The 72,089-nt window shown below is 36.8% G+C and overlaps 1 long non-coding RNA gene across 2 annotated transcripts; it reads left to right on the plus strand.

Moving 5' to 3' along the window:
• Window positions 1–7,085: 7,085 nt before the first annotated feature.
• On the plus strand, window positions 7,086–37,286 carry LOC140500728 (uncharacterized). Of its 2 annotated transcripts, XR_011965851.1 has the most exons (4): window positions 7,086–7,209; window positions 23,687–23,736; window positions 34,340–34,474; window positions 36,549–37,286. It is a non-coding gene; the product is annotated as an uncharacterized lncRNA (long non-coding RNA). The 2 variants fall into 2 exon arrangements; XR_011965852.1 differs by lacking the exon at window positions 34,340–34,474.
• Window positions 37,287–72,089: the final 34,803 nt, after the last annotated feature.

Below are 72,089 nucleotides of genomic sequence, written 5' to 3' on the forward strand. Positions count from 1 at the left end.
AAAGTTTTGAGCTCCAAATTCTTTCCCTCCTTCCCTCCACTGTCCCTTCCCTGAAATGGTAAGCAATCTGATATAGTTTGAATTAGTGCTCTTTCCCTTAAGTCAAGGAACCACATTATTCAAATGAAAATACCAGCTAATCTATCTGGATCCTGGGTATCTGTAAAAGAAAGGAATTCCAGGTTTCATATGTGCTCAGTTGTAAGTGACCTTCAATTCTGACAGTGTAGAATACATGCCTTTTATCCACCAATTTATCCAATACATGCTTCCTAAATGATTATGAGAAGTCAGTTAACTTTTCAGTGCTATAATAGTTAATGCTCTAAGGCCCTAAGTTACAGAAACGTTGCCTATCTGCATTGGTGAAGTTGGCTTCCATAATGGAAGTTCCTTCCACTGATAATATCATAAGTCTAATTTATTGTTCCTCTTTGTTTTCCATAGACATAGAAGCTGCATTGTATTTTCTTGAAAAGTATTCCAAATGAGAATTCAGGGACGATAAATTTATTCTGTTACCTACAACCAGTTGAGATTAGGCACAATTCTCAGTAGCCATGAAACCTCAGCCAACACTAACAAAAACACTTGATTTCTTGATTTTACACTATACCCTGTCCTTGCCAGACCTCAACTGAAGCACTGTATCCAATTTGGGGGTACCACAATTTAAGAAGGGCATTGATAAGCTGGAAACTATCCTGTGGACAGCTACCAAGATGGTGAAGGGCCATGAATCCATCGCAGATGAAGATCAATTGAAGAGTTAGTTAAGTTTAGCCCAGGGAAAATAAGAATCAAGTGGATGGGACAAGACAGTTGTCTTCAAGTATTTGTCAAGTATAGGAAGGATTGGACTTGTTCCATTTGGCCACAAAGGGCAGAACCAGGAGTAATAGGCAGAAGTTACCAAGATACCCACTGAGTCTCGGTGTCAGGAAAGTCCCTAATGATTAGAGGTGACCACAAGTGAAATAGGCTGCCTTGAGAGGTATTAGGTTCCCAATTCTTTGAGTTTCACAAGCAGAATATGAACAATCACTTGTCAGATAAGTTTTATTGGAGATTCCTTTGGCGCCTAGATAGTGGAGAGGTTACTATGGGTTCCTTTCAATTCTCAGATTGTGTAATTCAGTGATTCTGTGATTCTTGGCCACCTAAACTTAGGTCCATCTGTTAAGACGGCAGGAGTCCCTCCTCACAGGTTGATAGGACTTGTATTTGTAATGCCAAATGACAAGGGAATTAAATGGGCATTCCGAATGTCTCCAAAGGTCATATTCCTCTCAGGAGGAAATTTCTCTTCAATAACAAGCACTGACTTTTTCAGTTTCTCATATTTTTATGGCAACCATCGACAGAATGTACAACAGATAAAGTTGAAAACTAAAGAAAGGCAAGGAATCCACATGTGTAGATCAACTCACAGGATATGATTCAGCACCTAAATCTGAAACAACTCCCCCCCAAAAAAATGAAAGAAAGAGACTGGCCACTCAATTTAGTAATAGTTTTTAAAGTCTTCATAAATCCATTGGAAATTGTTTTTTATTAACAGTTAACAAGCAAAAATCATTTTAAGGTTTGTAAAAGATTTTATACTTATTCTCTCCTTTGATTCTATCAAGTCTAAGTAGATGCTTTCATTTTATAGATGAGAAAGCTGAGTCTCAAGGAAGTTTAGTGACTTGCCCAGGGTTACCCAAATAGTATGTATCTGAAGCATGATTTGAACTCAGGTTTTCCTGACTCCAAGCCCAGCACTCTATTCACTATGCCACTTTACTGCCTTCTACAGAGATTAAAGGAAGCATTCATGTGGTCAAAAATATTTTTGCCCAAATTAAATATGGATGGGTAATTCTGGCCCATTTCAGGTTCAAGAAACATCTTGAACTGTTTTCAGACATTTGGGGTTTGGCAAAAAAGGAGAAAAAAAGCTTTTGCCAGCAGTTTTCTGCTTAATTTTTAAACCTCTTGTGTATATTAAAGGAAATTTAATCCGTATGTTTGTGATTTATTTACAATAAACTCATTAAGTGGTTATTTTGTTAGTTATTTGATGTCTAATGAGTCTTTTAGGGAGATTTTAGCCTGTTTTTTTTCTTAAAAAATTTAAATTAAAGTCCATGCTTTCCAATGGAAGGCAAAACTAGGAATCTAACAAGATGAATCTGGTTCTAGAGTGAACATCCCATTATAGCCTGGCTCCAGAACAAGGAAGGTGTTTATCTTCCAATTTTAATTTGAAGGATGAAAGATTTTATGGACTCATCAAATCCTAGGCATGAAGTGTTTATTCTCCTGAGCATACACGTGTAGATGAAACATCCTCGGCATGTTTTGTAGTTCAGTTGCTTTATTCATAAAGCATTCTTTCCTTGACTCCCTGGTGCTTTAAGGAAGAACATAAGGGTCACAGTGAAGGGAGAGAGGAAGAGGTGTTAAAGATGATTCTAGCATGTGTCCACTTTGGTAAGAGAGCTAGATTGGATTCAGAGAAAAAGAAAGTAAAGAAAATAAATGGCTGAGAGAGAAGCACAGAAGAGGAAAGAAAAGAAAGACATAGACCAAAATTCATAAAAACAATAGACTATTCTTCCCACTATAAAAGACACACAGTTTCCTGCATCATGCTCACAAAGCACTATCACACGTTACTAAAGCACATTTTTGAACTATAGCTAAATCTGCATGTGGAAAGCTAGTTTTCAACCTGGTGATTTTTCCTGAATCAAATGATTTATGATTAAGTCAATGTCAACATTAGAGGCTCTATTGTATCATTTCCCCAATATGTACACACACACACACACACACACACACACACACACACACACATATACACACTCAATGTCCCTAAAGTGCCATTTTAAGTTTTAATAGCTTAAAAATGAACTACAGCTTTTGGGATACCCTGTCCACTAGATAATGTATGTAAAGTGCATTACAAACTTTAAAGTGCCTTATCAAAGTGGTCAACTACTACTGCTGCTATTGCTGCTGCTGGTGCTACTATTATGACTGCTACTACTACAAATATTACTACTACTACTACTACTACTACTACTACTACTACTACTACTACCACTACTACTACTAAATGTGCTAAACCAAAAACAGCCGGTGTACTACAATGGTAGCCATGCAATGCAGAAAGAAGTCAAGGAGGACTCCTAGTATGATGCATGAACTCCATATGAAGGACTTTTGAGATGACATAGGCATGAGTCACACGGGATGGGCAGGCACAGATGAGGTGGTTATGTACTTGATTGATTGGGAGGAGTTCCCAAATGGAAGAGGTCACAGATCGTTTTTGGCATTGGTGTATGTGTCAGTTGCATGTATGTATGTGTGCACCACTGAGGTATATGGCCTGATCATTTATGATTCCTTGCTCTGGCCATGGGATGGACCTACCTCCTTTTCCAGTCACATATTTCCTCTCTCACATCCCTTATAGCACTGCTTGAGCATAGGCCACCACTGGAAATATATTGTAGCATACAGAACCTACCAGGTATTTATGTAGGCATTGCCCTTTGGGTCACTGGCAAATTATTCTTTACTGACAGTGATGATCCATGATTCACAACTATACATGAACAGCTGAGAGAATTTTTGCTTAAAAAGATGAATCTTTGTGACAAGAAGCAACTTAGGATAGTTAAAAGCACTTCACTATTTCCCAAATACAAGCTAGCCAACTGTCTTTCTTCTTTTAAATTCTAGGCTAAATGCACTATCTGTAGTGCTTCTTCTAGATAGATTTATCTACTGCTATAGATACAAGTATCTATCTATCTATCTATCTATTTCTCTATCTATCATCTATCCAACTATCTGTCTATACTGATACACTAAATCATGAGCCTATTAAAGTATTGAAATGTATGTGTGTGTATATATATATACATATACATATATATGCAGATTCATACATACTGACACATACATGGTATGCTTAAGTGTATATCTGAATATGTCAGCATTTGAAGGAAATACATAACTAATCATTTAAAATATATATTTTTAACATTTTAAGGATTCAAATTGCTATTCTCTCAATGACATCTATATCTCTTTCTTATATTAAAAACAAAAAGAGGGACAGGTTTAAGGAGAATAAAATTCCCTTGCTTGAATATTCATTATTTAATAATATGTCCATCATATAATACTTTTTTGTTTTCCTTTTGCTTCTACAGCTACAAAGTGAGTCATAATGATGATAACAACCACTTTGCTTCTATAGAAGGTACAATGTGATAGCAACTACATAGTGTTTTAAGCTTTACAAAATACTTTAATATACTATTTCATTTTGTCCTCCCAATAACATTGGATAAGTGCTACCATGATTCCCATTATATGGGTAAGGAAACTGAGGCAGAAAGAATCTCAGTGACTTTCCCAGAGTCACATAGTCTAGAAGTGTCTGAAGCCAGATTCAGCTAAGGTTTTTCTGTCCCTAAGCCCAGCTTTCTATTCATTCTACTATCTAGCTGTGTAGAAAAAAGAAAGGAAAAAGCATAAATGTATAATTAGAGTTTTAAAACAAATTTGGAGATTTTCTGCAGCAGCCATTTGTCCATCTAATGACTATAGAGAGATTATTTTTGTCTTTCCCAGAGCATTGATCTAAGATATTACAGAGAATCTTCTATGACTTACCAAAAATGTATAATTAATGTAGCCATAAAGACTATCACTAGAAGGAACCTAAGAAATGTCACCAAATTTTATGAAATCTTGGACAAGAAAATGAAGATGGTATGGGAAAAGACTGTGGTTTTTTTTTCACAGTTGCCTATTAAAGGCAAGAGATCTATAACAGAAAAAAAATCCATTTGGGAGGTGAACATCTAATTAAATAGAAGATCTAAGTAAGTATCTGAGAAAGGGATTTGGACTTCCAGACCGTAACTGAAATATAGACTTGACATTCCAAATCAGAGAAGGAGCATACCTAACAAAAGAGAGTAAGAACATATTTTGTGGCTATCTTCAAATCTAATTCAAATGCCTTTAAAATAAAAAGATGAAGGAGCAAGAAGACTTCTAATGTAGTTATATATCATAAAGAATTGCAACAAAGAAGGAAGATGAATAGGAGTTGAGACACCCAGAAGTTCACAGGAGACAAAAATCTATGAAAAGAATCAGGAAGAAAACTCGTGGCCTCAAATGGACATATGCAGATAGACAAAACATAGGTAATTAGCAAGAAGTGCCAAAAATTCTAGTGAATAAAAGGGAAATTTAACTTTAAAGGTGTCACTAAGACTCGATGAGAACTCCATGACTGGAGAGTGGCTCTGGATGCCTGTACCTTATTCAAAAGAAAGAGGATAAAGAATCCCAGTAGGGATAAATAAAAGTCATAGACTTTCATGCAAAAAACAATAACAACAACAAACCATCACCAATACAAGACAGGAGAAAAATGTTTAGATAGAAGTTGTACTGAAGAATATCAGTCAGTAATGTGATATGGCAGCCAAAAAAAACCAAAACCAAAACTAATGCAATGTTAGTCTGGAGTAAGAGAGACATCACTTCTAGGAAAATGATAGTGATAGCCTGTATCATTGCATTCTGTCCTTATCATACTTAGTCTAGATGACTGCATTCTGAACTGGGCATCGCAGTTAGGAAGGACATTGTGAAGCTCAGAGTACAGAGAGGAGAGTAATCGGGATGGTAAAGAACCATAAACCCATGCCATATGAGGATGAGTTGATGGAACTGAGCATGTTTAGCCTAGACAAGAGAAGAGAGGTGGGATAGTTGTCTTCAAGTATTTGAAATCAGCCTTCTCTTCTTTCACCCCAGAGTGCACAACCAAGATCAATAGTAAAGAATTTGTGAAGAATTTCCTAATAACTAGAGCTGTCCCAAAGTGTAATGAGTTACCTTATGAAATGTTGGGTTCGCCCACCTTGGATGTCTTCAGCAGAGGCTTGATACTTGTTGGGTATGTTACACTTGGGGATTCTTTTTGTGTATGATTTGGATTAGAAGATCAATTAAATCTCTTCAAATTCTTATATTCTGTGATTCCATGATTCTCTTTCCTGGACTAGGCTGATGGAGGTGAAAATATATAAGGATTTTGTATAGGTTGCAAAAGGAGCAGTCAATAGAGCCAGATAACTAATTTGGAATGAAAACCAAGGCTTATTGGCCATGAAAATTATGGAATTTACAGAAATAGGAAAGGCTGGAACAGGTACCAGTCTTAATGGAAAATTGATGGTTGAACTCAGTTTCAAACATATTGTGATGGTGCTGAAGAAGATTTTTAAGTGCAAATGTACAGTGAAGCTGCAAAATATATTACAGTGAAGGTCATGGATTCCCTCCATCATGGTACTAGATATACCTAGTGGTTCTACACTGCTACAGAAACTGCACTGGCCACTGGACCCAGGGATTCTGACTCATTCTACTCAAAATTTTCACAGCTTTGCGAAGAGAAAGGAACCTAAAAGTACCTCCATAATTGTAAATCACCAAATAATCTTCACACACATGCACACACACAACCACACACATGCAAATGTACCTGTATACATTTTCATTTGAATCCATCTTGCTTTGGTAAATGTGAATTACAGATTCAAAGGTGTAATACACGATTTACTTCCCCTGCAGTACATTCCCATTTTTTTCCATATAGACCTAGATAGATGTATGTAATATTTTAAACAGTATCTAAAGAGGGAGATCATTGATCTTCAAATCCCTCTATCACCTTTAGAAAACTCATTTTCTAATATCCAAAATTACATAATGTAGAGCTTTCATGCTCTATGCTTAATAGAAGGACTCTCCCTTTTTTGAAAGGATTCATCATGAGATTGATTTCAGTAATAAGTTCCCCTAATGGATTTAAAATATTAGTAATTTCACAAAAAATTTTGATTTATAGGTAACTTTTAAGGACCTTGTGTGTTTGTAAAGTGAGGTACATCTTTAAGAAGAACTTTATACTATTTTTGGAATAACCTTGGACATGTGTTTCCTGCTATATTTGAACTCTTGTGGAGAACAGAAATAGAATCTTTCCTCTCACTTATTGGAATAGTGCAGAAAAGGTGAGAAACACTGGCTTTAAAGAAAAATCATAATCAGTCTTCCATCTCCATAGGTGTCTTTTTCTTATTGAAAAGAGGACCCATGAAAATGCAACTGAAACGGGTAAGACTACCTACACTCTTTTCTTTCTGTATTTTTCTGAACTTTTTTGTGGAAGGAAAGTATGTGCATATTCTGAAGAGATAGTGGCACTGGTAAAATTTCTGCTTTATTTGTTATATTAACTGCTGTGAAATATGATTTGATTCATTTCAATCTGGGACTGATGAGTAAAGAAGAATGTGTATAGATTCTGTGGTGTGTTTTTGGTCTATACCAGGAAACATCTGGTTCTTCTAGCTTTTCCTTAAAGGAAAATGCTTCTGTATGAGGATGGGGAAGTATTTCAGAAACTAAGGAACCCTCATTCCCTCCTCCCAGGTTGTCAAGAACTATATCTTGCTATTACTTCAATAATCAATTGGGATCACAGATTTCAACCCAGAAGAGATCTCAATGATCTCTTCCTCATTTCAGAGATAGGGAAACTGAAACCCAGAGAGTTTAGTGACTGGTCCAAGGCCTCACAAGTAAAAAGTAGCAGAGTTGGGATACAAACCCAGGTTTTCTAACTCCAGAGACAATGCTTTTTTTCCATTGTTTTGGAAAATATTATATTTTAACTGATATTTTAATAATCTAGCATAAGGGACTTCCAAGGCCATCTATCTTTTGTCATTAGTAGGTTTGGAACCCAGGTCATCTAACTAGAGAGTTAGGGCTCTTCTCACTGCTCCATGGGTGCTGACTTGACATTCAGAAGCATCACTTTTCTTCCTTAGTGCATGATGACTCAAGCAGAGTGCCTCTAATTAAAGCCTAAGAAAGTTATATAGAGACTAAAATAATTGGGAGATTTGGCTTCTTCTCTTTCCTATGACTATAGACCACTGAATGATTTGATCTAAACTTCTATCTCTTCAATATGGGGGAATTATGCCTTTTTGGTGTGTGTGGCTTGGTGTGACTTACCCAGGGTATATGAGAAAAGCAATTATCAGGTATAGAGAGTGGGCTACTTTCAAGCAGATCAAGCAGGTAAGATGTTTTATAGACTGTCAGGCCATAGTGCTGGTTTAGATTTGAGGAATTACTCTGAAAGAACAAGGCAGGTTCTATTTTTGACAGTTCAGCAATGAGACCACTTGTACATTATGACCCGATTTGATTTACTGTAAGAAAATAAGAGTGCTGTAATTTGTAAAAGACATTTATTACATGAGTCCAAGAGGAAAAAAAATGCTTAGCGTCTCTGTCCATCCCCATCTGGTTTTATTTTAATCTCACTCTAGTCACATATGAAATTTTGCTTAGCTGTCTTCATTTTCTTAGTCAATCTTGATTAATGGCCTTCAAAGTAAAAATAATTGGCCTGCATCAGGCTTGTTTTATAACTCTTGTTCACAAAGAATGTGAAAGGCTGGAAAATGAGCCGAAACAGAAGGAATGCATTACGTTAGCCTTTGAGAAAGAGCAGTCCTCCAGTTGTTTCACTGTGTATTTTTATAACAGGCGCCTCCTTGACCGTCCATGATATTGCAGCTACGTGGTGCCAAAAGCTTATGTATACTTCATCAAACTGGCCATGTCACATCGATGGCTCCAAGCGGCCGAACACGTGAGGGCCGTTCTCACCCGGGCAAGCACGCTGGCCAGAGAGCTTCAAAAGTAAATTATCAAGGAGGCTGAGAATATGAAACCCAGAAGTTAAAATGGGGAAGGAAGGGAGGCTAATTGTCTCAGAAGTTTAGAGGGCTTGTTTATCAGAAGGTGCTCTAATATGTGCATTTTTCCCTTCTAAAATCTTTTGAAACTAAAAAGTAGTTGGGAGGACATTTGGGGAAATGTGGGCCCCATCTCACCATAGTGGACTTTAAACTGTGCTTTCTTTCAAGGTATCTGCTTCTGGGTGAGTCTGTCAGTTAAGGAGGGTCAAGAGATGAATTTTATTTTTTTTAATTCCTTATCATCAGAAAGAATTTTTAAGTGACTACTTTGCAGATGGAGAAACATGATGTTTCTTCATGTGCCAATCTTCTTTGATTATGTTGAGTAGCACATTAATATCAAAAACTTTCAAAAGAATCTAGGAGCTCAACATTATTTCCCAGTGTTTTGTTTGATTTTGTTTTCTGGGATCTTTAGGCATTCTGATGGCAGATTTTTAATTTTTTGAAAACTTTAAAATTCTATATGAATATGTAATCCAAGACACTTATTTTTACAAATATGGGAAGTGAGGTCTAGAAAGTTTTGATCACTTAACCAAAGTTATATAACTATAGTTATATAACTAGCAGAGTTCTCTTAAACTCATCCTCTAACTCCAATGAATTTTCCATCATACCTTGTTGTCTTTCGGAAGGGAATGAAATTGAGTCTTAAGATGCTTCGGCTGCATTATTTGGGATTTGAAATAGGTCCTTAAGTTTGGGTTTCATATTGTAGCCTGGGAAACAAAGGTCCCCTCACCTGCTCCACCTTAGCCCTCACCCCCTTCCATGCTGTGTCATGAATGAATGAATGAATGAATGAAAGGATTTAGTAAGCCCTTATTTCTAAGCACTCTATTAAGGGCTGAGAGACACAAGTAGTCATGTAAAATGTATTTTCCCCATGAAAACAGTGTTAAATCCAACAATCCAATTCAATTCAAACACTATTTATTGAGCATTTCCTATTTACTAGAAACTGATTATGTAACACACACATGTGTGCATATATATATATATATACATATATAAAGATATGTGTATACACATATTATATTATACATATATATATACTCATAGCTATGGATACATATGTAGATATAGATATAGTTGTAGAGATGCTTTACTATAGATATTAATAGATATAAATATATAAAATGCTATTTTTAGATGTTTTTGCTTAGAAAGTTGTATTTTTTTTTTTTTGCTTATTCCCTTCCAACTCCAAATACATTGGACTTTATTAGACTGAACAAAATAGATACAATAAAAATGGGCCTCCCTTTTTCCCCTTTAGGAAATTATTTGGGTGAATTTAGGGAGGGTAATAGTGAATACAGAGGTACAAGCCGTTTCCCTCTAAAGACCCTATTATCAAATGGTTTCCCTTTATGGTAGACAATTCCATAAAGAAAAGGTAAGGAGGGCTGGAAAACACAGTATAACAAAGTACCCAGATTATTTGTCCTGAAATGGAGCTATTTAACATGACATAGTAAAGCCAATAATAGCTAGCATTTACACAGCATTTTAAGGTTTGCAAATTCTTTTACACATTAACTCATCTGATACTCAAACAACCTTGTAAAAATAGGGGCTGTTATTATTCTTGTTATATAGAGACTAAGTGAGGGTAAGTGACTTGCTCAGAGTCACACAGCTAGAAAGAATCTGGAGCAGAGTTTGAACTCAAGTTTTCTGACTCCAAATCTAATGCTCCATCCATTACTATACTACTAGCTGCCTGTCATTTTGAATAAATATCATTCAGACCTTGAACTTTTTTTAGCTAATTCACATATGAAATTACAGTTTTTGAGATAATAGTAATAATTTTTAAAGGAAAAAATGAGTTCTTCTTTTGAAAGAAAAATCTTAAGTTTTTTCTTAAAGCCATTCAGCAATTTTGAATCTACTATCCCATTTTTCCAGAATAGGGATAGGGACTTAATTTTTCAGGGGCATGGAGAATTTTCAGTGAGGAAAATTTCCTATTGTAAAAGAGATTGGCAGGTGCTTCTGCAATGTATTATCTTAGAGAATTGCCTAGAGCACTGAAACACTAAATGACTGACCCAGAGTCGCACAAAAAATCTCAGAAGTCGTATTTGAACTGGGGTCTATTTGCTTCCCAGGATAGCTCTTTATTCATTGTAGAAGGACAGAATAACAATGTCATTCTTATTTTTCTTATTTCTGTTATACTGACAAGGGAATTTTGAATTTTGAAAAATGTATTTTAAAACTAACATTGGAACACCTTGTCTATACAAACAAGGTTTAAAGAAATGATTCAATAATTATCCAATTGATGTGATTGCTGTATAAACCCAGATACAATTTCAGTTCACAAACAACAGTTTATCAAAGACGTTCAACGTGCAAGGCAAAACAGACTACGAAGGTGAGCTACCTTCGAGGAGCTTCCAGTCAAATGGATTACAAATAGGCATAGTACCAGATAGACTGACAAAGGAAAAAGAGAGATTCTGACTTCTTCCTACTCTTTGCTCCCTCACACAGACTCCTTGATCCATTGAGACAGATCTCCTGACAGTTCCATGAATAAGGCACTCCATCTGGGCATTTTCTGTAGCTGGCCCCTATATCTGGAAAGTTCTCCCTTTTCCCCTCTAACTACTGACCTCCCTGGCTTGCTTTAAATCCTAGTACAATCCCGCCTTTCACAAGAAGCCTTCCCTAACCCCAATCCTAGTGTCCTCCCTCCTTTAATTATTTCCTGTTTATCTATTATATGGCTTGCTTTGCATATATTTGCTTGCATGTTGTCTCCCCATTAAATTGTAAGCTCCTTGAGGAGCTGTCTTTTACCTCTTTTTATATCTTCAGCACTTAGCACAATGTCTAACACAGAGTAGGCCCTTAATAAATTTTGATTGATTGATTGATAGGAAAATTTGAGGAGGAAGGGGAACGAGGCATGGACACATGGAAGCAGGAAGAATTCAGGATAAGATCAGGGGGCTGGAGTAGTTCAGTTTGGTCAGAATGTACTTATAAAGCAACAAATTGTGAATGAAGAGTGTGAAATAAGACAGGGAAAGTATTTTTGAGCCCAATTTTAGAGGACCCGGAATGCCAGTCTATTTGTAAACGGTAAATTTGTAACCACTTTTGCTTCCATAGAAGAACCTGGGAAGGTGGGGATAGAGAATGTTATGTGTCTTTCCCTGTTCCTTTGAAAGCACAGGCCTTTCTCAGTTCAGGCTTTTGTCTCTTTCCTCTTCTTGGCCTACTTTTAAGCTGATTGCAAGAACCTATTGGTAATTAAATGGTTTCTGAAATATTAATCCACTTAATTTTGCCTATGTAAACATTGTGTCAGAGTAATATTTTGTAAAATATCAAAAGTTATGATGCAAACATTACAAAGTCCTGGGATGGGCTCTATGTCGTGCAAATATCTGCCACTCTCACAAAATCTCTTAGGTACGCGTTATTTCCCACCATATCAAGGACGCTTATTACTTACAATGTTCCCTGCCTGCCTAAGGATTCTATTAGCTAGAGCTTGTAAATAATCTAATGAATTTGATTCAATTCAACAAACACTTGTTAAGCCCCTGGTATATTTAAGGTTGCATTAGATGCCAAGTATACCAAGACAATGGAAACGGCAGCAGCAGCAGTGAATAGTCCCTGACCACAAGGAGACTGCATTCTCCTGTGATAACACAATGTAAAAACTGAAGAACAAATGTGAAATATTTACAAAATAGTTTCAAGAGACAAAGAACACTAGCAGCAGGGGATACATATGAGAAAAGGACTACTTTTCAAGGTGCCAGTTGAGCTTGAAATGAAGCTACGAATTCTAACAGACAAAAGTGAGGAAGGAATATATTCCAGATTTGGAGTATCAACAGTGTCAAGTCCTGAAATAAATCAAAACCAGGAGTTGGGGAATAAAGCTTCTTTAATTGAGACAACAGGGTAGCAAATCTGCCACCCTGGGGGATGTCCAGTAGATTTTCCCATCAAAGAGACCCATGAAGAAAGGTTTTTGTAGTTTTAGGAGGAGATGGGAAAGAGATGAGTGAGGCAGCAAGACCTGGTCATGAGCCTCCAGTGGTCCTTGGTCATCTGGGCAAGGAAAATCACTTCATTCTGGTGGTTTTGTCCTTCATGCCATGAATCCCAGTGAAAGGGAGCAAGGACACTAGAAGCTGAGATCAATTTGAGCTGGATTCCTCACAAGACAAAACCTATAAGTGAGGAAATCTAGGGTGTAGTTCAGCCCAATCTAATCTCATTATTTGAAGAGTAGAAATGTAAGGACATTACTGGAATTTTGGCATTGTTATGATGACTAAGAGGTTTAAGCACCAGGTTTAGGCATTACAACCTGTATTAACAATTTTCTGTCATTACACTAAGAATTACATTAACAGTTTTGTCAGCAGCATGGTACAGGGAAAAGAACACTGCTTCTGGAGTCCCAGGACCTATGTTCAAATCCTGCCTCTGATGGCCATTACCTCTGTGACCTTGGGCAAGTAAAGACCTCAGTGGACCCAATTTCCTCATCTATAAAATAAGCAATTTGAACTAAATGTCCTCTGATGATGTTTTTTTTCAAGTCCAGATCTATGCAAAAGTATGAAGGGGGAAGATAGAATGCCATTTGCAGTGAATAAGCAGCTACTTATGCAAACTTTGTAATATTTCCAAATCAGACTCACAGTTCACATAAAGCTCAGAAAAGCAGTCTATTTTCTGTTAGCATTAGAGCATTAATCTCATCCAGTTTAAAATGTATCATCTCATTTTGTAATGTTGTCAATATAAAATGTCATCTTGTAGCACTCAATTGGAGTCGCAAGATGGATATCCATCTTGAAGGCTGTTTATTAACTGCTGGATTGGAATTGTACAATATGAAACCATATTAGTCTGTTTGTTTGGAAGACTTAGCTTTGCACATCATATGCATAGGTGATAAACATTGTGTTATATTCAGTTGACTAATTATTCTTGATCTGAAATGTTTATACAGCCCCAGTGGCATAATGTGAATTATACCTTAAATTACATCATATATTTAGAAAGAAAAAATAGGCTTTCCAAAGAACAACATCATCTTAGTATAATGATAACATACCTATTTACATAATGATAATGTACATATTTATTGCCAAGTATGTTTGTTTTGCATTAGTGTAGGTAGCAGGGCAGAGAGAATTAAGGAATTCTAAAAGGGAATTTTCATGTTCGATATGGCTATAGTGGAGTGTTTATTGGCAGTGAAGTAAGAAATGAAGGAAAAATGTATATTTTAACTAGCAAAAAAAATGAATAATGTTACTTGTTAAGTCCAGGTTGTTTATGAGCGCAAACACGCAGATGCCCAAATGCTTAACTCTCTCCAAATGTGAGCCACTGGCTCTCTCAAAGCATGTGAAAATCCTTCTTGAGTTTTCTGTTAGTGGGCATCAAAAAATCCAAGAACTCTGAGTCTCTCTGAGTTGCATGCATTCTCCACAGACATGTTTTTTTAAAGGATGCCACTGTTAGACTCATGTAATCCATGAGATGAAAACCTACATTTTTGGTTTTGCTTCAAAAGCTGGAAATCTTTTTTTTTATATTTCTAAGGAAGCCTGCAACCTTGTACTTTAAAAAAAAAGAGTCAAGAGATGCTATTTTGTGAGCTGTCATATGTTTTCTGAACTTTTTGTAATGGAAAGAAGTCTCTAAAGAGCCCTTTTCCTCACGCCTCTAACAAAGGCATGTCCCAGTTTATTAAAAAATCATACACAACAATACTGCTTGCCAGGTTTTATAGTCCTAATGAAAATTTGGTCCAGAGCACAGAAATTATCTGGAAAAATGCCTGAAATTTTCCTGTCACAGATGTTTCAACAGAAGGTGCTTGCATGCCATTCGTTAATACAACGCCATACGGGGCTCAGTATGACCACTGCAATAACCAGTAAGTAACACACGCAGCGTGTGCATCACTGCGCCAAATTTCCCGTCTGTTGTGTGGGATTCATATCCCATGGATTGAGACGTACCTTGATGAAACTGCATTGTCATGGAATGATAATATTTGTGGATCACTGTGCATGGAAAACATCCTTTCAAGAATGTGGGAGGTCCGTTTAAAGATTCTATGCATGTCTTGGCATTGTAGTTAGAATGGATGCTAACATAAGCATTTAGTGCCTTCTTTGGGGTTGGCTCTCACATGCCAACTTGCGGGAGTGTCTCTAGGGAGAGCAAAGATATTCTCAGAGGGGTAAAAGCTATTTGTATTTTTACTTGGATCATGGTGATATAGTGATGGAAAATGAACAAACAACAGTCAGGTTTTGGTTACTTGTTGCTTTAAAATGTGTATGAGAAAAACAGTAAAGAAAGGAGGAAAAAGCTGAGAGAAGTAGTATGGTATAGTGGATAGAGATCTGGCACAGAAATAAGGAAAACATGAGTTTAAGACCCATTTCTGATATATACTGACTGTAATGTTCTAGGCTAAGGCAAGTCACAACATCTCAGTTGAGATATTAAATGATTTGCCCTAAGATTGTTAAAAGATGAGTGAAGGGAGTTCTTTCTCCCTAATGAAATCATAGAGAAAGGAAGAAAGGAAGAGGGAGGGAGGGAGGGAGGGAGGAAGGAAGGAAGGAAGGAAGGAAGGAGGGAGGGAGGGAGGGAGGGAGAGAGGGAGAGAAATTATCAGTGATTTGAAGGAGGTGATTTTATAGACTCAGTGCTTCCTACATGACTTGCCAATCTACATAGCCTATTGGTCATTAGTCAGCTTATATAGCTAATTGAATATATATTTGTCCAGTTACCCTAGGCTATTTTTTCCTGGGTCCGAGATCATCCAAAAGACATCATTTTGAAAGCAAGGAAAAACTATAGCATTCTAAGATATATTCCATTACCATATTTAAATACTGGTTTATAATGGAAACCAAAATAATCCTCTTCATCTTCCCAATGCTATGACTCACAGTCTCCTTTTAGGACAACAGTACCTGTGGACAAATGGAAAGACCTTAAGATCTGGAGTCAGAGAACTTGGATCTAAGCCTTAGCTCCACCAATTATTTGTAAACTTGGTCAAGCCTTTCTTAACTTTTCAATGTTTTAGTTTCCTCATCTATAATATGATTATTAGAATACTTATCTACCTCACTGAGCTCTTGTGAGGAGAATGCTTTGCAACACTTAAAATATTGTAAAAATGTGAATTTTCACTGTTATTACTCTCTCCAATTAGTTAGCTCCTGTGGAAAACTCTGTGTGTCTGTGTTTCTGTGTGTGTGTGTGTGTGTGTGTTGGATGTCCAAGACCAATATAAAGGATATCATAGTAGAAATATTTGCCTGGAAAAAAGAAAAAATGAGTCAGTGGCAGTGAGAATGAGGAATAACCAGTGGAAAATCCAAATTTTCCATTTTTATCCTTTGACTGTTAGCAGAACTCAGAGTGACACCTTGGGTGTCCCTTGTGTTGCATTTATAGGAGAAAAAAGAATGTGTGTATATGGGAATGATATTTGCACTATCAGAAGGGATACATATCCACATGAGTAGTACAAATAAAATCTCATTGCAACATGGGTAAGGACGGGTGGGGAATGGAAGGTAGTTTTAAAATACCACATTCTGTTGATAACATTATAGTATCCAAATATAAAGCATTAACTTATTACAAATTCAAGCTAACATCTTGAGCAACATGTTGGGGCTGTGTTTTAGCTGCAATTAATTGAAATGTGCCCCTAGTCCTTTCTTCCTCTGTCTTAAAAGGTTTTGTCACGGATTTCAAGCACCTTTGCAGTTGAGTGGGAGGAGATAAAATTTTGACTATTCCCTTTACTCAAATTATATTAGCAACTGAAAATATGGTTTCTAAGTGTGGTCACTGCATTACTGATGACTCAGGGATGCCCCTCATGTAATCCAACATCATCATAATAAATAATAATAAAAATAAAAATGATACCTGACGTTTTGGAGAGCATAAAATAGTTTTTAAAGCATTCTCATTTGCAACATCTTATTTGATATTCACAATAATTATATGAGGTAGGCAGGTCTGAAATTATTCATTTCATTTATAAATAGAGGAAACTAAGGTTCTTGATGGTTAGATAACTAAACTAAGGTCATAGGATCATAAATCTCGACCTGGAAGAAATCACAAAGGTCATTACATCCAACTCCCTCTGACTTTAGAAATGAACAGAGGCTCAGAGAAGTTGTAATTTTCTTAATGTCATTAAATGGCAGAATGGGAATATGAACTGAGACTCAATATCTTTTAAATTATCAGGAAACTTTGGCATTCTTTCCCCTGCCTCATGTCCTACAGATCATTAACAGTATAATGGGAGGAGTGGCCAATAAGAGTTCAGTTCTTAGATCATGTACAGTTACGCTTTGCCTACTGCCAATGCAAGCCAAGGTTTGATGAGCCTGTTTCCATAAATATGTGATAGAGGGGCCCTTTTCCTCCCTGATTCAGAGCAGGTGCAGGTATCCTCTGACTATTTCCTATTGGCCTACTGCATAGTGACAGAAGAGAACACCTTTTAATTCAATGCTTGGCCAAACTGCATATGCATAAGCAGGCTCAGGCAGACAAGATTTCTCTCCCTCCCTGTTGGCAAGTGAGGTGATCTATGGCTCCAGGTGGGAGAAAAGGGGTCATGAACACATGGCTGCCTCGGTGTTTTTTGTCTCCATTTTATTTATTCTTTCCTCATATGAGATGAATGAGTATCAGGGAGAGAATGGCAGACTAGATGAGATTACAGCCTTGTGAGCCTCAGAAGATTGGAAGAGCCATCAAAATTCCCATCAGCAACAAGAACTGATAAGGAGACTGCCCTCAGGAATGTCACTAACTTAACCCAGTTCAGCAGTAACTGATCAGTAACCCACACTACCACACTAGTATTACAAGCAGGGAATATTGTGCATGTGTTAAGGACACATTGGTCAGTCTTGTGTTCTCCTCTTTCCCCTCCCCTCCCCCAAACTGTGATCAGAGTAAAGGAAAGAAGTGCTATAAGAGTATATGAACTCAGTTAAATCTAAAGTTAAATCAGAGCATGGGAGGAAGGGGGTGGTACAAACATTTATTAAACACCTATTATTTGTCAGGCACTGTGCTAGGCATTTTACAAATACCATCTCATTCGATTCGCACAACAACCTTAATGATCTCCATTTTACAGGTGAGAAAACTGAGGCAGGTAGAAGCTAAGTGACTTGCTCAGTGTCACACAGTTATTTTTCCTGATTCCAGTTGCAGAGTTCTATCCACTGCTCCTACTTGCCGCCTTATGTGGAGTTCTTTGGTAGAAGGAAGGATGGAAGAATGTAGGATGAGACTGTTGAACAACTAATAGTATAGCCCAAGTGGAAGAACTGGGAGAGCAAATGAGGTCTGCTAATTCTAAGTCTGGCATACTTTCATTGTGCTATGTTGTCTGTGTTTGGTGAGATTATCTCTTGTAGCATTACAATTGGTAACATTAAACATTTTGAGCAGAAGACATATGCTCATTAATGTCCCATCAGAGAAGTTCCTCATGGAAACCCAAGAAAGTCATCTACCCTATAGCATTAAGATGCTGTTTTGGTGGGCAAAGTAGCCTTAACGAAATCAGGGACCCTGTTAAAGTATTGAAATGAGGGATATGTCATGAAAAGTTCCACTATTTTCCAGTGATTCCAGTGGGAAAATTTGCAGTGGGATTAAGTAAAATGTATAGTTTATGAAGCCTTTTCCCAAATGAAAGCAGTGCATAAACCCAAACAGTCTAGCAATTTGGCTGAATACCAATGATAACACATGACCCAATGAGGTTTCTCATTTTCATGCATGAAAAGATGTCCAAATATGGATCTAAATTATCTTCATTTTAAGAGGAACAGTAAATAAAATGGGAAAAGACACTAAAAGTCCACTTTTATTTGAAAAAAAATACTACTTTATATCAGAAACCCAGATGTACAACCTGAGGGCAGAACAGGGCATGCATAATCTTTAAGTATTTTGGGAAAGTCAAGCACTCAAAGGAACCCTCCACTTAATGAAATTCAGTTCAATAATCATTTTATTACTTGCCTGTTATGTGCCAGCACTGTGCTCGATATTGGTGAAACTAAGACAAAAACTAGGAGGCCCTGCCCTTAGGGAACTTATATTCCATTGAGAGGAAACAGCATGTATATAAATGATTGAATACAAAAGACATGCAAAGTAATTTGGAGGGAAGGAACACCCAGTAAAGAATTCAGTTCCTTCTCTTTCAATCACATTCCTTTGAAAATGGTATGTCGACATGCCTTAAGAGTGCTCTTCTATCTCACAATATGCCTTTGATTTCATAACATTATGAGGGCTTGTGGTCAGGATTAACAAATCAGTCTTAGCAGATCCTCACTGGGACCAACTTGAAAATTCCTCATTTCAAATCGACACTTTTGCATCCATTCTAATTAGCCCAGTGGCTTCCTGGGACTAAGGGATGAGGGACTTCTCAGCATGCAAGTGAACCCAAACTAAGCAATTGCTACACTCTTAGATTGCCTTCCAGACACTGATCACATTAATTTTTCATTATCCAATATGGTATGTTCCTTTGAAGTTATGCCTCTGATTACTTGATATTATTCTAATGTGGATTTATGAACCTGAAACATTCAGCCCATTCTCTTTTGGTGGCCTTCTTATCTTTCAGGGGATTAAAGAGCTCCTAATTACCACCTCCTTGGCAGATGACTTAAGTACTACTAAACCTTCCTGGAAGCTACTGGTCACTGTTAAACAACTAAAGTAAGCTCCCCCCTGGAAGGGCTGTTGGGATAAGCTCTAAGAGAAAGATGCTTACTAGTTGAGCTGATAGTGTGATGACTGTTCCACACATTTATTCCCAAGCAGGAATTCCTTGGTTTACAAAAAAACAAGTTCTCTTGTGTCCTACCCCTTGGGAAGGGAGACATTTGCTACCTCCTTCCCTCTCTCCCTGTTGCCCATCTCTTCCATCTCTCCCCTCTCCCTCTTCCTTTTCCTTTCTTCCCTCCCCTTTCCCTCTTCTCTTCCTCTCCTTCACTTTCCACTCTTCCTTTGCCCTCTCCCCATCTCCTCCCGTGTCTCTCATCCCCTCCCTCTCATTCCTCTCCCTCTCTTTCTTTCTTTTTCCTCTGTCCCTTTGCTCTCCTCTCTCCTTTTTCTTCTTCTTCTCCTTTTCTCCTCCTTCACCCATCTGCCCTAGCCATTGATCTGTTAACCCAGGCAAAGTACTATTCTATTCCCTCAATATTGCTGAGAAAGTCAGCACAGTGTGTTATTTCTGTTTAATCACCTTCCAAACCTCATCCACTTTTCAAAGCATGTCTTTAGCTACAAGAAAGTTGCTCAGTTACTGTCCTGTTGTGCTGTATGGAAGTGAGATTGTAAGGCCCTGATATTAGCAAAAAACTAGTGTCTACTACAAACATCATTACAACGCACAAGATATGGCTTGAAGCATTTTTGTCCCAAAGTGAAATAAAACAGGCTAATCATAGTTTGTTTTTTCTTTTAAAGTCCTTAACAACCCAACCCCTTTCTGCCTTTCCTCATTTCTCACCTGATACTACTCTGGGACTTCTCTAACTTGCTCTAGAAAGCTCATAATTGGGAAAACCTCGTCATCCCGCTTTTAGATATCATCAGCCTAGGGATTCCAATCATTGACATCCCTCTGATTGGAGGGGAGAGCCATGAACTCCAACCTCCATTTAAAGAAGGAACCTAGCTCAGAACACCTCCTCATTTCTCGTTAGGCTGATTTACGTTGGGACTAGTGTCTTTCTCCTTCTCTCTCTCTCTCTCTCTCTCTCTCTCTCTCTCTCTCTCTCTCTCTCTCTCTCTCTCGTCTTCAGATATCTGAAGGTCATTCACGTGAAAGGTGATCTGCTTGACCACAGAGAGCCAATTAAGAATGATGGCTGGAGGATGTTACAAAGAAATTTTAAACTCTCACCTTTGGTTCAAAGAAGCTCTTGCATGCACAGTGGCTATACCCTGGTAAACTGTCTTAGCAGATGGACTACACCAGGTTAAGGGTAACCAACAGGCTTCAAACCCATCAGTGAGTGTGTGTGGAGGGGTGTCTATCCCAAACAGTTGAATACTTCCCATGGCAAAATGGACCAATGAGAACAAGTAGTTCCAACAGCCATGAAGGGAGCAGAAGCAGGTGATATTGAATGCTTAGAACTTGGTTAGACATTGAAAATGCCAAGATCATCCGCTGCATCCTGGGCCATCACCAGTCATCCTGACTTTTGCCTTGCCACTGGATTTCGATGACTGGAAGAGAAAGTGCAACTCTGCCTCATTTAAATCCAATTCACCCTCAAGTTATGACATTACCCCGTGATGGCACTGGTCCTCTTCTAAAATAAAGGATGAATAACAACAATAAACCTGAGGTAAGGAAAAACTTTCTAGTAAGAGTTATCCAAAATGAAAATGGTTTAGTTTTAGAGCTAGTGGGTCCCGTATCCCTCCAGGTATTCAAGTGAAGGCTGAGTGACAAGTGTTGGAAATATTGCAGATTGGAATCTTGCCTGGGGAAGGGAAAATTTGATGACTTTCAAACTAATGGCACCTAACCCACTGGTTTACTGTGAAGATTGAATTACATAATGTACTAAACACACTTTGTAAACTTTAAAGCACTCCATATAACCATTAACTTTGAATCTCTAACAGTATTCTGTTTAGCCTTCCCTGGATAATTAATCATCCTCTTCTCTGAACTATGGTTTCTTATGTAGGTGAAATGAGGCAGGGGAATGAAACAGTCAAGCACTGAACTTAGGATCAGGAAGGTCTTAGTTCAAATCTTGCCTCAGACACTTACTAGCTGTGTGGCCCTGGGCAAGTCCCTTTACCTCTGTTTGGCTTAGTTTCCTCATCTGTAAAATGGGACTAATGATAGTACCAGTCTCCCATTGCTGTTGTAAAGATCAAATGAGATAAAATTTTAAAGTACTTTATATACCTTTACAATGCTATAAAAATGTTAGCTATTATTGTTATTATTGTAATTACTTTGCAAAATTTGGCCTTGCAACCAATTGTTTGTCATCTTAACTCTAGCACCTAACACAATGTAGTGTACATAGAAGGATCTTACTACATTTTTCTTTACTTGAATGGTAGAGTAGAAGATCATCTGACCATGATTTAGAGCAATTTTTTAAAGTTAGCTTATTCTGTGGATAACAAGCCCTTTTTCTCACTGGTTTTACTTTATATCTTTGCTTTAAACTATATCAACCATATAATCACCTCCATTTTTCCCTGGAAAACTGTCCAGATTCATTGCAAATATAACCCTCTTTGGAGAAAGAGTAATTGTAAGATCTGGTCTGCTGCTGAGTACTATATAATAGGATAAATATTTATTGTGTCTACTTTCTGCCAGGCACTGTACAAAGCACTGGGATACAGATAGGAAAGACATACCTTGCTCTCAAGGAGCTTAAAATCTAATGGGGATAGACAATGCACAAAAGGAAGCTGAAAAAATGTGGAGGGAGAGGATACCTGACTCAGGGATTATGATAAAAATGATAGAATCAAATATAAGCAGAGCTGCTGGTGGTAAATGAAGAGATGGCTAGGAGTCTGAGCCCTCTATAAAGGGTGACTAGGGAAAAGATGTTTGCTCTATTCTCCAGCCCTCCAATCAAAAGAGCAGAAGCAATTGAAGGTACTGATGAGGTGTGAGTAGTAAGGTTGGAGCTATCTTCGTGATGATGAGTTTATTGATGATGACCTTATTCTTGGTGGGGATATAGGGGAGGAAGGAATATTGTGATGGCGGTAGCGGTGGTTTGGTGGTGATAGAATTGAAACTAAACAGAGCCACTAGTGGCAAATGAATGAGTGGTCTTAGACACTGATTTATCCCAGGATGAAGAATCATTTCTTATGTTTGGGATCTAATTTTTTTCATTTAGTTCCAGCGTCCTCCCAACTCTTTCTCCCTAAAGCACATGGGATGATAATTGTTACAAAATAAGCAAACATAATAACACCTTTTTCAACCAGGAATATTTTCATATAATCATGTAAAGGAAAAATCTCTTCATAAAAATAATAGAGTTTCAGAATAGAAATGGACCTGGCAGCCATCCAATTCACACCCAAAACAATCCCTATTAAAACATTCCAGACAAATGATTATTTAGGCCCTACTTGAAGACCTTCAAAGAGGGAGGTCTTTTCATGACTTTTTTTGAACTCTAAAAAAAGAAGCATTTGAGTCTTCCTTTATACTCTTGATTTAGGATATTTCATGAAATTAAGTAAATAATTCAGGCTCTTGTGACTCAGTTTCTTCTTTAGCAAATGAAGGATAAGAATATTGAACAACCACTTTGAATATATAAAGGTTAATTTAAGTTATTGATGAATCATTTTACTAGTCTCCTCGTAAATGATTACTGAAGTCCAACATACTATTAGCAATGATCCAACCATGTGTTTTTTTTTACATTGATTTATAATAGTATTTCTAGAACTCTACTATTTCTCTATGAACACGTCCTCAAACTAAAATGCATTTACTTTAAAATTGTCTATTAAAATTACCACATGTGGTTTGGGAATTTTTTTGAAGGCAGAATAACTTTTTCATTCATTAACTCTGCTTTCAGTCACATAAGAAGTAAGTTGAAATTAGTTTTACAGATAAATATGCACAGATACATGGTCTTGGAGGAGAACTGGGAACCTGCTGTGATGACTGATAAATGAAATAGCTCTCTTCTTTTCAGCTTATTGCGAGAGGTCCTACAAAGCCAGATCGGGTAGTCACTGAAATAGGGTAAGTTCTGGTAAGTTTCTACCTTCCTCAGATGGTAGATTAATGAATTGTCTACTCTGATACTCTAAGGTCCTGCAGGCTCCCGCAGATTCTTCCACATAAACATGTCTTCAGTTAAATAGATCTTGAATACCATTTTCCAATGGCATTCATTCTCCATGAATGCTTGCTGGATGAAGGCATGAAAGGGAGGGAGGGAAAAAAGGAGGGAGGGGGAGAGAGAAAGAGAGGTAGAGAGGGAAAGAGAGAGAGAGAATCAGCAAAGAATGTACAAAAGCTAGTTTACTTAGCTCATAAACCTTGTTTCTACTGAATAGTAGCATTTTATAGCCAGCATTGAGATAGCAACTAAAAGTTTACAAAGCACTTTACACATTTGATCTCATCTGAGCTTCACAGCATCCCTGTGAGGTAATTGCTATTATCGTTCCCATTTTACAGATTAAGAATCTAGGGCCAAGACATGCTAAGTGACTTTTTCCAGGATGACATGTTTAGTAAGTATCTGGGAGAGGATTCAAACTCATATTTTCCTGTCTCTGAATCCTGTGCTCTTGTTGTTCAAAGGGCCTTATTCCTGGTCTTCCGAACCCCTTAAAATTCCTTCTTAAATCTTTCCATAACCCCAGTCACTAGTTTAAGAAACCTTTCCTGGTTTCCTGGATCCATGTATCATATAAGATAAAATAAGATATAAGATAACAGCTTCCTTCCACTTTGCATGAGGATGAAGACATGTTGGGGAAAGAAGGGTTTAAGATGTTACTGAGGCCCTTGAATATCTAGACCTTATACTTAATATTTAATATATTATAAAATATTTTTCCTTTATTAATATCATATTGTTTATTATCTAATATTCCTATCACTTTTGCATCTGTGATAGTTAATAACAAAGCTATTTTTATTCTATGTGACCTTTTATAGTTTTGTTCAGAAATTTCTTATTTTTCTCCTCACAGGTGGCCAATTGCAAACCTTACTGAAGCAAAACATCTGATGTTATTCTTAGAAAACAACATTAAAACCTCAGTCTTAGAACTGCCTGCTAGGTAGTAGAACTGTCAAGTTCAAATTAAATTGTTCCTGACTTGTGAATGCATCACACACATCCTGCATCCCTCTCTACCTCAGTTTTCAGCATTCATAAAGGATGCTGGGCAAAGTGATGCAATTGACATCCATATGTATGAAGCAGAGAGAAGGGCAGCACCAACCAGAGCTTTCTGAATGGTCAGAAATGCCATAATGAATGTGCTCCCAAGATAGTAGGCACCTAAGGGTGACCTTTTTCTTTTCATTGTGCTTTAAACACTTTCCACTGTCTGTGAGCATCCAGATGCTTCAATTCAGGCAGAAGTCTTTGAAGTGGTCAGAACAACTTCCTTGAACCACAGTCATTGGCCTATTCCTCTGATGCAATGTGAATCCTCAAGAAATTCATTCAGTCATAGCATCACAGAGCATCACAGGTCATAGGCAGGAAATTTAGGGTCTTAGCGTCACATAACATCATAGAAGCACGACAGGTCACAGACAGTAAGTATGAAAAGCAGGATTTGAATCCACATCCTCTTTAAAAAGCCACCTTTAGTCCATCTTCAAAGGCCTTTTTTTTTGTATCAAAAAGCATAACTTCACTGAATTTCCTTTCTTGCAAAAGAATATTTAAAACAAAAAGTACTACTTAACTATGTAAATGATTGAATTAAATCATTTTCAAAATATTCTTCTTGGTAGGAATCTGTTTTTGAGGTAAGCAGTTGGTACAGTGGATAGAACAGGGAGCATGGAGACTGGAAGTCATAAGTTTGAATCCTCCCTCAGACTTGTATCAGTTGTGTGACCCTGGGCAAGTCCATCAAATTATTATAGCTTCATTTTCCTCATCTCTAACATGGGGATGATAATAGCATTTCTCTCAAAGGGTAGTTGTGAGAATTAAATGAGTACATTTAAAACACAGGAAGCTTTTTGCAAACCTTACAGCAGTAGACAAAGATAGAGTTGCTAGATATTATTAGCTACCATTATTTTTACTAACCATGGTCATAATTTACATTACCAGTAATATCATTTAAAACCACCTTTTTGAGTTCTTGTGGCTTTCAAGTATGAAGTTTGTTGGAGTTTTTTTGTATTAAATTTACATTACTATCCTGTTTAAAATGCCATAATAATTTCTAAAAGGGAATGATATTGAGATTCTGCAGCAGAATTATATCCTTTTTTCATGACTCCAGGGTTATTATTCTTTCTCATGTACCTCACTGGACCGATTTCACTAACTCAACTACAACTCTGCTCTTGAATATAGGCAAAAGGTTAAATGGCAGAAAGATTTAGAAAAATTATTATACATGTTGATTTCTTCATTCATCACATCATCTTTGTGGCATCTCGAGATTTAAATACACTGATAAGCTTAGGCCCATGGAATGTTTGCTCTAGAAGAAACCTTAGAGATTATCCCATCCAAGATCCATGTTCTATAGATAAGGAAACAGCTCCAGAAAGACCACCTAATTTGCCCAGAGTCACACAGGCAGAAGGTAGCAGTGGCAAAATCATTACCTAGATCTTCTCATGTCCAATCTAGTGTGCTTTCCCCTGCTTTAAAACCTTCAATAACTATTGCTTCTAGAATAAAACACAAATTCCTCAGGCTAATATGTAAACTCCTAATCTATAATCTTTCCCCTATGAGGGATGTGGGTGTGGGGAGGAGGTAATTTTTTTAAAAATTTTGAATTATCAAGCATTTATCATTTTTTCCTTCTCCCATCACACCCAGTAAAATGAAAATAAAGGAGATAGGAAGACAATGTGGAAGGAAGGAAGGTAGCAAGGTAGGAAGGAAGGAAGGAAGGAAGGAAGGAAGGAAGGAAGGAAGGAAGGAAGGAAGGAAGGAAGGAAGGAAGGAAGGAAGGAAGGAAAGAAGGAAGGAAGGAAGGAGGGAGGGAAGGAAGGAAAGAGGGAGGGAAGAAGGAGGGAGGATCCTTGTATTATATAAGCATATATAAGCATAGTCAAGCAAATTTCCTCATTGGCCACATCCAAAAATACCCTTTCTTCATTAAGAGCCTAACTTTTCAGAATTCTTTTTCCTAATAGTCCCTTTCATTTATTATATTATATTATTACCAAATTGGTTTATAAACTATTCCTCTAACATAAAGCTGAGAGATGGAATACCTTTGAATAGGCTGCCCCCACTCCCATGCCCTGAATGCCCTCCCTCCTCACTTTCTGCTCCTTAAAACAAACAAAATCCCAGCCTCCATCAAGACTCAGCTCAGCTCAGGTGCCATTTCTTGATGGTGGAAACTGGTTTAATTTTGTCTTCATCTCTCTAGTGTTTGGCATAGCACCTTATGCTTCTTATGGGCTTAATCAATGTTTGTAGAATTGAATTGCCACTACAAGGAACTATCTCTCTGGGGCAGGGGCTCTTAACCTGATCTCTATGCATAGATTTCAGATGTTCAGTCTTTGGTTGGGAAAAAAATACATTTTTACTTTCACTAACCTCTCAATGAAATTCAGCACATACCTCCAATTATTTAAAAACATAATTCTAAGAAGAGGTTTATAAGCTTCACCAGAATGCCAAAGGAGTATAGAAAAGGTAAAGAGTTCCTGCCCTTTCAGTTATTGTATAACCACCCAATGAAATACCATATGTAAAGCACTAGATAAAATTTAAATCTCTGGATAAATGCTATCAGCAACAATAATAAAAGCTATTCAGAGTCATGTGTACAAGAAAAAAAATGTGTATTAAAATAGTACGTATTCTTTTCCTTGATAATTTGCTGTAGAAAAACTAAAGAGCTGTTTGGAAGCTAATTCTGAATATTAGGTATGATCACTACACCATGACAGCGCATATTTATGGTATCATAACACAATGTAAGTGTGGAGAAAATAATATAAGGAAATAGTAAATTTCAAGAAAAGGAACTTACTGGCAGCTATCTCTCTTACCTATGGAATATAATCGTTCATGGGATGTGGTAAAAGCTAAATGCCTTCAAACCACTTAAAAATAGACAAGATTAAACATTTAAGAATATGCTATAGGAAATTATCCTGTACTGACAGGAAGAAAGGTCAACCATTGAACTGATCTATCACTAATTTCTTTGAAGGGTTGACCTTGTACCTACTAGATAGGCATTTACTGTAATCTATACCAACCATTTTCTTCTACAAAAGATTGCTTTTTTCCCCTTAATCTTTGTGAGATACACTGATGTCTGCTCTGATTCCATATTGTGGTTTAGAGGTGGCCCTAGTATCTCAAAGGCTATGCCAACAGAATACAAGCATTTTCAAGTGTGTTAGTTGGAAGAAGGGAGAAAAAGTATATACCTCTGTTCTTTCAAGCCTATCTTTTCTCATTGCACTAAACTGATTATTCTGTAACCCTTCTTCTACCTGGCATTCTCTTCCTTCTGCCTTACCCCTCCTCTGAAGCTCTAGCTAATAGTGTTCTAATTTTTCTTCTCTTTATGAAATAGAATTATCTAGAATTTATATTTAGAATTACAACTCAGAATCTTAGAGTTACTTAAAGAGATTATAAGGGTCAGTTCCATGTCTCCAGGTAAGTGAGTAACAAAAAAAGACAGACTATCTGATTTTTAGGGATCACAAACATCCGTCATCTCCCTTAGTAAGATGTTTGTGGTAGTTAATTTTCCCGAGAATCAAAATGTTCTTTCTTGTGTCTTACCTGAGGCTCTTTTAAACTCAGGATAGAAACTGGCATTGTGATTTCATTGGTATAAATCATTCTCAAATGAAGAAGCTCCTTGCACCAATACAGATTGGTAATTTTGCTAGTTGTGTGACTGTGGGCACATCATTCAACCTCTACCTGCCTCAGTTTCCTCATTTGTAAAATAAGGATAATAACATCACCAACTTCCCAGGGCTGTTGTGAGGATTAAACAAAATAACATTTATAAAGCACTTAGTACAATATCTGGGACATAGTAGGGGTTTAATAAATGTTTGTTTCCTTGCTTTGCTGTTTCTTTCCTTTCTTATTTTACTAGATTCCTTCTATTCATTCTTTCCTCTCTTCTTCCCACTCTGCCTTCTTCCTTCCTTTCCTTCCTACCTTCTTTCCTTTCTTCCTTTTTCTCTCCTTCCTTCCTTCTTCTCTCTTGTCTTCCATTGTTCATTCCTTCCTTACAACATGTAATCTTAAAAAGTTACCTAGAGGCAGAGCCAAAATGGCAGAGTAGCAGCATAGACCTGCAGGAGCTCTCCCCACAAGGCCCTTTAAATACCTGTAGTAAATGACTCTAAACAAATTCTAGAGCAGCAGAAGCAGCAAAGCGACAGAGTGAAACAGATTTCCAGTCTAACAGGAAGAGTCTATAACACCAGGCTTGGGGAGGAGTGCAGACTAGCATGGACCACACAGAACAGACAGGACTGGGGTAGCTTTAGGGTGCTGAATCATGTGCCGTTGCTGCAGGTTTCCAGTTTTTTCAACCCACAAATGCCAAAGGCTGCTTTAAAGGTCAGTGAGAAAGCTCTCTCACCTGGGTGAGAGGGGAGCATGGTTGTGGCCCCAGACCCAGCACCAGGGCAGCTGCAGTCACTATCTCCGTGGCCTTTTTTGGAGCTCTCTGCCTATAGATCATGGAGGAATCAAGCAGTTGATCTGGGTCTCAGTCCTGTGTGGCCTTCCTGGGGTAAGGAGAAGTTCTGGTGTGGTGGAGCTGCTGGTGACTGTGGAGAGGGAATCCTACTCACAATTCCAGGACAGAAAAGAGTACTTCTGGTTCTCACAGACCAAAGCGTAGGCTAGGAGAGGAGTAAAAAAAGCATACAATGAGAGGAAGAACAAAGTATACAACTGGAGGAAGATAGCAAGGTCAAGGTTCCTACATCCAAAGGCTCCAAAAAAATTTGACACGATCTTAGGCCATAGAAAAGCTCAAAAAAACTTGGAAAACCAAGTAAGAGTGGTAGAGGAAAAATTGGGAAGACAAATGAGAACAATGCAAGACAATCATGAAAAACGATTCAACAGCTTGCTAAAGGAGACCTCAAAAATGCTGAAGAAGGTAGTACCTTTAAAAATAGACTAACTCAAGTAGCAAAAGAGGTCCAAAAAGTCAATGAGGAGAAGAATTCCTTAAAAAGAAGAATTAGACAATTGGAAAAGGAGGTCCAAAAGCTCTCTGAAGAAAATAGTTCTTTAAAATTTACAATGGAGCAGATGGAAGTTAATGACTTTTTAATGACAAAACCAAAAGAATGAAAAAATAGAAAACAATGTAAAATATATCATTGGAAAAACAACTGACATGGAAAATGGATCTAGAAGAGATCATTTAGAAATTATTTGTCTACCTGAAAACCATGATCTAAAAAGAGCCTAGACATCATCTTCCAAGAAATCATCAAGGAAAACTGATCTGATATTCTGGAACCAGAGAGTAAAATAAAAATCAAAAGAATTCACTGACCACCTCTTGAAAGAGACCTCAAAAGGAAAACTCTTAGGAATGTTGTAGCCAAATTCCAGAGTTCCCAGGTCAAGGAAAAAATACTATGAGAAGCTAGAAAAAAAGCAATTCAAGTACTGTGGAAATATCAGCAGGATAACACAGGATTTAACAACTTCTACACTAAGGGATTGAAGGGCTTGGAATATTCTATTCCAGAGGCCAAAGGATTTAGGATTAAAACCAAGAATGACCTACCCAAAAAAACTGAGTATAATTTCAGGGCAAAAAAATGGAATTTCAATGAATTAGAGGACTTCCAAGACCAGAGCTGAATAGAAAATCTGACTTTCAAATACAAGATTCAAGAAAAACATGAAAACATAAACAGGAAAGAGAAGTCATAAGAGACTTATTAAAGTTGAACTGTTTACATTCCTCCATGGAAAGATGATATTTATCACTCATGATACCTTTTTAAGTATTAGGATAGTTAGAGGGAAAATATACATATATATGTGTGTATATATATGTATATATATATATACATACACATATATATACACATACACACACATATGTACATATATATGTAGGTGGGAATATGTACATATGTATGTGCATATTACATATGTGTATGCAAGTTTTTTATATGTGTGTATATCTATGTACACATGAATATACATATACATGTATATATACATAGACAAAGGGCACAGGGTGAGCTGAATATGAAGGGAGAATATGTAAAAAATAAAATTTCCTGTTGAGTGAAATGTACTAGCAGTAAGAGAAGGGGAGACGTAGAATGTAGCAAATCATCTCACATAAAAGAGGCTAGAAAAGCTTTTACAATGGAGGGGAAGGGAGGAGATGAAAGGAAATAAGCGAGCCTCACTCTCATGGGATCTGGCTTAAAGAAGGAATAACATACACTCAGTTAGGTATGGAAATCTTTTTTACCCTTCATGAAGGCAGGGGGAAGGGAATAGGTGAGGGGAGATGAAAGAAGGGACAGCAAATTGGGAAAAGGGATAATCAGAAGCAAGCACTGTTATTGGGGGACAGGTCAAGGGAAATAATGGAATAAATGGAGGGCAGAACAGGACAGAGGGAAATGTAGTTAGTCTCTGGCAACATAACTCTTATAGAAGTGTTTTGCATAGTTACTCATGTATGACCTGTATCTGATTACTTATTTTCTCAATGAGAGTGGGTGAGGAGGGAAGAAGGGAGAGAATAAGGAATTCAAAGCTTTAAAAATGAATGTTAAAAATTGTTTTTGCATGCAGCTGGGAAATAAGATGTACAGGCAATGGGGTATAGAAATCTTTTTTGCCCTACAGAAAAATAGAGGGGAGGGGGATGGTAGAAGGTGGGTGATGAAAGGGTTGAATGGGGTGCATGCTGTCCTGGGGTGGGGGTGGGGAGAGCAGGGGAGAAAATTTAGAATTAAAATTCTTGTGGAAATCAATGTTGTAAACTGAAAAATAAATAAATAATACACACACACACACACACACACACACACACACACACACACACACACACACATATATACACTAATAAAGAGTTACCTAAAAAACCAAGAAGTTGCATGCCCCACCCAGAGTCAAATACTCAATATGTACCAGAGATAGCACTAAGAGCTAAGCTCTTCCTTGGCTTTGAGACTGACTCTCTATCCAGTTTGCCACACCATCTCTGAATAATCCTTTATTGTAATTTTAAAATCAGTTTCTCCTTGTTTAGCCCTATGTGGAGATATAGACATATAAGACACTTGGGCAACATCTGCCTGACAAAATTGCCTTACTTCTATTACCAACAAACACCTCTGAATTCAAGCTTTCCGGATCTTATGTGCCCAGAGGAAGCCCATCACTCTTGCAATGTTACTGTCAATGTTATGCTGTCTAAGCTGCAATGAGAACTAAGAGTTTCAGCTCCTGTATCTGCTGAAAGTAAGCACTGGAAAATTGCAGACTTCAAATATTTCTTCTGCCTTGAGCAGGAACAAACTTTTCTTTACAGATAAATAGTACACCCACTTTTTTTTGAGAACAGATAGTTGCTCTGATGAGATGAAAAAATAATGCTTTAAGCTCTGCTTAGACTTGCAATCTATTAAATGCAAGGTAAAGGGCAGGGATCCTGGTATACATCCAGATTGCTTGCAAATATGAAGACTGTTTTATATGGTTGCTCGAGTCCCTAGATCATTATCCCTGAACGAATCACTTGTTCTCCAAGCATAGAAAGCTACATAAAGGCCACTTTGAACTTTTTTGAATGATACCCCGAGGCAGTAAGGACAGAGATCTACTGAAATTGAAAAAAAACTTAATAAAAGTGAGGGGGGGAAGCAGAAAATGATGTTTAAAAAGCTCCAGGTTTTCTGATTTTAATTGTTCCTGGTTTCACTGGGATTTAACACTTTTATCAGTGATTTAGGTAATGGGAGAAAAAACTTGCTAATTATGTTTTCAGATGACATTAAACTGTAAAGGCAAAGTTTCCAATCTCCTTCTGTGTCTCCAACACACATATACAGAGATAGAAACAGAGAGAGAGAGAGAGAGAGAGAGAGAGAGAGAGAGAGAGAAAGAGAGAGAGAGAGAGAGAGAGAGAGAGAGAGAGAGAGAGAGAGAGAGAGAGAGAGAGAGAGAGAGAGTTATTGGCAGATATGTCCTCACGTAGTTTTCCAGTCAAGGCAGGGATGAGAGTGAGAATGCATTGTCATTTTCCAGGTTCCTAACCACCACTAGTGGATGCTTGGTAGTCAACTATACAAAGTTCAATGACAGTGGGCTGAAATTCCACAACTGTCAACTCCTCTCTTTAGAGAGAAGGGAAAAAATGAAAATATGGAATAAGGATAAGTCAAGTAAATGAAACACCATTGTCTTGGTAGACTATAAAAATGGAATACAAATGAGTTCAGCAGAGTTTCTGCTAAAAAAAATGGTTTATGTTATGAATAATCTTTATATTTATACCTGGAGAGTTACTAAGGAGAAAATGATAGCCACTTCTGATTTCAAACATTACCTGGGACATGAAATATTTGGAGAGCCTTAAAAGTAAAGTGATAAATGATGATTAAGGAACTAAGATTAATGAACAGATAAAGGATGACTAGTATGGCTCTAAGGCCATTGGACGGTCAGCATTTTCACCTCCAAATCTTAAAGCAGGAAGGGACCTCAGAAACTACCTTGTCTACCCCATATAGTCAAAAGAATCCTCTCTACCACATTTATCTTTTGCTGTCAGGAAGGAAGATTCACCTCCTTTAAAGGCAGCCAGTTCCACTCTTGGATACCTGTAATCATTAATCGTCATCATTCCCCTCACATTGAGCCAAAATCTACCCCTCAGCAACCTCTGTGTGGTTTTCTCCTCGGTGTACAAGAACAAGTTGTATCCCTCTCATATGTAACAACCCTTCAAATAATCAATTGTAACTATCATTCCCACCCCACTCCTTTCCCTAAGTCTTTTCTTCTCTATGATAAGCATTAGCAGTACCTTCAAAGGATCCTCACATGGTATTCCTTTCAGTGAAGTCATCCATCATCTTGGTCACTTATCTTTGAATGCATTCTAGGTTGATAATGCCTTTCTAAAATGTGTCACCAGGAACTGAGTACAATATTCTAGATGTGATCTGACCAGTGCAGTGTACAAGGTGGTTATCAGCTCTTCAGTTCTGAATTGAGCCAAATAGTAACTGTCTTGGTTTCCATGTTGAAACACATTGAGTCTGTATCTAGCTAAAACTCCCAGACCATTTTAGAAAGGCATACTTCTGCCCCAATGTACTTGGGAAGTAGATTTTTTTACCCCTTATGATTGGATCATATGTGGGTCATGGGGTCATATATCAGAGATATCAGGTTGGGTGAGACTTTAGAGCTCAGCTAGTCCATATCCCTCATTTTAAAGAAGAAATTGAGTGCCATTGATGTGAAATGACTTACTCAAGCTCTTCTCAAAAACTAAAACAAAGCTTTGATGGATCCTGTTTTCTTTAGCAATTTGTCTTCCTTTTCCCCATAATGAAATATAATCTTTCTCAAAAGCTTTGCCCATATCTCCCCTTTTATCTCTATATTTGCTCTCTCCCTTAGGAATGTCTTTCAGTCTATTGATAGAACTCAGCTCTATACAGATTAACCTCAGGTCTACAGTCAAGCCCCTGAGCTACAGGGCCAAATATTCAACTGGCTGTGAGCATCTCCACTTAGAAACTACAAGTACTTCAGGTATAATCTATTAAGAATGGATCCAATGCCTTAAAATTTAACTCAACATACATTTATTAAGCACTTTATAATGTGAAAATGTTATGTCTTCCACCAAAATTTGTTCTTCCTCTTAACTTTTCAATTTTTGTTAAAGGCACTACCGTTCTCCCACTTACCCAGCCTTTCTCTCTCTCACCCCCACATTCAATCCTTTGCTAAACCCAGCACATTATTCTTTCGCAATGACTTACTTAATAATCTCCTTCCTATTCATTTCTTTAAGTCTTTTCTTGTTCCCATTCCCAAGACTATTATAATAGTCTCCTAATTCCTCCAATTTCCTACTATTCCACACTATCCTTCACAAAGACTGCCAAAGAAAACTTCCTAAGAAGCAGCTATAATCAGGTGATTCCCTTGCTCAATAACCTTCAATAGCATCCCATTAACTATTGGATAAAGTTTAAACATGTTAACTTGACATCCAAGGCTCTCTATAGCCTAGTTCCAACTCTATTTGACTTTTAAAGCTCTTCATAAGCTAACCACTTCCCATCTTTCCAGTCTTCTTACACTTGAATCCCCTCTACATGCCACATGATTCACCAACTCAGCTCACCCTTACAACACTCAGTCTTCTAAATCTGTGCCTTTCTACTGGTTTTCTCATATGTTACAAATGTTATCCCTTCTCACCTCCTCCTGGTTTTCCTCAAGATTCAGATCAAATTCCCACTTTTGTAAGAGGCTTTTCCCAGCTCCCACTGCCAGTGTTTTCCTTCCTGAGATTACCTGAAATTTACCCTATATAATACCTTAGGTATTGGTTATTGTCTCCACCTTTGTATTGTGAACTTCTTGAGGCCAGGGACTCATGTTTTTGCCCTTCTTTTTACCCCCAGGGCATAGCACAGTGCCTGGCATGTAGTAAACACCTAATTATGGCTTGTTGACCATCTTTGCAATCTTATCTCAAACTGTACTCATTTCTAAGACCCTCCCACCAAAGTGCTTACTCACCATTTCCCAGTCCTGGGCAACCCCTTTCTGTCACCTTGACTTTTCTCCTAATGCCTTTGATACCTCGAATGCATTCCACCTATTTCCATTTCTTTTAATCCTTTACATTCTTCAAAACCAAGTTCAGGTGATGCTTCTTTCATGAAGCCTTTACCAATGCCTCTAACTAGAAGCAATCTCTCTGTGCTGACGTTTCTCATAAAGCACCATCCTTATGGACTATCATTCTCGATTTTGTGTGATACTTATATCTTAGTCTACTTCTAGATTATAATTTCCTGTAGAACAGGGGATGTTTCATTCATTTTTATATCTCATGACTCCCAGCTCAATGACCTGCCCATAGTTAGTACTTTCAGAAAAATATTGAATCTCTTGAAATAGAGGTATGCTACAATATCTGGGTTAGAAACAAACAAACAAAAAAGTTATTTTTTAAATTTTTTGAAAAGATTTTTTAAAAGAATGATGAAATCCCTTTATAAATCTGGAATGTTTGAAGCTAGGGACTAAAATAAGACAAAGGAATGTACAAGTTGCCCTCTGGAACTACTTCCTATAAATTTGTATAGTTTTACTTCTTGGTACTTAATGGAAAAATGGTATAAATGGTATTCCCTTGTACTTCCATTCAAAGCAATCCTTCCAAGCTACTTTGGAAGGAAAATGCCCTGGCCTCTTTGGAGACTTAACACCCAGGCCTTGTGAACATGAGGATGATAATTCACCCCAAGAAGCCTTTTTCACATGTGATAAGCTTGGCAGGCTGCCTTGGGTAAGTGTCAAGCCCTGAATGTTTTTGTTTTTGCCCTGGTGGTCCTGAAGAGTTACTGGAATCCTTCTCTGGGCCTGGTTTGTATCAGTATGTGAGTTGATAGTGACATTGAAAAGAAGCAGGTAGAGAAAGAGAAGGGGGTTCTGGACTCTATCGCCTTTAATTCTGATAGCAGACTCCCTGTCTGCCCAGGCGGCCTGAAAGCTTCCCTTAGTCTGCCTTTGGCTCCTTCTCTTTGTGCTTTGCAGTATTACAGGGTAATCTTTTCATGTGTTATTTTCTCCCTTTGCTCCCCAGGGAAGCTTGTCAAAACTCCTTATCTGTTGATGAATGAAAGGAATTTCTGTCTGTTCAGGCTGGGCCTGGCTAATGCAGCTCTGGACAATACTGGTGGGTCACCGAGTCAAGTGAACACAAAAAGTTAAAACATATATGAAAAAGATCAGAATCTACTCAGCGCCGGTTGTCGTGTCATCAGAAGGTATTTTCTGCCAGACAGAGGGAATGAGGAGGGGGAGTGGAATTGCAGTCATGCAGGAATGTAAAAATATCTTTGGGATAAACTCACTGTTCAAAGTGAGAGAGAAACCTGTGATACCAATGAAGACTGCCTTTGGCTTTTGTACCAGTATGTATCCTTTCTTATCAGAAATGGATGTTTAGAAGAACTGGCTTTACTTTGGATCTCAAACAAGATTTATGCCTGCTTTTTATTTATGATTTCTAGCTCATTTACTCATTCCACATGAATCTCACTCCCCCAGTCTCTTTGCTCCCCAAACATGTGAAAACACTGAGGCCAGTCTGGAAGAAACTTGTGCTTAGATGCCAGTTTATTTTTGCGTGCCCCATAGCATGCAGCACAGTACTTAATAATAGGCAGACTCTTAAGCAATATATACTGGATGGATGAAATAAAGAGAGAGAGACAGAAACAGAGACAAAGACAAAAAAAGATAAGAAAGGAGGAAGGAAGGAAGGAAGGAAGGAAGGAAGGAAGGAAGGAAGGAAGGAAGGAAGGAAGGAAGGAAGGAAGGAAGGAAAGAAGGAAGGAAGGAAGAAAAAGAAAGAAAGAAGGAAAGAGAGAAAGAAAGAAGAGAGGGAGGGACCGAAGGAGAGAGATAGGAGGAAGGAAAGAAAGAAGGAAGGAAGGAAGGAAGGAAGGAAACAAAAGACATTCCTCCTTTAAGAAAACTTCAGTATGTCTGGCATCACAGACCACATAAATTCTCGATAGTCTGAATACTAGTTGCTCTAACTTGAGATATACATGGATATATTCTTTAGTCCAGTCAGGCGTATCCCTGCATGTATAAAAAAACCATTTCAGGGATACAAAGGGGAACTCATCTCTCATGAGAAGTATAGTATTTGCACACTTTTGAGTTCAAAGAAAAGAACTGAGTCCCTTCTTTGTAACTCAAGAAATCTACTCAATAAATCAGAAGCCTGGGAGAGTATGGATAGATATGGAACTATTCTTCTAGCAAAGAATCGAGTTATTTTGCTTCGTGTGTTATTTGTTCAGAAAGAATTGTTCTTGTTAAAGCAGGCAATTCTGGTCATTTAGTAGAGCATTTACCAATCAGAGTATAGGTCAAATGATTTCATTTACCTTTTACTAAATGGCCTAACAGTCTCTGTATGTAATTAGAAATTGGGTAAGAACACAATTCAGCTTTTCATAATTTAACAGCTTCAATAAATAAATTTTCTTTGCTTCTCTGTTTTGTTCAGAAATGATGTTTTTCTGTGAGTGTGAATTTAAAACATAAATATAATGTAATATTCTTCTCTACAAATGGTTTTTAAACTGTGTGCTATGCTGCAAGCTTGGCTAGGTATGTCACAAAATGTGGGATATTGTATTATTACAGATAACATGTAAATAATTTCATTAGCTTTACTTATCCAGAATGCATAATGTGGTAAGAATATTCTTTCAAAATAAAACTTTACAAAAAATTTAAGGAAATGATTGTTCTTTTGAAAGGAAATACAGAATTAGGTGTCTCAACTCTCAAGTAGCATTACCAACTTAAACATTCAGTATACTTTAATTCCTTGAAGGATAGAATTTTGTGCTGTGAGCAAAGAAACGTAGTCATCCTATGAAGGTTATTGTTTACCACTGGGGTATGAATAAAACCTAATAGTTTCAGAAACAAAAAGAAAAAGAAAGGGAAAAGGAAGAAATATATTCTAAGTACCTAATATGTTTCAGACACTGTGCGAAGCTCTTTGCAAATATTATCTCATTTAAGGACCATTATTTTACATGGGCTATTTCAGTTAGATCGTTTAGCTACTCTTTACAGAGGATGCTGTTATTTGTATAATCCCAAATCTTAAAAGTTCTAGACTCAGTCTGCCAGAAACTTAAGATAAAGAAAAGCCACTTCACTGATGAATGCTGAGGTCTAGATTGTTTCCTTGAGACTGCTTCTGCCCTGAAGACCTCAAACATTTTTTTCATGATGTCATCTGGTATATTCATAAACCTTTTCTTCCAATCTCCTTGCCTACTGCCATCCCATTTTAGTTTACTATACACAATTTCTTGGATATTCTGCTGTCGTCCATTTGCCAGATACATCCCAGCCAAACAAGTGTGGTGTACCAACGCAGCTTTAAATAATAACAGATTAGGCTACATGCCACTTGGTAATCTTTGCTGTTTAAAGTCAAATGCGTTGCATTTAGGAGATAGTATTTATATAATGCCTATTATGTGCCAGGCACTGTACCAAGTACTTTACAAACATTTGATCTTCACAACAACCCTGGTATGTAGCCACTGCTGTTATCCTGATTTTACAGGCAAAAACACTGAGGCAAACAGATGTTAAGTTCCTTGCACAAGATCACACAACTAATAGGTGTCAGAGAATAAATATGCATTTGGAAAAGGAATGTTGTACAATGGATACAGTAAAAGGCCTGAAATTTATTATTGTGTGACTATAAGCAAGTTATTTAACTACTGTATGTCTTTTATAATCTCTAGGATTACAGGATCTTAGATTTAGGTCTGCAAAGACCCTGAGTAATCATCTAGTCATATGCCTTATGTTCCCTACACTGACAGAATTACAGGACCTATGTTTGTGCGCCATATTCATTGCCCTGAAAAAATGCTTAAGATGTGCAGTGAAGCATGTTTGGTCTAGCTTTCATTTGTATTTTATGTCCAATTCTTCTTTAAATCATAGAAATTTAGAGGGCAATTAGATGTTAAAGATCATTTCATCCAATCCCCTTATTTTATAGTTGAAGAAAGTGATACCCAAAGAGAGCAAATGACTGCTACTAATCGAAGGTAATACCTGTCTTATGTATGTTGAGTGAAAATGTTAATATTTAGATATATAAGGATGTCATCAATTGTGATGGTCCAAAGGTGAAAAGAGAAATGAATGAATACAAGTTGTTGATCCTAAGTATGCAATGTAGAAGTATAAAAGAATTATATTTTCTAGGAATAGAGTTATGAAGATGAGAAAAAATAAGAAACTAGAGGGTTTTGAATTAATTAATTAGAGTAAGTACAGAGAAGAAGCAATCTAGGGAAGTGATCTTGGCTGAACAACTGGAAAAATCTAAAATTCCACTTTGGGGAATGAGAATCTATCCTCTAAAGGTGTTAGAGGTTACCTAAAAGAACAGTTTTGTCCTGAACTTGGGAATGGGTCTTATTTCCACAAGGCAAGATACTCAGAGAAATAGCTTAACTGGGTCATAGAAAGGAGTCAACTGCACTTTTGAAAAAAAAAATCCAAACAAAATAAGTATCTCTTTAGTTGAATGATGCTATCTATAGTCTAACCGTACAATATGCCTCTAATTTGATGACACACATCTCCGTGTGATTTGTGTATGGATATGCCTCCTCTGTAATGAAGTAGTTCTCACACTCTAAGCAGCAGGCTGAGTGATGGCTCACTGTGCAAAGGTCTTGCTGAGAACTCTACAGCAGAGATTGGCCCCCAAGTTTACAATTTAAAATAGAAGTCCACTTCTAACTCCATGGGTGTTGGCAGATTAGCCTTTCAACTCACAACCAAAAAGAAAAACCTAGACTAAAACATAACCAGTCAAATTAGGTCTGGTACTGGATGTTACTTCATCAGATCTCCAAAGACTGTTTTAAGGTTCTTAATTCCACTTTGTTTAATCAGTGCCACGTCTACGTTGCTGAAACTAGGCCAAATCACTTCACATTTTTACTCACTAGTATTTCTCATCCTTCTGCAATGATCAGGGGGTATTCAATGAAGCAGTCAAAAGTACATGATAATTCTCATTTCCACTTTGCCCATACATGAAATGTGGATGAAGTAATAACCCTGACAGGAAAGGAAAAGTGAAAAGAGAATCATTTCACACAGAAGAGTAAGAATGGGCCCATAGTCTAGAAATTAGAAAAATAAAGGCAAAGTTAGTACCAAGTATTGCATAATTGGAAAAAAAATACACTGGATTGTAGTTCTGAATCTCCATTTAATTCACCCTTTTGTAGAAATATGATAAACAATCCATTAAGACTATAAGCACCTTAAGGGAAAGAGTGGTGTCTTATAATTATTTTTATTGCCCATGTATTTCCAACAAGCCATCACCCAGCCTCCTCCACTTGAAGACCTCCTAGGAGGGGAATTTGTTGACTAAATAAATCTACTTCCATAGTTGAGATTTAAAAGAAAAAACATGAAAATAAGCCATGTGGCCTTCAGACAACTTATCTGATGTCTCTGGGTTTCAATCTCCTTATCAACAAGATGAGAGGATTCATTTTCAATACAGAATGGTACCATGGAAGGGACACTTGTAGAGTCAGAAGGCCTGGGTTTGTAATCCTCTCTGAAGTGATCTGTGTGCCTTTACTCAAATCATTTAACTTTGGGAACCTCAATTTATTCATCTGTGAAATCAGGGGGATGAAGTAGATACCTTCTAAATTCTTTTCAGCTCCAGATTCATGAACTAGCTGATAGCTAATGCCACTTCCAGCTGCATAATTCTGTGATTTTCATGGGACAATGAACCCTAAGATAATTTAATATCCTTTGCTTCTCTCCTCAATTCCTTTTCTTCTTGGTTTTCTTGGAAATCTAGGTAGGAGGGGGACTAGATGTATTCTCTTAGCAGAGTGATCCAGTATCACGCAAGCTCCTGGAAGGTGTGAACTATTCTAGTTTTGTTCTCATAGTCTGTCAGTCAATAAACATTTATTAAGTGCTTACCCAGTACTATGCTAAGCACTTTATAGACCCAGTACTCAGTGTATCTCTTCAGACAAATTAGGTATTTAATAATGTTTTTCTCATTGATCTAAAGCCCTATGAGGAGAAAAGGGTAACATTGCTAAATCAATGAAATAAAAATATTGAAATCAACATTTTGGAGAGAACAATGATTTTTTAAAATTATTTTCCATTGTTTGTATACATCAAATAAGGAAATAAGCTTGTTCATTTATTATTCTCATACTAAGCACCAAGCATTTTAGTGATTCCTAAGGTGACTGAAGATTCCTTAGTGGTCAGAAACGGTGGGTATAGGAGCTAGGTAGTCCAATTCTAGATCAGAACTTTTTGGGCTTAGGACAAATATAATTTCCATCCACTTTCAAATATGATTGTATGTCTTCTATTTTTAAAATTATCACTAAGTATTCTATTTTCATTGCATGGGACTTATTTTGACCAATTCCTATGCCTTTCTAAAATAAGAATTTTCCTTAATTGCATTTTATATAGTACCTTAAATTTCGCAAGGCACTTTACATATATTTACAAATTTTATCTTCACCATAGCCTGTAAATTAGCTGTCGTTTTTAACCCCACTCTATAGATAAGGAAACTGAGGTTGAAAGAAATGAAGTAACTTGCCCAGGGCCACATAGCTAGTACTTGTCTGAATCAGGACTTGAACTCAAGTCTTCCTAACTCCAAGCCCAGAGTCAGATTTACTGCACTGCCAGGTTGCCTAGACCATATGCTGGATATGAGCCAACTTGTACTTTGCTGAATTTATATATTGATAATTGAAGTACAAATGTTCCCCATGGAATATGCAATTCACTAACCTCATGAAATATACCATTCTCTCAAGCAAAACTGTATTTCTGTTTTGCTGGTTCCAATTGCTAGGCTCATTTATGATCAACTCCTAGAAGATTCTGATTATACTGGTTCCCAAAAGATTGGTTTAAAACAAAAAGAGGCTTGGTAAGAACACTACCTACTTAATGTCATTTTTATCTTTCATATGAAATTTTGGAATCAGTATTGTAATGAAATATAATATTATTATTATTACCCTTACAACCTCTCTAGGGTTCTCAAAAATTGAATTACTTCTACGAATTTATTCAATAATGTATACTCTTTAGTCCAAATATCTGAAAACTGGGGTCTACTGTTGAATATCAACACATTCAGAGTTAGGCACATTGACAAAAGCCATGCATGATGAGCCTCCGTTGTGCTTTGTAAGATAAAGGAGTCCAGATTGACATGCAAAAAGTGAAGCCAGGAAAAGTAGAATTTGTTTTTTCCCCAAAACAGCCCTCAACCAGACTATTTAAATGCCATCAACTACTGTTCTCTTTTACAACAGTATCACTATGTGAGAGAAACAGTGGCTTGGAAAAATCTTTGTTTTTGTCAGGAACCCAGAATCTTTTAAGTTCACATACAGCCCTTTCTACTAAAGCATGACATGAATAAATTTATTTCCATAAAATATTTGAACTCTCAATCCTTTTTCTCTCATTTTTATTGATGATACCACCATACTTCTAGGCAATCAAGTTTACAACATTGGCACAATACTTAATTCTCTCTCCTTCCATCTACAGATCCAATCAGTTGCCAAGGGTTGTCAATGCTTATAAATGTTTAACAATTGATTTTCTGAAGAGAGTTGGGGGGGGGGAAGGGAGAGAATAATCACATAACACTTTTAAGTTTCATCTGCATTAGTAACATTTTCTCCATCACTTTCTTAAGTCTAAACAATCAACAAAACAATAAATGAATATCTAATTTGTAGTTTGCAATTTTAAAAGTATAAACTCATACTGAAACTTTAAGAGACTCTCAAGAGTCAGCATGAACTTCTGTTAGCATGTTGCTAAAATACAAAACAAGTGTGGTTTTAAAAACCAATGCCTTTAAAATTATTTTGCAATTTTTTGAACAAATTTTATTAAATATTAATAATAAAATAGTTAACCCAAATAATACCTCAAATATGATAGTGGTATAGTTGTATAATGCTTGGCACATTATAAGCACTTAAATACTTTTCATCATTCACAGTAAAAAAAATATTCTGTGATTCATCACAAATCAATGGACATTTGCATCTGTTGCTTATGGTTCAAGAAGTGATAATAATAAAGGAATGAAATGGAGACATCAGGAAAAGAAAAAAATAATCATTGTCTAAATTTTCTGAGAGTTAATACAATCCAGGCTCTAACAGACTCTGAAAGTTATAGCTGTCTAAGCTCACCAAGCTCAGCCAAGACTGTCAGCATGGAACAGTGAATTAATTACATTCTGATTAGAATGGTAGTGTCTAGAAATAGACTCCAAATTAAGTCATGTACTTCCACTTTGGTTTGTCTTCAGGAAGTTACTCAAATATTTGTGAAGGACATATATTGCCCATAAACACGTGTGAAAAGGCACATCTCACTGTAATTTTGAAATTATTCATTCCTTATAGTCCTCTTTCAAAATGTGTTGTTTAAAGATGAGATTTCTAGCTGTCAGATGAGCATCTGAAACTGAAATAGAGACATGAGGAACTTAGCTTCAGGGCTGTTTCTGGACTTGTGAATACAAGAATAGGTTGATCATAGGATCATAAAGTTAATCAAAAAGTATATTTGAGATGCTGTACTTCAGTTTCCTTATTTTACATTAAAAAAGAGTCTCAGAGAATTGAAGTGATCCACCTAAAGTCATACAATGAAAGGAAGAGCCAAAATTTTAACCCAGATCCTCTTACTCCTAATACAACTCTTTCTACTATACCATGGCCTCAGTTAAATTATTTTTAAGAAATGCTTGAGCATTTTGTCTTCTCTCCTCCATTTTTGTTGATGGTACCATCATCCTTTCAAGCAAGCAGGTCTGTAATATCAAAATCATCTGTGTTTCTTATCTCTCCTTCAAACCCTATAACCAGTCAGTTGCCAAGGGCTAACTATTCTACCTCTATAATGACTCTTGTATCTATAATGTCTCTTGTATTTCTTTTTCTCCATTCACATGGCATATGCTATAGCTCAGATCCATATCTAAATGTTCATTTAAACCATTCAAATCACTTTCTAATTGGTCTCCTTGTCCAAATTCTCTCACTTCTCCAGTCTGGGAAATTGTTTTTCTTGATGATATGCATTTGATACAAATGTTGTTTCTCTTTGTCAGTCAGGTTTGGAGGTACAAGTAGGGGGGAGAGAGAGAGACAGAGAGAGAGAAAGACAGACAGAGACAGAGAGACAGAGAGGCAGGGAGAGACAGAGAGACAGGGGGAGAGAGAGAGAGAGAGAGAGAGAGAGACATGGCGTATACCAGCGGTGGGGAACCTATGTCCTTGAGGCCACATGTGACATTTGAGATCCCTTGGGTGAAGTCTTTTGACTGAGTCTAAGTTTTACAAGACAAATCCTTTTATGAAAGGGATTTGTTCTGTGAAGTTTAGATCCAGCCAAAGGGCCACACTTGAGGACCTAGGCAGTCACATGTGGCCTTGGCACTGCAGGTTCCCCACCCTGTGGTGTATACAGTAACAACAATTAGAGAGAATTTTAAGGACAATTTTGAGGAAAAAAGTCATTTTTACTATTATAAATAGCCAAATTAACTACAGAGGAAATATGGTGGAAGATGCTACCTGTATCCATAGAAAGAAATGATAGAGAAATATATATAGAATGATGCATATTTGTGTCTAACAGTAGCTATCTCTAGGGTGTGGGGAGGGAAAAAAAGAAATTTACATGATAACTATTAAGTATTTGAAAGGAATAGTAAGGTATACATAATGGATTTGCAGTTTCATCTGTAATCATCTTTTTATACTATGCTATAGAAATGCATGTGCTATTCCATAAATTCAAAATCAATAAAAACTTTTAAAAAGCATCCTAAATATATAGAGAATAAGTAAGCTAAGTATTTAATACACAAACTGAATGGAAAATAAAAATTTTTTTAAAATAATACTGAAATATTAATGAATTATTTTTATGTGACTATAGATAGACAAGGATATGAAGATGGGGTAGAGAATTACCTTTGTTGTCTGTTTTTGTTTTTTTAGAGAACTTATACATTGAGAGATAGTGAAAAGCAAAGGGAGGATAAATGAACTAAAAACCTAAGCAGTAAAAGATATAATGGGAAAATCAGGAGGGTAATAGGTAGAAGTTAATTTATATTTTTAGAGAAAAAAAATCCTATCTGCTCTTTGGTAAATCAATATCATAGGTGCTATGATAATAGAAATGCTTCTCAAATGGAAGGAAGCGATTGAGAAGTGATGTCCTAGGGAATAACTGGTCAGGACTTATGGGAAAATCAGTGAAAGAATTCCAATTTGTCTTTCTGCCTTTAGAGTGATGAGAGAGTAAGGATATAATACTATTGGGAGGAAAGACAGATTATAATGGGAGTAGGGGGAACTGACTACAGTCAGAAGAAATGAAGAGGGAAGCCAACATTAGGAAGTGACCCCACAGAAGCAGCAAGGGTTTAGGCAAGGGATCTTACAAAATACCAAGCATTGGTGGTTTGAACATTTCAGGAGATCACTACCTGTAAGAACAAATCAAACACCTTGGTACTAAATTCCATTAATTGGGAAGAAAGATTTGAGACACTGGGAAGGCATAGCTGAAGAGGAGTCATAAATTCAAAGGAAGATGTCATGATATCCAAAGGGATAATCAATAAGGAAAAGACTAAAAATTAGGGTTCTTAGACACACACACATGCACACACACACACACATGCACACACACACATACACACACATACACACACATACACACACAGATTATAGAACATTATTCATTGCACACTGTCTCCATCAAGAATTAACATTCCTATATACAGATTCTGAAGAATTCCAAAGGAGGAAAGGATTAAGAAAAGGGATGGAATGAAAACAGTACTTCTCAGTTAGTGAAATTACAAACTAATGTCACTGAAATTGAAAATGAATGGTAGATTATTTCCAGGGATGGAGCCAAGATGGCAAAGAAGAAAAAGCACTTAGCTGAACTTTTCCAACAGTCCCCTACACACAGCTTTAAAATAGTACCTTAAATCAAATTCTAGAGTGATAGAGCCAGCAAAAGGTCAGAGTGAGACATTCTTCCAACCCAAGACAACTTAGGAGGTTGGAAAGAAAAATCTATGACACAGAGGTAGAGGCTAGCTTAGAGCCCACATGAAAGAAACATTAGTGGGGAGACTAGGTGATAACAACAGAAGCAGCAGCAGTTTTGGGAACTCTCAAGTCAGAGATAGTAAGTGTATCTGGCAACTCATCAGAAATAGATTACAGGGGACCCCTATGCAAGCACTCAGTGCAGGCCCAGATGTTGTTTAGCAAATTCATTGCCTATATCCACTTCTAGGTCATAATTCAAGGGCAGAGAGGAACACATTTTGTCAAGGGAGAGTGAAAGCCTTGAGGGGCAACTATTGGGCAATTCCATTGCCTATACTGATCACAATATTGTATAAACTATTTGGAAAAATAGGTGGAGTTCTACCAAATTTCTTCTGTGACACAAATAGAGTACTGATACCTAACCAGGAAGAGTCAAAAACAAGAAAGAAAATTATAGGCCAATTTCCCTAATGAAGATGATGCCAAAAATTTGAATAAAATATTTACAAAGAGATTACAACCATTTATCACAAAGGGTAGTGAACTGTGTAGAGGTGGGATTTATACCAAGAAAGCAAGGCTGGTTGAATATTAGGAAAATTGTTGGTATTGAGCACATCAAAAACAACAAAAATCACATGATTGTATCAATAGATACAAAAAAAGCCTTTAACAAAATACAGCACCATTCCTATTAAAAACACTAGAAAAACATGGGAATCAATGGAGCTTTTATTAAAATGATAAGCAGTATCTATCTAAAACCATCAGCAAGTATTATCTATAATGGAGATAAACTTGAAACTTTCCCAGTAAGATCAGGGGTAAAGCAAGGATGTGTTTCATTACAACTATTATTCGACATTACACTAGAAATGCATACTATAACAATAAGACAAGAAAAATAAATTGAAGAAATAGAAATAGTTTGTGAGGAAATAACATGTTATGCTTAGAAAACACTAGAGAATCAACTAAAAAAACTAGTTGAAACAATTAACAACTTTAGCAAAGTTGCACAATATAAAATAAACCCACAAAAATCATCAGCATTTCTATATACTACCAACAAAATCCAGCAGGAAGAAATAGAAAAAAAAGTTCCATTTGAAACAACTACACACAAAATAAAATACATGGGAGTCTACTCATCAAGACAGACCCAGGGACTATATGAACACAGTTATGAAATGCTTTTCACACAAAGACAGATCTGAACAATTGGAGAAAATTAAGTACTCACTGGTATGGTAAGCCAATATAACAAAAGTGGTAATTTCATCTAAATTAATTTACTTATTCAGTACCATGCCAGTCAAACTACCAAAGAATTATTTTGTAGAGCTAGAAAAAATTAAAAATTCAACCACAAGAACAAAAGGTCAAGAATATCTAGAGAATCAATGGAAAAAAATGTGAAGGAAGGAGGTCTAACTGTAGCACATTTCAAAGTATATTATAAAGTGTTAATCACAACAATAATCTGGTACTGCCTGAGAAATAGAATGATGGATTAGTGAAATAGCCCCAAAAATCCACACTTTGATGTTAAGAACTCAACATTTGACCAAAAAAATTTCTGGGAAAGCATTTTGGAAGAAACTAGGGATAGACCAACATTTCCTACCATATACAAAGATAAGGTCAAAATTGATTAATTATTTAGACATAAAAGGTGATATCATAAGTAAATTAAGTGAGCATAGTAAAATGTTCCTGTAAGATCTGTGGTTAAGGGAAGACTTTAATGACAAACAAGAGATAAAGAGGATCACGGTTGGGGGAGGGGAAAATGGATAATTTCAACTACATGGAATTGGGCTTTTGCACAAACAAAACTAAAGCGGTCAAAATTAGAAAGAAAACAGGAAACTGGGAAAATATTTTTATAAAATATTTCTCTGGTAAAGCCTTCATCTTTGAAATAGACAAGGAACTGAATCAAATTTATAAAAAGATGAAACATTTCCCAGTTTATAAATGGTCAAAGGAAATAAATAGGCAGTTTTCAGAAGAAGAAATCAACACTATCAAAGGTCACAAGGGAAAATGCTCTAAATAACTAATAATTAGAGAAACACAAATGAAAAATCAAAATTGCAGAAGAAGTTAAAAAGAGAACAAATAGCAGAATTTAGAGCCTTTAAAGAAAGAAATAATTAGTCAAATAGAAAAACTTGAGTCCATTGTTATGAGTCTTTCTAAAGAAGGAAAACAAACAACAGTCAAATAAGAATAGGCACATTGAACTGAAGAAAAAATCTAAAAGAAGTCAAGAAGAAATAACACCAAAAGAACATGCAATGTCTATAAAAATGAACATATTAATCTTAAAGACAGACTGCATTGAAATAACTTAAGGATTATAACCTTCCCAAAAGAGTATGACAAGCATGAAAACCTGAACGTCATTATGCAAGAAATAGTACAAGAAAATTCCCAAAAATTTCTGAACACAGAAAACAAAAAGACAATTAGGAGAATCTACAAATTGCCTCCAGAATGTGTGTGTGTGTACATACACATATTTATATGTACATGCATACATGTGTATATGTTTATTTATATGTGTATATACACACATGTATGTGCATGTGTGTGAATATATATATGGGTGTATGTGTATTGTGAGTATGTATATTTGTGTGTGTGTTCCAAATTCCAGGACACATAGTGGTTAAATTTAACAATTCCATTGATGAATAACATATCCTCAGGGAAAAAAATACTTCAAATATAAAGGAAAGGAATTTTGAATACCACCTACCAATAACCAGAGAAACTCATATTTTACAATAATATATTTCAAAAAGCAAAAGAGTTCAAGATGCAACCCAATATGACACACCCTGCAAAACCTGAACCAAGTTGAAATGAAATAGATAGATTTTTAATCAAAGAGAGACATGATTCATTCATACAAAAACCAGACTGGGTTATTCAAATTGCAATCACTGCCAAAAAACAGAAATATAAAAAAAGGTAAATGAATGCAACTACCAAGGAAAGCATGTATATAATAAAACTAATTAACTCATCTCTAGAGACTATTAAAAGCAAATAAATGTGTGTGTGTTTGTGTGTGTTAGAAAGAGAAAAATACCTATAGAAAATCACAACAGACTGTTAAATTTCTTTTTAACAAAAGTACATAAAGGGATAAAGATAAAACTGGAACTTAAATAGAAACAATGATAAATGAACAGTTTTAAAAGCCCATTGACTAAACTTCACAATCCCCTTCCTGCAGATTAGCCAACGCATGTGTGGAACTAAACTGCAGAGTTAGGAGGTAGATAAAAGAGGTAAGGGGAGGTAGGAAATAGAAGGTACATTATATTTATAGGATGTATCTTAATCATGTCAATATAAACAATGAATACATAATAATTCCTGTGGTTTCTCAGAAAGAACAGGTGCTACAGGTGAATAGGTGAAGCAGTAAAGGGAAGGATTCAAACAGATGGAAAAGTGGTGTAATCTCAATTCAGTGGTGGGAGTCTGATTGAAGAACACTACCTTGTGTGGGTGGGGAGAAATATTTTGTAATGGGAGATGGGGACTTTACAACAGGTATAATTAGATGCTCAGAGATATTAACTCTGAGACTATTGTTTCTATCTATAGCATTCTACCTCAGGAGAAAGGGAATTCAAACTCTGAGGGCTACAGATATCCAGAAGGGTGAAATGATTTGGAGCCAGAGAGATGATTTCATGGTAAATGGAAAAGAAAATGATCATTGGGAGTTGATAAAACATGGGAATAATTAATGTTGCATTTTAATTGTTGTGATCAATTTGGAGTTAGATTTTTTAAAAAGGGACTGAAATGCCCATGCCTTTTAAACTAAATTTCACTATTAGGCATACACCCTAATGAAGTTATTGATAAGAAAGACCCCATATACACCAAAATTTTAGAACAGCATTTTTTGTTATAATAAAGAACTGGAGGCAATAGATGCCCATAAGGAAATTGTAGTACATGAATATAATAGAATATTAATGTGCTGAAAGAAATGAGTAATAAAATAAATAGAAAGAAACATGCTAGAACTTATATAAAGTGATACAAAATGAAATAAACAGAACCAAGATGATAATATACGCACTAACTTCCACAATGTAAATGGGAGAAAAAACTGCCACAAAACAATATAACAGAGTAAATGCTGAAAAAAATCAAAGAAGAAACATCTCCACAAAGAAAAGCTATAAGAAGACATTTCCTCTTACTCTTTCCCATGGCTATGGAACATTGTATATAATTTCAAATTTTTTTATGTATGAATCTGTTTTGCTTATTTTTTTTTGAAAATATTTTTTTGTTACATGGAATGGTTCTCTGGGAGAATAAAGACTGAGGGAGTGGTAAAATGTAAAAACAAAAGGTAACAATTTGAAGCTAACATAAAGGAAATAAAAGGGATCATCATAAATTATTATACATACTTTTACACCTGCATTGTCTGCATCTTTTTTTAAAAAACTGCCCGAATTAACAAAAGAACTAGAAATTGAATAGAAATCAAGCAAGCCATAAATAAAATGTCAAAAGAGGGAAAAAATTTATGCCAGATGGATTTCAAAGCTAATTCCATAACAGACTAATGTGCTTCCTTCAAAAAAAATTTTTCTGAAAAATAGAGGAGATACTCTACATTAAAATCCTTTTATGAAACAAATATGCTACTATTGCCCAAACCATGGAGAGACAAAGCAGAAAAAGAGAACACAAGAACAGTCTCAATAATCAATATTATTGCAAAAAGTTTAAATAGAATTCTACCAATGTGGCTACAAAATATATTTTTAAAAAATTGGTATGAATAAGTTGGAATTGTACCAGATATGCTGGATTTTAGCCAGGCTTTTGTGATCCCCAGTGACCTAATTATTAATCAAGCAGTTGGTCAACAAACATTTATTAATGTGCCAGGCATTGTGCTAAACACTGGGAATTCAAAGAAAAACAAAAACACAGTTGTTGCCCTCAGAGAGTTAGAGATATGTAAAGAGGAAATCCCTAATGGTTGGTAGAATAAGAATTTTACTGGATGTTTTCAAAAAAACAAAGCTAAAATGAAAACAAAAAAACCAACAATACACCGAGACAGGGGAGAAGGAGAATCCAGAGACATGTTGCACTAAGTCCCATAGATTTTAACAATAGGCCAAACAACACATATAGGTAGGCATGGCACCCAGCACATGGGGATAAAAATTATTGTCTCCCCTTATTTCTTTTGAAGAGTTTTGTTGTATTTATTTAAATTTGTATGAGTCTTGCTAGCATAACTCAAACATTTTACACATTTTGTAGCTATTTTAATGGCATTTCTTTTATTACTTTTATATTAACCTCTACAACACACCTAATACATTCAACCTTTACCTGAAGATTTTAAAGGCAGCTCTTTCTATTTTCTCATAGATCTAATTGTTAGGAAGTTTTCCTTATGCCATACCTGAATTTGCCTTTTTGAAGTTTCTAGCCATTTCCACTAGTGCTGTCTTCAGTAAGTAAAATAATCAAATCAAAACCTTCTTTGACATGATAACCCTTCAGATATTTGAAGAGAGCTTTCATGTCCCCTCCAAAGTCTTCTCTAAGCCAAATATCCCCTAGTTCCTTCAACAGCTCTCCATGGGGTGTGAACTTAAGGCCTTTCACAATTCAAGTTTTCCCTCCTCTGTATCTTTTGCAGCTTATCAACATCCTTCTGAAACTGCTGCCTAGAACTGACCATAATATTACAGATGTGATTTCACCAGAGTATGTTACTATGGAACTATCATCCTATTATTGCTAGAAGATATAACTTTCAGGGTAGTCTAAGATCTTTCTCCCTCCCTCTCTCCCTTTATCCTATCCCCTCTCTTTCTCTCTTCTGTCATATTTCACTGTTCATCAACATTCAGCTTACTGTCATTGAAAAACTCTTAGATCATTACTTAGATGAATTGTTGTCTAACTATGCCTCTATCATGTTATACTTGTAAGCTTACTTTTTTTAATCTTAGAATAAAACTTTAAAATTGGCTCATTAAATATCATAGTATTTGTTTGGCTCAGGGGTTCAATTTGTTAAGATCTTTCCTAATCATGACTCTGAGTTGACCACCTGTACCTTGATATGCTTACAAAGAGCAGAAATGGTCAGAGGTCTCAGGCCATGGCCAGATGATCAAGACTGAGGAATTGCATGTGTATTGAAGTTATATTATGTACTGCATTAAATTCTCAATCCTAAATTCTTAATGGAGCCCAAATCCTAAATCTGACAAGATTCCAAGCCTATCTAACATAATCATGATGCCTGGGTTCACTGTTCCTCCAGTTTCTTCCTCTTGGTCTAATGAGGAAAGCATCACAGAGGTTCTCCTTTCCCGGCTTGAAGGGGAGACATAATTCAAGGAGAGCAACAAACTCATGCACTCTTTTTTTTTTTTTTTTTTTTTTTAGAACTCCTGAGTCCAGACCAATTCTCTGTCTGAGGGACTTTAGGATTCAAAAAGTAGTGGTCGATGCTTGGTTGATGTTTTAATGTTCTCTGGTCATGATGTGGCCATTTTTTTTGGCTTCTTCATTCTAAGAATAAATCCTATGTGCCAGGAAAGGCTATTAACCTTGAGTCCACGGACCCTGAAGTGTTCCCTGGCTAAATTTAAAGGAGTCCATGAACTTGTATGGGAAATGATTACACCTTCATTTTCATTAACCTCTAACTGAAATTTAGCATTTTCTTCATTTATGATTTTAAAAAAATAAAAGCCTTTTCTAGGATGGGGGGGTCTACATTCAGTCAGTCAATAAGCATGTATTGAATATCTACTATGTGTCAGGACAGTGCCAATTGTTGGGCTTCATCAGATTGCCAAAGGAATTCATGATACATTCACAAAAATGATTAAGAATGTCTGCTTTATGTGATTTTTAACCAAATGTCTCTACTTCTTTAGACAGACAATGTTATCCTGCCAGGGTCACATGACTAATACTCACTGAAATACAGCCTGCTCAAAAGCAGAATCTGTTGGTATTTTACCAATAGGTAGTGTCTCAGAGCTAACTTTGCCTGAGTACCTCTGCAACTCCAAACAAGTCTTATTAATTTCTAGAATGTATATGGCACTTTCCTCTTCTCATCTGATGATCTAACAACCCTGTGAAGTAGGTGATATTTTTATCCCTATTTTTCCATTAAGGAAAATGAGACAGGCAGAGGTTAAATGACTTTCTCACTGTCATACAGCTATTAAGCACCTAAGGCCACATTTGAACTCAGATCTTCTTGACAGCAGGCCCAGTGCTTTATCCACTCTACCTCCTAGCTGCCTCTCTTCCCTTGACAATTAATGAATCAATACCATCCTGGAAAAGAGAGACAGAACTGGAGGGAAAAAATCACTCATCCTCTGGTAACCATAAGAAAATCAATATTTACTCAGTCCTTGCTCCCCAGTTGGGAATGCATAAACTAGTGGGGGAGGGTAGGAATCTCCTCCTAGTGTCTATCAGCCCCTGATGCTGTATTCTGCTATTGCTGAAATATTTTGTGGTGACAGTCCTGTGAGAATTAGGCCAGTTGGGTTTGGACCTACCTGCGGTTTCTTACTACCTATAGTCAAGAGGATTAATGATTTGATGAATAAAGGATCCCTATAATAGTTGATGGATCCCGACATTAAAGGATTTCAATGACAACTTTATGAAGTAAGTATGAGCCTAATTGTCACTTCAACATTTTTTTTCAAAACCATGAGTCAAAGTTAGCGCTTAGCACTCAGTCTTTTTCTTCCTTGAGGCATACAACATTTACTCAGTACCTCTTGTATACTAAAATCATCCTTCCCCCAATCAGGTCTGTATTTAGAGATAGGAAATATATCCTAGAATAGATTCTTTTTTCTCACCACCTTTTCCAAGAATTACAAGAATTTTCTTAAATTATTTTCCTTCATTTTCTTGTTCCTTCCTGGAATCAAGAAAATATTTCTTGCTGTCGTCTGGTACCCGATGATCCTTGCTATTATAGTCTAGAGTTCTCATAGAGACTATTTCTCAGGCTTGCAAAAATGTAATAAACTAATTTACACTGAGATGCTCATAATAATAATATTGCTTAGTGTGTTATCTTTTACCTTCATTTCAACTGTGGAATACCTTAAACCAAAAGAATAAATCTTTGGTAATAAAATTTCAGAGAGAACCAACAGTAGCCTGATGGAGGAAATAGCTGCCATTTTGAAGCAACTCTCTTTGAATCAGCGCTAAACATAGAGAGTTAGACAGAAAGTCAGACAAACCGATGATAGATAGATAAATAGAGAAATAGATAGATGACAGATACAAATATGCATACATACATATATGTAGGCACACACACACACACATATATATACATATAGGCAGGCAGAGAGATAGATGACTAGATCAAGAGGTAGACAGATACTAATAGAAATATGTCTTGAAATCACATCTGAGGTTTCACTAAACTCTATCCTCATTTTCTTGTCATTTATTTTCAAGAAGAATGCATAATCAATTATTTTTCTTAAATCTATAAAGAAATAGCTATATTTCTACCCATCTGCTTGGCTATATCTCTATTCCAGAAAGTTGTCATCATCTATGAAACTTTAATAAATCATTACTACACCTATCTATGTCTATGCCTAGTTCACATTAGTATGCCCATTCTATGGAAGGAAGACCTATGGCACAAAGAAATTAAACCACTCTTCTAATGCAATCCAAGATTAGGAAATACTAGAATAGCTCTGTTAGAGCTGAAGAAGAGGAGGGGAGGGAAGGGAACAGCAAGCAAAAATGAGCCTTCCAATATCTTGTTATTTTTTTCTTTTTGACTACCCTGCTCCTGCCAGTGGGAAATAATGTCTATCAGGAGGAGCAATTATTGTCTTTGACTTCTCAATGAAGAGTAATTCACATAATACTGGAAGGTCCATGTGGTTCTTTGGGATCCCATTCATTGTGTGGTCCAAATGGTTAAGACATATTAATAATGAGAGACAATTCACACTCAGGGAATTTTTGAATTGTGAATTTCCTTGTACAGTATCTCTGTCTTCATCTGTTAGAACACCCATAATCAATGCCACAAAAAAGCAAGAGGTTTCAGTTATTTCCATATATTTTTATTTCCCTCCAAATATCGATGCCACATCAACTGTTAATCTGAAAAACCTCATTTAATGTCAGCTTGCTCACAGTTATGAAAATTCAGGTAATGTATTCCTGTTACTAATTGTATTTGAGAAAGTGTTATTAATTTCATATATCAAGTTCGTAGTGGCCATCTGTTCCCTCCGAACTGCTGCGTCTCCCTCCATCTGCCCTGTTTTTCTTCTGCTAATCGGGTGGCAAGGGCTCAGATGATCGGGAAGTTTCACTCTGACTTTTGATTTGTCACTCATCATCAAGCCAGCTGTGCATTTTTAACAGACTCTTCCAACGGGTGGTGTTGAATTTAAATCTGTCGGATTTTTTTTAAAATAAAACTTTTGTCAGAAAAAAATGGTGGGGGGGAAGCCAGATTGTATTTTCTACACTGTAAAATGTGCTTTGCTGCCACTAATTTGGCTGCATCTGCACTCTCATGAATATAGATGAAGGTACATGTCCAGGATATTATTAGGGACTGTAGAGAGGAAAGAAGAATTTTAAGTGTGGCAAGATACCATTGGTTTAGAATTCTGAAAACACCAGGACAGGATGAGAGGAAACTCTTGACATTTGTAAAGCGTTAAATTGGCAATATATTGTTAAATCCTAACCACAAAAGAAACATTTGTCAATATTGGGGGGTGGGGGGGTATACTTAGGAAGTAAGCATTGCATTCATAAACAGCTTCCCTTTTCAACATTCTTAATTCCTTTAAATCATGGATTATAATCATTCTAAAAAGTGATTTGTAGGAGTTAATTTATCAAAGTTGTGAAGTGTGTAAATGCTCATCTCAGGTAGAAACTGTGAAGCTGGACCTTATAAGGATAAGGATTTTAGAATACCTTTCTGGGACAAGATGTTAGGTATGAAGTATATTTCTAGTTTTAAAGATGACGTTATCTGATCTAATCTTTCAGTGTTCTTCACGCATCAAAAGCAATAAAAAGTTGAAAGAAACGTCATTTGTTTCTCTTATACACTATTTTTTCAAAGTTGTACATTCCTTGTTAAATTCATGATGTACCCTTAATGTCACGAAGTCCCTTAAACTGGTTTTATGTTAATGTAATATAAAATGTTATTATGTTCCATAATTACAATCCTTCACTCATGTTCTACTGTGATACTTCAAGGTGATATGAAGGTGAACTTGGATTATTCCAGTGGAATGTAAATTTTTATAAATTCTACCAACCAGAAAGGGTTTCAGGGATATTGGCCCAGCAACAGACTATGTGTTTGTAGTTCAGAGAATAGTGGACTTAAGTTCAGAGAAGTAGTGGATAACATGACCTATAAGGTCCTTTATAACACTAAAGCCATCTGATGATGCTCTGACCTTATTAAGTTATAGAGGGATTGTGATCTTTATCAATGGAGGGAATCCTCACTAGATGAAATTACAAACCTTGTGAAGTATAATTAAAATCTAATGTAATCCTATTGTAGCTATTGCTCAGAAAACAAAAACTGTTGGCTAGAAATTTCACAAAGCTTTACAAAACCTAAAATTTTGAATTTCATCACCTCCAGGGGGGCACCATAGTATCTATCAATTACCTAATTATCCATCCATCCATCTTCAGATTTTTAAAGGAAAAAATCCAATGCAATCATTTTTAATCTTTCAAAAATACCATTTTTCCATTAAATTTATATTATTCTTATTTTTTAAAAGGAAATAAGAGGGAGGAGGGGAATTCCAAAATGACTTTTTAATCTCCTGAAATTTATATAACAATTTTTCTCTTCTTAAAATTGGCAACATTTCATGGTGCAATGAGTCAGTGTCATTTGTCCATATTTCCACAAAGCAATTTGAGAAATGAAAACAAGTTTGATCCAATTCTTTTTTTCTTATTTCCAAAGGCCAATTCAACATGGGGAGTCAAGGAGCCCCATATCTCTTAACAGCCAGCAGGAGCACACCCACAAGCCTCTAGTTTCTCTGAAACGCTTGATGCTTTCTTCCTTTTTTTCTTAAAGGAGTACTACATGAGAGTCGAATCATCTTTTCTGTCTCAACTTCTCTTTACCTGTCAAATTTTAAAGGTGCTATAGCTAATTACTAACAAGGAGACAGAAAAGATGAAAAAAATCATTAAACAAGAAAATAAATATTGCAGATGGTAAGAACAAAAAGAAAACTACTAGTATGTACCAATATCATTTCCTCCTCTATCCTTTCCTGTAAGACCCAGAAGTCACAGAATGATAGGGTCATAAAATCAGAGATTCTGCGGTCATCTGGTCCAAATCTTTCATTTTACAGACATGGAGACTGAAGCCCAGATAATGTTAAGGTGATTTGCTTGAGATCACACACATAGGATAAATAGCAAAGCTGAGACTTAAACCCAGGTCTTCTGGTTTGAAGTCCAGCATTCTTCCTGTCCTTAGTTGTTGTTCAATCGTTTCAGTCATGTCTAACTCTGTGGCCCTATTTGGGGTTTTCTTGGCAAAGATACTGGAGTGGTTTGTCATTTCCTTCTCCAACTCGTTTTACAGGTGAGGAAACTGAGGCAAAGAGGATTAAGTGACTTATCTAGGGTCACATAGCTAGTAAATATCTGAGACCAGATTTGAATGCAGAAAGATAAGTCTCCTTGACTTCAGGCACTCTATCCACTATGCCACCCAGCTGCCCTTTATGTTCTATAGAGATCATCAAATGCAGTCCATCCTGCTGAACTATGTGATTAAAATTATGGATAATAATAAAAAATTAGCAGAAGCTCTTAAGTCTTATTTTAATGACTCACTGGCATAGAGATAACAGTAGGTTGTCCAAGTACCAGTGTAGCTATGTTTCCGGACTATTCACAAAAAGTTGAATTTTTCTTAATCACAGCAACTCTCAAAGACAGTCTATTAAATTATGATCTGCACCTATATTCTACAGTGGTGGAGAGACCCCACAATGAAAAAATCATACATAGTACTTTATTTTTTATTTATATTTTTCACACAACAATCCTGTGAAATGTGTGACTTGTGTATTATTACCACCAGTTTGAGAAATCTGAAGAACAGATAGGTTAAAATGCAATGGTGTTTTAATTGGTCTCTGTGCCCCCAGTCTCTCCCTCATCACAATCCATCCTTCACTTAGTTGCACACACACACACACACACACACACACACACACACACACACACACACCCTTAGGCAACTAGGTAGTGCAGTGGATAGTTAGACCTAGAATCAGAAAGATCTAAGATCAAATCTGATGTTCCACACATATTAGCTGTGTAACTAGGTAACTCCTATGTGCCTCAGTTTCCTTAACTGTAAAGTTAGGATAATAATAATAACACCTACCTTCTAGGGTTGTCATGAAGACAACATAATATTTGTAAATTGTTTAGCACAGTCCCGGGCATATAGTAGGTCTCAAAAATGTTTATTTCCCTCCTTTGTTCAGCATAAAACCATGGTGTCTTCCTATTGCCTCTAGTATCAAATATAATTTACAGGTCACAGCCTGGCCCCTTCCTACCTTTCCAATCTTTGCTCTTTACTCATCACCAAATACTAAAATCGAGCTACACTGGTCTACCCTCTGTTCTCCACACACGATACATTGCACCCCTTGACTCTATGACTTTGTATTGGCCACTTTCCATGCCTAAAATGGCCCCCTGCTCCCACCTCTGTCTTCCGGCTTCACTGACTTCTTTCAAGACCCAACTCAAATCCCATCTTTTGCCAGTTATATTTAATCACCTCCCCCCCCCACAACTCGATGTTTTCCTTCTGAGATTACCTCCAACTTATACTGCATTTGTACTTTATACGTACACAGTTCTTTGCATGTTGTCTCTTTCATTAAAATAAAAGCTGTATGAGGACAGGGACAATGTTTTTGCCTTTCTTTGTCCCCCCAACATTTATCATAGACACATCAAAAGTACTTAATAAATGCTTCCTAATGAAGTAGTTAAAAGGCTCTAAACAATTATATTGGCTAATGTCTATTTCTATAAATTTATCTCTCTATGTAATCTATATCTACACCTATCCGTATGTAAATCTATCTACATATATGTATTGATATTGATATACGTGTGTGTTCAGTCATTTTCAGTTGTATCATTTTGTGATCTCATTTGGGATTTTCTTGGCAAAGATACTGGAGTAGTTTGCCATTTACTTCTCCAGCTCATTTCACGGATGAGAAAACTGAGGCAAACAGGATTAAGTGACTTACCCAGTGTCACAGAGCTAGGAAGTGCCTGAAGCCAGGTTTGAACTCAGGGAGATGAGTCTTCCTGAATCTGATTCATTCTAGCCACCATGCATTGAGAGAAAGAAAGAAAGAGAGAGAGAGAGAGAGAGAGAGAGAGAGAGAGAGAGAGAGAGAGAGAGAGAGATACACACATATACACATATATTTATGTTGTATGTATACATGTGTATGTGTACATATTCATATGTATATAGTACTATATATGCACATGTATGTATGTGTGTCTATATCTATCTGTATCTACCTGTCTGTCTATCTATCTTCAAAGGAAGAGAATCTTATGTGATTTCAACTTGAAAAGACTCTAACAAGATCATCTACTTCAACCTGCTCGGTGTTACAATTGAGACAACTGAGGACCAAAGACCTGAAGTTACTTTTCCAAGGTCACAAAGGGAGAGAGCAGAAAAGCTAGAATTTGAACCCAGATCCTCTAGACTTCAATGCCAACAGAGCTTGGCTTATTCTATATAAAGACAATTGGTCTACATTCCCCATGAAGAGTTCTGAAAGAAGGACCCAGAGTATTATCCAGCACCAAGGGAAAGGACAGCGCTCTTTAACGTACATCTATCCTTAGCCTATTCTCTTTATGATATCAGTGTCTGCTCCCCTCCATTCCCTGCATTAATGCTAATGAAAGCCCTTTGACATTAATGAGATTTGCCTGTGTACAAAGTGAGCGGAAGGAGACCCCAGAGCATAGATGTGCCATGGTAAGAATGCTCACTGCTGCTTGCCTTTCTTTGGGAGCATAATGAACCGTGTTCACTTATCCTATGACCTTGGAATAATGTTAATGATATTAACATTAATGGAATATACATGCATACATTAAAAGAAGAATAAACCCTTGAATCCAGCCCCATTTTGAAGGGGCATTACTGTTTCCTTTCCCTAGGTGGGTAATGAAGTAGATTCACTTCTCCCATGACACCAGGGCTGCCTGATATGTTGTTGTGTTACATGACGTGCTCTGGCATGACTAATGCATCCCAGCTGGTCTCAACAGCAGGAAAATGTGTGTGTGTATGTGTGAGAGAGTGTTTTTGGGGGGTGGGGTGAAGAAAGAGAGAGAGAGAGAGACATGTTCTGGGAGCTACGCATGCGCCCAGGGGAGAAAATAGCCCCCCATGTTGTAGCGCTATGATTTGGGGGGCAAAACAACAGCAACCGCTACAACAATGACAAAAACAACATTTTTTAAAAGCCAGAGGAAATCCCAGGAGCTCCCTAAGATTTGAACGTCATCAAGCTGTCAGTCTCTTGCCTTTACCTTTTGCAAAACTGTAGTCAGTGACTGCCTGTTTACAGGCTGTGGGTTTGTAAACAACACATGGGCGAACCGTTAGCTATTGTTTAGAGGATGGCAGTGGGGCCAATCATTTCTATTTCAGTGTTTAAGCCAAACCAGATGATGCTATGTTTTATTTAAAGCCAGGCATGTACCGAGGAGGTTGGAAACTTGTACCTTCTGAGCGCTCTCGTGTTGCAGGGTGCTACCATATGCTGCCCGCTTTCATGTTTTTAAAGAGATTGCCTACTGCCTAAAGGTAGCTTGTCTCAAGTTGATAAACCACGTCTTGCTCGAGGGCAGAAATGAAACCATTCATTTAAAGGGACAGCAGTGGGGCTGCTATAAAGGTGTTAATTCTTTCCCGTGTTCCTTAAGGATTTTTAAAGCTGCCATGTATTTCAGGGAGAGGAGAAGGAAGGGGGAGGAGGGGAGGATGAAATGAAAAGTGTGTGGAGCTCCACAATAGGTCTGGTAATTGTATTTTGATATTAAGTAGGGGGAAAAAAAGAAACCAACTGATTACCCAGACAAAGGCCCATCTACCTTAAGGGCCCTTAGAAGCTCTTGAAATGAAGATCCTGAATTATAAATCAAACCTTTTCTATTTTAGAGCATCAATCTAAATGGGAAAGCTTTCTCGCTCTTGTATTTACCCCCGATAAAGACAAAGACCTTGTGCTAACATTTGCTCTGAATTGGCCTTTGTGTCTTTTCAAGAAAGTTTTCTTTTATTTCTATCCAGGCTTTCCATTTACCTGTGGTAAGATTTGGGGGTTGGGCTGTGGTCAGTGTATAAAACATTTCAGCCTCAAGTTTCGCTTTCAGGGAGGAGAATGTGTTTATCGGATGTTCAGCTTAATGTAACTGGCACCTGGCTCTGAAATGACTTCCAATAGCTAAATGCAATTAGATAGTGGAGTTCTTGACCCTGCTGGAATGTGAAACTTTGCTTAGCATAATGGAGACTTTGGGAAAAGGAACAGGATGGGAGTGGGGCTGGGGAGAAAGGCCCATTGATAGAAATGCATTTTGCCTGGGGATTTGTAAATGCTATGTACATCTCTCTCTCTCAAATCTGTGCGTATGTGTGTACATATATGCATATATGTACATGTGGTAAACATACACATATATTCAGAGCCTGATACCACATCTCCTTTATCAAATCATGGTGCCAACACATACACACACCTAATGAAGACATAGTAATTTGGTATGTGTATGAATAACACATAAAATATATCCTTGTGGCAGTCTGGTGAGATTTATGAACCCCTTGTCAGAGTAATGTCTTTAAACAGAGCATAAACCAAAATACACAGAATTACAAAGGAAACCAATTATGTGGAAATGCGGTTACTGTATATGTGTGTGTATATATACATAAGATATACATGCATATACACACATATAGTGTGTTATAGTATTATATATACATATATAAATATATATTTGGTAACCTGTATGCCAATATATTTGGTTTGTTTTATAATGCTGTGTGTTTTGTTTTATGTATCACTTAACATTAATCTGACAAGGGATGCATAGACCTTACCAGATTGCCACAAGGATCCATATGTATATATGTGTGCATGTATATATTTGGTAACCATATGTATTTGTATATGTATATACTTGGTATATACATATATGTATGTGTATATATATTTAGTAACTGCTTGTAATATATGTGAGAGGTGTGTGTATGAATGAATTTTATTTGTGTGTATGAATATATGTATTCTCATAGACTTCAACATTAAGGTTAAGAGCATCTGCGTTATATTAACTCCGATTTCCTAATATATCTTTCATCTAATTCTGATAACTTTATCAGTTAGATAACTAGGTGGTTATGGATAAGGAGAAGTCCTAGCATGCACCCAAGCCTTTGCTAGACTCTAATGTATTTCACAGCACAATTTCTAATTCTATCTCCTTTGGCTCTGGTGAATGCAATCTTCTTTGCTGTACAATTCCACACAGCTTAATTCCACACAGTCACCCCAAATACCATTACAGCTTAATTTATTTAATATTAGTATCCATGTTAAGCTAATAACCTTCTTTTAAAGGAAAAAAAAATTGGCAGTTTATAACAGGATTTCTTATCAGGTAATAACTATCTAGGTTGATTTTAAAAGCTCTTTCTTGTTGGCATAAGAAACAAAGTCCCACAATGACAGCAGATTAGGTTCCCCCTGAGGCCTACTTCAGACAGTTTGTGTCTTTGTGTTTGACTTTCTTCTTTTGTAAGATGTGATCAGTGGCCTGTATTTTGAAGCCTGTAGGGAAGAGATCAAGTTCTCTTCAGCTGGCTGTCCAAGGGTGTGGCTTTTTAACATTTTGGAGAGCAGATGGGGACAAACCAACAGGTGCACCCAGATCACTGCACCAAGCTTTCTACATCTGCTAGGCACACAAATAGTATACACTCCGCCACTTCCCCCACACCAGCTGGGTCCTTGACTATTACCAAGTATGGCAGCAGACAAGGTGGTGAGAGATGAGGGCTGGTGACCTTCAACTATTAACCTTCTGATATTATATTCTGAAAAGGATAAGCAGGACAAGAATGCTTTGATCAGAATATTACACGATGAAAAAATGAATAGAAAGTACAAGGTGATTACCTCTCAGAGGAAGTGGTAGGCAGTTTTGCTTACAAATAAGTTTTATAGCATGTGACAGGTTCTCTCAACAGGCAAAAATATTTCTACTTTTAGCAGGGACTTTGTTCTGCCTCCATGGCTGAATGAGGCAAAGCTGAAGCCAGGAAGAAAGAGAATCTTATGACGCAAAAGAACCTTGAGATGTCACTGAGTCCATGGGTCTGCTGCCTAGCAGGAATGCATTTAAGCCTCCCCAATTAGAAATGATGCTATTTTGAGACCTATGGCTTTAGGGTGTAGAAAACTAAATGCTTGACATGTAGGAGAAAGTTCATTTTCCTGAATCTATCTCAAAATATTTCACTGGTGGTGGTGGTGGTGGTGGTTTTAGATTAAAATAGATTTTGAAATCCCTTTCTTATGTAATGGAACAGAAAATAGTATTTCCCCATCCTACATCACTAATACTGTTCCCTTACCTCCTATCATTAATCCTTCTTCCTAGGCATTATGGTGCAGACTCATTGTTCCTGCTACTGGGAAAGCTGAGATTGGGGGAGTTCAGCGCTTCAATAGTCCTGAGGTCAGTTGGGTTTCTTCACTAAGTTTGGCACTAACAAGGGGAAGAATTCTGAGGCCCACCAGCCTGCAGAAGGATGAGTGAACTGAGGAAAGACTTACCCTTCTGTTCAGTTCTTTAACTGGCTTTTTAAAAAGAAATGCAATCATGATAGATTCTTTCATTTTTAGAAATCATAATAATAGCTAGCATTTTAGAATGCTTTAAGGATTACAAGTCACTTAATCTAGATTATTTTATATGTATTTAATCTCAACAATGGGATGAGTTAAGTACTATTATTATTACAATTTTACAGGTGAGGAAATTAAAGTCAAGAAAGGTTAATTAAATGACTTATTCAAGTTCTTACTGCCTGAGGCAAGATTCAAATTCAGATGTCTTCCAAGGCCCACCCTCTCTATAGCATTGCCTATCTTTCTATTCAATTAATATTTATCGAGCACCCACTATGTGTAAGGCATTATATTAGATACTATGGGAGATTCAAAGATAAGTTAATACAGTCCTTCCCTTCAAAGAACTCATATGTAACTTTACTATTTAAAATTGGAAGTTCTATTCCAACTCTTTCATTTCCCAGATGAGAAAACTCATAGGTAACCTAATTAAGGCTTTGACTTTAGATCCTCTGATTCCAAATCCATCTTCTGTCCTCTATGCTAGGTTAAAGGCTAAGAGAAAATGGCTTTAATCATCTCAAATATATTTAATTTGTTGATATTCAGTTGTTTTTCAGTCATGTCTCACTATTCATGATCCCATTTGGGGTTTTCTTGGAAAGGTACAAGAGTGGTTTGCTATTTCCTTCTCCAGCTAATTTAACAGATGAGTCAACTAAGGCCAACAAGGTTAAGTGACTTGTCCAGGGTTACACAGACAGGAAGTATCCAAGTCCAGATTTGGACTCAGGAAGCTGAGTCTTCCTGACGCCTGACTGAGTGCTCTTTGCCACTTTGGCTTTGCCAGTTGTATACAATATAGTATTTCATGTCTGGATGTAAAAGGAGGATCCAGAGAAAGTCATAAGAGAATCTACAGCAAAAAAAACCCCACTGGATTTAGAGTGAAAGAACCTGGGTTTGAATACCAGCTCTTCCACTCAGTACAAATGTGACCTTGGTCAATCATTTAACTACTCTGGTCTCCATGTCCTCCTCTTACATAGCCCATGGACTATGAATTCTGCTTTGGAGATGGGAGTTTAAAATACACATTATCCCTAAGAACCAAAAGCTTGGTGAAATCACTGAATTTGGCTTGAGAAAATGAAGCCAGAAGAGTTCACCATGTGGGAAAACTCAGGAGTAGAATAGTGACAAATGAAGTTGATAGGGCACTCTTTCTCAGCCTCACTCTCACTCCTGCTTATTTAGAAAGAGAAGAGAGAGATTAGGCTGCAGCCTAAGTGGTCACTACTTGTTTATGCTGAGTATGTTCTAATTAACTTGGTAATCAATTGTGTGCCACGGGAGACACTGGTACGGGATTGTCCAGCACGGTGTGTCTGTGTCAAAGAAGGTTCTGTTCTCTATGAGTGAAACAGAATTGAAGTAGCTCAAAAGAAACATGACATGTGCAAAATTTAGAGAAATCTCCACTCCAAAAATTCATGTGGACTATTTGTGCCCAACCAGTTGTAGAACATCCTTAGCTTATATTGATCTGAACAGCCACAGTGGGACATACTATACTTTGATTGCAACATAGTGATGTGATTTTGATCCTCTTGGAGAACGAAGGACAACAACCAGCCAATGTTGATTACTTTTCACTTCCGTCACTTTTCTTCCCTCTTCACTTTGTCCTATGTGCTATATGTTTGGTTATGAGCAAAACAAAACAGAAACAATGGCTAACAAATTCTTGTGTGGTGTGGATTAATGCTGATATGAATAGACCTCTGGGCAGATGTCTGATTGTCTAAGGATATGTAGGAGACACTTTCCTGTCTTCGATGCAGGCTCAAGTACAGTGGGGCAAAGCAAAAACTGATCTCATTTGGAAGTCCTGTATTCAAGAGAGATATATTAATATCATACTGTTAGGGAAGCACAACTTTGCATAATTAGGAAGGCTTATAAGTAGAGACATAAATTAATACACATACACCTAGATCTAATATGAATATGCTCTTGAGACAAATGTGAGCTAGTCTTCATAGGAGCAGCTAACATGTATCCATGGACAGATTACACTTAGGGCACCCATCATACTTATTGTATTTTGTGTTTAAAGACTGGATTAGGCTGGATCAGAGAAATCAAATACTTAGCCACATTACAGTTTAATTGAGAAATATTTAGCAAAATAGATACAAATACAATAGAACATAGATAATGTTAATTTATGATATATCAAGTCAAAAAAGTGACCTTCACGATCTTTACAGAGTTTAGTTTCCCCTCTTCTATTTGAGTTTGACACTCCTGGGCTACAAGACCTAAAGTGTCTTCTTGCTCCAAAGCTATGGTCCTGGGATATGGGATCTAGGCATTAGGGATATACCTTTATTATAGTCCAAAGTTTAGTAAGTTCATAGTGATTTTAGTATGTACATACACACTGAGTGTAAAGCACATAGTAGGCACTTTCCAAATGTGCTTTTGACCTGACATTTTGGGACAAAATCTTTGGGACAAAGTTTCTAAAAATCATATGAATCCCTTATTCTGGGTCACACCAAGCCTTTCTTCTGAGCTGCAAGTTATGTAGGCTAGATTTGTTACTGCCTCACCAGTGGCTGATCTTGTTGCCTAATTGTTTTTTTCCAAGTATAGGGGAATGGAGAAGTCAAATGCTCTTGACTAAAACTAAATAGTTCTCTCTCAAACTGTGCGTCCCTCTCTGCACTGTGGGTGCATTTAAAATTAGGAAGCGCTCAGCAGCCACTTGTCTTAGCAGGCACAGTGCCTTGGGCCACACAAGAACATCCAGGCACATTGCCAGCACTAGCAGTGGTGGAGGGTACCAGGGGCTTAGACTCAGGGAGCCTTATTTAGAGTGTTAGATGGATCTCTGAGCAGTATATGTCTATATGAACTGCAAAAAGATCCCCATTCCTGTATTAACCCTGCAGCTAGGATTAGCAGAGAGTGTTTTTCCATCTTCACAGTGATAATCTGTTCCTTAAGTGAGAACTGAGCACTAAATGCCAGTATGTTCTGAGAACAGGTGTACCAGCTTCTACCTAAAATCCAGGGGTGTGAAGAAAGGAACTGAGAATGGCCAAGTCAAGTCTTCCTAGGTAACCAAGCTTAACAAGTGTAGACATTCTATTTTGTACCTAGGCAGTGTGCTTAACTATTTTTCTTACCCTTGGGTTAAGCCTACAACTACCCATATCTGTAATTTGAATCAATTCAATTAAAAAAAATTTAAGAAATACCTGTTATGTGCTAGGTGTGGAGCTCCTCATAAGCTTTATACATGGGAGTATCATCTAAGGACAATTACAGTACATTCAGGCTTCCTGAATAAAACCGACATGAAATATCTATGAAGCTTTTCAAAGGAATATTCAAACTTAGGATAAGAATCTTGGGTTTTTTCCCAGTCATGGAAATTGCAGTCATTTCAGCTGCAATGGAAATCTTGCTTCTCATACCTTCAGAACGTAGGTTGCAGGCATGGTAGCCATTTGTATACCCTTAGGTGAAAAGACCGAGACAAGCACCTAGAGGGGTTCTCTAATTAGACATCAGCAGCCATTACAAAATTCCAGGGGTTTCTCCCATCCCTATCCTTGACCTTCCTCACAACCACTGGCAATATAGGAAACAGGGTATGGGTATAGCCCTTCTGCTGGGGTGGAGGGGAAAGGGGGGAAATGGTGTTTCGAATGTTTATCAGTACTATTGGACTCAAAGTGGCCCAGTGAAAATATGGACAAGGATAAGCTGACCTCCTAGATGGGACACCACTCTTTGTACATATGTCCCATTTGGCAGCCATTTTGCAGAACTGACACTGTGCTTCCATCTGTTGGATTATAATGTAACTTCAGGAATTAGGTCAGGACTTTTAAATGTTTCCACAGGATATTTTTTTTCCTGGCTGCTGGTAGCTGATGACTGAGTAGGAAAATAAAAATAAAGAGATATTAAAAATGATACTTATAAATACATGGAATCATTAGAAGGACTGAAGCCTCCAGGTAGAACCTTTCATAGATTATTTCTGGCAAGGACCTGGGAAGGAGGTAGATAGAAAGAGAGAATAAAAAAGACACATAGGAGGAAATAACCTTTTCATCTGGAGCTTTTTTTTTTCCTGAGCAACAAAACTCATTTTGATAGATTATTAGAAAACTCATATTTGCTTCTAAATGTGAAAAAATAGCAAATGTAAATTTTGCAAATTTATTCCTAAATGTAGTTAAATTCATAAATATTTAGACATTTTCTGCAAAGCTTCTAATTTATAACCTTTACATGAATCTATAATTTGGTATAAAAGCTTCTAAATGCAGTAGTAATGTCACAAATGCCTATAAATATTCAAATCTTATTTACAGACATTCTCCAGACCATGAGAAGAAGAAATTATGAGTGCAAAACATTTTCAGGTGAATTTTTGCTTAAGAGCCTGAGGGCAGTGGACAAAGAAAACCTTCTAATTTTATTTATAGATAATTTTGACATTATTATTTTAGCTCTAGACTTGATAAATCTGAGGTTCCTATCTGGAGGATAATTAGGGAAGTTCCATATATAACCAAGAAAGAAAAAGCAGTTTCATGTAAATTAAAAACTGAAATCTCAAATATTCGGAAAGTTGGGAAACAATTTCAAAGGGTGCTAGTCAAATATACAGGAAAAGGAAATAACAGAGGAGAATATGAGATTTGGTTCCTTTCTTTATGTTTCCCTATGCCTGGAATGTCTTCCTTCTCCCTCTTCTCTTGCTGATATACTCCATTAGTAGAAGTTTGACTCAGACTAGTTCCTTGTTAAATCAGATTCAATGCTGGAATGAATGAAGGACTCATAAGTCATGGTGACTCCTGCCCTTATTTACCTGTGTTATAGGTAGATATACATTTGGTCAGCAGGAAAGGGTGCAGTGATTCTTGTGATCTTGGAACAGCCAAGCTGGAAAGACTCCATTTCCATGTGGGTGGGTTTTTATGCCATTGGGTGACCAGAAAACTATTAAAGAGTACCAGGACATCGAATCAAGGAAGGCATAGCTTAGCCCTCTGGAAAAATCAAGTCTCAGGGAGAGCTTTGTCACATTTCAAAAAAAAAAAAAAAAAAACTAGCCTAATTTTCATGGTGAAGAGGTTAAGGTATGGATCTGTTAGACTGTAAGCTCCTCAAGAGCTGGAATTACCTTTTGCCTTTTTATATATTCTCAGCACTTAGCAAAATGCCTGGCACATAGTAGGAGCTTAATAAATTCTGCTTTACTGACTCCTACCACAACTAATTCACTAGTCCAATGTTAGCTCCTTTCGGAAGTTTTCCTTGACTTTGCCACCAACACCCTCTCACCCACCCCATCACACACACACACACACACACACACACACACACACACACACACACACACACAAATACTTTCACACACAGTCTGCATATTCCCCAGTTCAAACTTAATCTTTCCCTTTAAGTGTGCTTCCAAGACAAATCCCTTGGACTTATCTTGTAAAATAATACATTACTGCTTTCTATGTTAGTGTTTTATCCATCAGTGAGTCTACTAAATGACAGAATATTACATAAATGTCAAAACTGGAAAGGATTTCAAAAGGAATCCACTACAGTCTGTACCTGAACAACAACAAAAAATCCTTCCTATAGTATGCCTGATAAGGGAACATTGAGACTTGACTTTAAAGTTTCCATCAAGGGAGAATCCACTAAATCCTCAGGTCTGCTCTTGTACTTTTTAACATGCCTAATTATTAAGAAATTTTTGCTTCTATCAAGCCTAAATATGTTTCTTCATATCTTTCACTCCAGTTCTGCCCACTGGAGCCAAACAGAACAAATCTAATCTGTCTTCTACCTAATAGACTAAAACCAATTGAAGACAGATACCATGCTTACCTACCCCCTCCCCCCCCCAGCAAAAAACAAAAATCTCTCAGACTAAACATCTTCATTTCTTTCAATGAATACTTACATTGCAAACTCTCAAGACCTTTTACCATTCCAGTTGTCAATCAATGTCCCTCTTAAAAGATGGTGCTCATAACTGAAGATAATACTCTCAAAGGGGTCTGACCAAGACAAAGTATTAGTTCTGGACACTGTCTGTCTGATGGATCCTAAGGCTATATTTCCTCTTCTGGATGCCAAGTCACACTATTAAATTTGACTTGCTATCCACTAAAACAACCAGTTCTTTTTCAGTCTAGTCAAGATTCCGTTCTATTGTCCTTGTGAAATTTATTTATTTAACTTTATATTTGCCTAATTTTATTAACTACAGCCTAATATTCTAGCCTTGCTAAGATGTTGTTGAATCCCAACTCTGTCATTCAACGAGTTAGTTATCCCTACTACTTTTGTGTCATCTGCCAGTTTTCTTAACAACCCATCTATGTTTCTGAATCACTGATTCAACAGTAAAGAACTAAGCACAGATCCCTGGATCAGACCACTGTGGATCTCCTAAGTTGTTGAATGACTGTTTCTATTCAAGCAATTCCAGATTCTTCTTGCTTCTGTAGTCTAACCCATATTCTTTAATCTTGGCAACAAGAATATCTAATGAGATTTTGCCAAATGCTTTACTAAAATGTAAGTAAACTCTATTTATATCATTTCTGTGCACTGCCAATCTAGTTGGCACTGTTAAAAAAGGAATTGTGGTTATTCTGGCGTTACCTTGATGAAATTTTGTTAGAAACCTATGATTGCAACTTCCTTTTCTGCATGCAACCATTCTTTTAATAATGGTACATTCTAGAAATTTTGCAAGAGTCAAAGTCAAGATCCCTGGTCTATAGTTTACAAATCTCCTTCTATCTGAAAGTCCAGATTCTGCAAAAGAACATAAGTGTTTGTGTACATGCTCCCTTTGTTATAGCATATTAACATCATATTTCTCTTTGTTCTTGATCTTTTTTTTATTTCTCACCTAAGTTAACACAGCACTGAATTTTTGATAAAATTGAACATTTCCTTTAAAAAAAATCTTCCTCCAGTCCTTTTTTTGAAAATTTAGCAGACCATTCATCCTTCTCTACTATTCCAGTACCTCTCCTACTTTCCTTGAAAAGATCACTGTCAGGGGATCAACCTTCACATCTTTCAGTACTCAAAGATGTAACTCATTTGGGCCTGTTGACTCAACTTCATCAAAGGCAATTAAGTGATTTTTTATTATTTCCATACTTATCTTGAATTTCAGTTCTGTATTAGGCATCCTTGTTCTGTCCTTTCCAGTCCAAAGTTCATTCTCTTTGCCAGAGAAAACAGAAGCAAAATAAGAATTAAGCAGCTGCAGCTTCTTTCCACCTTCTGTGATCACTG

The sequence above is a fragment of the Notamacropus eugenii genome, chromosome 4, assembly GCF_028372415.1.
Source record: "Notamacropus eugenii isolate mMacEug1 chromosome 4, mMacEug1.pri_v2, whole genome shotgun sequence".
Classification (NCBI taxonomy): domain Eukaryota; kingdom Metazoa; phylum Chordata; class Mammalia; order Diprotodontia; family Macropodidae; genus Notamacropus; species Notamacropus eugenii.